At 38.6% G+C, this 72,089-nt stretch overlaps 3 protein-coding genes across 6 annotated transcripts; 1 reads left to right on the top strand and 2 right to left on the bottom strand.

Annotated features, from left to right (window-relative positions):
- Positions 1-22,009: 22,009 nt before the first annotated feature.
- On the top strand, positions 22,010-25,070 carry LOC131024337 (probable protein phosphatase 2C 2). The gene is made up of 4 exons (XM_057953851.1): positions 22,010-22,407; positions 23,094-23,264; positions 23,340-23,575; positions 24,203-25,070. Exons 1-4 carry the CDS (start codon positions 22,339-22,341, stop codon positions 24,771-24,773), a joined length of 1,047 nt encoding a protein of 348 aa, XP_057809834.1. The 5' UTR covers positions 22,010-22,338; the 3' UTR covers positions 24,774-25,070.
- Positions 25,071-35,752: 10,682 nt separating this feature from the next.
- Positions 35,753-38,186, bottom strand: LOC131006420 (uncharacterized). 2 transcript variants are annotated; one of them, XM_057933590.1, is made up of 7 exons: positions 37,843-38,186; positions 37,563-37,662; positions 37,107-37,202; positions 36,941-36,993; positions 36,375-36,423; positions 36,030-36,077; positions 35,753-35,952 (listed from the first exon to the last, which is right to left on the bottom strand). In XM_057933590.1, the coding sequence occupies exons 1-7, from the start codon at positions 38,067-38,069 to the stop codon at positions 35,860-35,862; spliced, it is 666 nt and encodes a 221-aa protein (XP_057789573.1). In that variant the 5' UTR covers positions 38,070-38,186; the 3' UTR covers positions 35,753-35,859. The 2 variants fall into 2 exon arrangements, with proteins under 2 accessions (XP_057789573.1, XP_057789574.1); XM_057933591.1 differs by lacking the exon at positions 35,753-35,952 and having other exon boundaries at positions 36,025-36,093; positions 37,843-38,180.
- A 13,737-nt stretch (positions 38,187-51,923) lies between these two features.
- Positions 51,924-54,600, bottom strand: LOC131007145 (transcription termination factor MTERF9, chloroplastic-like). Of its 3 annotated transcripts, none has more exons than XM_057934302.1 (2): positions 54,339-54,600; positions 51,924-53,394 (listed from the first exon to the last, which is right to left on the bottom strand). In XM_057934302.1, exons 1-2 carry the CDS (start codon positions 54,432-54,434, stop codon positions 52,270-52,272), a joined length of 1,221 nt encoding a protein of 406 aa, XP_057790285.1. In that variant the 5' UTR covers positions 54,435-54,600; the 3' UTR covers positions 51,924-52,269. The 3 variants fall into 3 exon arrangements, with proteins under 3 accessions (XP_057790285.1, XP_057790287.1, XP_057790286.1); XM_057934304.1 differs by having other exon boundaries at positions 51,924-53,267; positions 54,339-54,566; XM_057934303.1 differs by having other exon boundaries at positions 51,924-53,267; positions 54,344-54,566.
- Between the last annotated feature and the right edge of the window lie 17,489 nt (positions 54,601-72,089).

The following is a 72,089-nucleotide window of genomic DNA, read 5'->3' as shown; positions in this document are numbered from 1 at the left end:
TGTCCGGCTTGGCCTTCGGTCTGAATTTCAAAACCGCCAACCTCCAGAATTCCGATGTATCGGTTGTCTCCTGGATTTGCCAAATAATACAACGAGCTACAAGGAAATTTGTTCTCCTTGTTAGTTGTATCAAATCTTGTGGAAACCTGTCTCCATCCTTCGGGACATTTGAGCTTGACTTTTATGTCCAGAACTGGGGTTTCCTGAATCGCCATTTTCTCATATGAATGAGAGAAACTCCTTGTAATAGGCCCTGAAGTTAGCCTATTTCCTTGGAATGATAGCCTTGGTGCTCCTAGTCTGAGACTTTGGGTATGGCTAAGCACCGTCTTGTCTCCAATATCGATGTCGATTTCTCCGATCTGAGGAATCTCCACTCGGTTTGGTTTGACTGCCTTGGCTACCTCCTTGAATATTTCTGGAATCTCAATGAACTCTTTTCCCAGAAATAATTCTGTGTGATGGGAATTTGATAAGGCATACGAGACTTGATAAGTCAGTGAGTATGGCCTATTCCCTTCTATCATAAGCTCCTTCTTTTTGTAGTCCTGATAGAGGGTCAGGGCTCGGCTGAAGGATGAATCCTGTAGATTATAAGCGATCTGTGGATAGAACTCGGTTATAATCCTCTTGGCATAGAGATTGCCCGAAAAGGCTCCCAGAACTGATGCTCTAGTATCCCTGATTCTTTTGTCGCAAAGTGCGACATCAATTGGTTGGTCTGTCCCTGGGGAGAGGGATGATTTGATTACCAACTGAATCGCTCCAATATGAATCCATTTCATCGTACTTGCGACTTCTGGCTTCATTTTCTTAAGATCCTGCCTAATATCTTCAGCAGGAACCAGCTGGATCTCCACCTGATTACTTGTAATCTCCATCGGAAGCGCCATTTCTCGGTTTGTGACACCAAAATAGACATGATGCTTCCTCTTGGATGGAATCAAGCTATTAAAAACTCGATTCAATCTCCCATTGGAAAACCCTTGGTATGTTTGTACCTCTCCAGTTTCCCTATTGAGTTTCTTTACGAGCTTTTTCACCACTTCTTCTTGTGGAATCAGAAAATGGCTAGTAAATCCATTCTGATCCTCCTTCTGGGTGTGGTGGACCTCGTCTTCCTCTTTAGTTTGACTCGTCTCCGGTTGATCCATCGGACATCCCCGAATCTTCAGAACTAAAGACTTCTTCTTGCTCATATATACTCTCATCAGAGGATATATCTTCAAATTGATACACGGGTATCAATTTCTGGTGGTAGATCGCGTCTTCGATATCCGGTGTGGATTCGAATCTCCTTATCTGCCTTTTCTCGTTGTCTGGGCAATTGGTTGAAATATGCCCCCGTGCACCGCACGACCAGCAGTTGCAATCCTTAAAGCTTTCATTTGCTTTGGCCTGAGTACGCCTGAAAGTTTTCCTCGCCGGGATTCTCTTTTGATTTGAGAATCGGTTTCTTGATGGTCCGCTCCGTTGGCCTGACTTGTAGGAGCGTGCCTTCTGTCTGGTCCACATAGTTCTTGGCTTCCAAGAACTCCTTCTAGACTTTCTTTCATAGGGTTGATACCTATGTTTCTTTCGGCTCCTCCTTTGATACAGCAGCTCAGCACCGATCTCTGTTGGAAGATCAATATTGTCGCACATCAATGGAGACTTCTTGTTGAGCTTCCTCAATTTTTTGAGATTTCTCAGGTCCGTCGCCTTCTGGCACCATTCGGACATCTTTTTGTGAACGTATGACATCCTTCTTGATGCACTATCAAGTGGATATTCTCCTGGTGATACGTACTCGTTGATGAGCATCTCCCTCCATGGACTCGGGAACTTTGTAAAAAAGAGGTCCTTGGCGGTTTGAGCATCCACTACCCCCATATGAACATATAGGGTATAAAGACGTAGAAATTCATCAAGAGCTTTTGGCTCTAGCACCATTAATCTTAGATTGTAGAGTGCCTGATGATATTTCTTGCGTTTCTCCTCGGCGGATCCTTCGAAAAAACCCATTCCCAAGAAATGGATCTTAATCTGTTTAGTAGCCTCCTTAATGATGTCATAAGGTTTTGTGCTAGTAAACAGTTCTTCCCTTGCTGAGATGTCGATTTTATCCCAGTATTGTTTTGCCATTCCTGCCAGACTTGCTTCGAAGATTTTGGCAAACTCCTTTTTATCGTACTCTATTGTGGTGACTACGATATTCAATGATGAAGCCCACTCGTCGATCAGATCCTCCCAATCTTTGAAACTGGCTTCGTCGATATTGAGAATCAATCCATAGGGATGGATTGGTTCAAGTGTGGCCTTTCCTACAGGAGTATCCCGCATCTGTGGCCTCCGTCTTCTGGTTCGCTGGTAATGGCTGGCATCATCTGAAGCCCCACCCCTTTTTGACGAACTTTCTTCTTGGTGCTCGGTTTTGGGCACCTCATCTCCTTGGTTCATCTTTAGATCAACCATGTTGAGGTTAGCAAAGGATTCTGCTAACTCCTGTAGATCTTCTAATCCGATTCTGTCAAGGCTATTCATGATATTTGCCTTTCATGATTCGGATTATATCCTTTGGCTGCAACTCCTTGGGTGCTGCATCAAATATAGGGGGATTCGTCGGGTCGTTGGACCATTGCTTCCGAATTTTCCCGGAACATGGTTTTCGCCTCTCGATCTCCTTCATTCTTTTCTGGATATCACACAAGAGGGTTAATATTTCCTCTTGTTTGAGTGATATTCTGCTCAGCTCCATCGGTAGATCGTACAGCTTGACGCCATAATATTCTACCGTCTTTTGGATCTCCCGCAAATTAACGTTGTCAGAAGAGCTTGGCTCGATCTTTTGGTAGCCCGGAAAAGCTACACTCGCCTTGTCTTTAGGCTCCATCAGTAGTGAGACCAATGGGCCTCCTCCATGTTTTGTTCAATGGTCGCTCTGGCTGCGGCCATTCTCATGAGGTGTTCGTGGTAGAACTGGATACTCGCGATAATATCGCGAATAAGCTCGATATCTCCTCCTCGTCGTAGGTTGGTTACGAGGGCTCGATTGTTCCATCTGAGGTCACTAATAAAGTGACTGATTTCTATCTCCAAATTCTGGAGAGAGTTCCTGTAGTGTACACATCTCGGACACTCGTCCGGATCCATAAACTTTAAATGGAGTCTCCTCCCACATGGGTTAATAATAAAATAAATTAAAAATTACATAATTCCTCTATAAAAACCCGCTCTGATACCATTTTAAACAAGGATCTTTTAAACTGTTTTTTGCTTAATAGTACGTGGCGTTGTCTCACAGTCCAGACCCAGTTTACCGAAGTAACCTATCGGGCACGAGGAAAGTTTCCAGCCGATATACCATTTAAGCCCATATTTTAGGTGTAAATTGTCTTTTAGTCCAAAACCAAAAGTTTAGGGGTCAAAGCACAAAGAATTTTATAATGGGGTTATTTTTGAATATTCCAAACTTTGGCCATGGGAGATTTCAGAAAATTTTTAAAGGTTATGTATTATGGGGCAAAATCTAAAGGTGGTGTTATAAACTAGAATTTGGTCATAGTTCATGTATTTAGGGGCAATAATCCCTATATAGTATATACTATATAACTTATAAATTTATAAATATCATCAAATGATACAAAAACAAATAAAATATAGTATATAGTATAAGTCATACAATAAAATAAAATTGTTTATTTTGGTATTATAGTATAGTAATAATATATAACTAAAATTATTATTTTACAATAGATTATACATCTAACTTATAATAGTTACATCATATATAATAGCATAGTTATAATATTAGTATTATATTATAAATAATATTACGTCTAAAATATAAATTATATGTAACTTATAACATCTATATAATTTACTATATATTACTTTTTGTTTATTTGTGATATATTTTAATTATTATGTCATTATTATATTTGTTAAATATTATTCATTATCTAAACATGTTTTAAATAAATAAGTTATCAATTTTTTACTGTATTAAATTTTATCGATTTTGGTAATACCGATTATTTTGGTATACTGTTAAAGTGCGGTATACCGTGAAAGTACGGTATACCGAAATTCGGTAAGGTATACCGAAATAAAGGTACGGTAAAGGTTTTGTATATTCTCCATACCGTACTTAAGGTATATCGAACTAAGGTATACCGTAGGTAAAGGTAAGGTAAAGGTATGAATTTTCTCCATACCGAAGGTAAAAGTAAGGTATAAGGTATGATCGATTTAATAAGGTATACCGTACCGTACCACCCCTACACGTGTTTAGTACCTAGATATCTAACTAAGCAACTCTATGATTCTATAAAAATGACTAAGCAAAGCTACAAATCTACAAAATGACTAAGGAAACCTATCAATTCAACTATATAAATAGGACTCTAGCGATTAACTTCAATCAAGGATATTGATACAAGAAAATATTGAAAGATATACATATATAGTAATATTATTACACATATTATGTTACAATAATTATATTTAAGTTTTATTGTATCCTTTATAAATTATTGCTCTATTTTATGGAACTAGGTGCGGCGCGATTAAGACGTTGATTTTGATTTGAATTATTCAAGCTAATTTTCAAAGCTCAAGTTTCAGGTGTGAGGATTTATTTAAATACATGCATTGGTTATTTATTATCCATTTTAATAATATGTGTTTACCATATGTGTTATGACGTATATTTTGAGGATATCGTTAGGGGCCCGTAGATAGGGTCCAGGACTTCACAGTCCTTGGGTTGCCACAATGCGATTTGAGGTTTATTTTGAGGATGTCGTCAGGGGCCCGTAAATAGGGTCCAAGACTTTAATAGTTATTGAGTTGCCACAGTGCGAATATTGAGGATATATATGAAGTAACCATATGTGTTTACTGTGTTATTATCTTGGACAATGATTGCATGTTCCCACACTGAGTGTACCCTATATGCTCATCCCATATTTAACATTTTCAGGTTTTTAAAGGTCAGAGGCACATGGAAGGTCGAATGGCGAGTCAAATATTTTGAATTTAGCTATACTTAAAGATGTTATGTTGAGTAAAGTGTTTTAAATAAAATATTTATTTCTTTATCTTCCGCATTAAATATTTATTATTTAAATTTACATTTAACAGTTTAATTAGATTAGGGTGTTACAGTCTGGCTAAGTTCTTTATCTGATTCTAGGGTTTGTAAATAGTCAATTAGATTTATGTGATTAACTTGTTAATATCTTTTTGCCTTCCAGTTTATGATTTATAATTTCTGGTGCTTGAATTCTTGTGAATTACCTGATCAATAATTTGCATGTGTAGCTATTCGGTTTAAAACCTAGCGGAGATAACTGTTTAGCGGATTCAAGAATTAATGTTTGATATGATTTTAACCTTGAGACCTAACGAATATAGGTGGGTCATAGGGAACTATTCTTTTGTGCTTTTGGGAGTTAGTAGATTTTCTTGAGACCTAATGGAGATAGAGAATTTATTAATCTGCTGTCATTGCTGCTCTAGCGAGAGTAATTGATTATTTGTGTGATCTCTCATCATAGCTGGATTAAACTGTTAAATAGGATTAATAGGTTAATTATGTGAATTTGATTGATGAATTTACTTCCCTAGGATCAGTCGTTTATTATCTGATTTTATAATTGATTTTTATTTACTCTATTTTATTATTCATTCTTTCATCTTGGAGTTTGCTTGGATATTGGTAGAGTCTTGATAGGATTACTTAAAGTATTTTCGTTTATCAATCCTCGTGGATACGATACTCGACTTGCTATTTATGTGCTACAATTAGATTGTTATAGTTGCAGTTTTGTCACTAATAAAATAGTGATCAATTCTATTCTTAATAGGTCTTGTGAAGCTAATCTTATGTCTTAGTAAGTGTGCTAAACATTCATGATTTCATCACGCCGGGTTTCCAAAATTTAATTAAAAAGATTGAAAACAAAATAATTGAGCTAAGAACACCAACAATATCGTTGCTCGATTTTTTCTTAAATAATTGAATTTATAAATAAATAAATTTAATCATAAACACTTTTATTTGCAAAATGCATAATGCAAATTTATTTCATGCTTAATCATATAATAAGTAATAATACTTAATACATGCACATAGTATATTATTATGCAATCATTCTAAAAATAATTAATCAAACTTAATTATAAAATCTAATTAATAAATAAATTAAAAACATTTCTTTAATTAAAAGAATTTCACCCCAATTTAATAAGTAAATAAGAGCTCAAATCCTTAAATGAAAACTGCAGCCTAATTAAATAAACTAGGCAGCCCATCTTTTATAAATAATAAAAAAAAAATCGCAGGCCCCAAGTTTATAAAATAAATCGGCCCACAATAAATTACAGAAGCCCTAAACTAATAAAATTCGTAGCCTACAAGAGGCCCACAACTTTAAGCCCAACCCTAACCTATTTTAAAATGAGGCAAATATTAAAATAACCATTTTACTTAAATAAAAATTTATTCTAACCACAGAAATAAAAAAATATAATAATACTAATCACCACTACCAAAAATACCATTTTATAAATATATTATATTTTTAATATTTATAAAAACATTTAAAATTTTGACAGATTTTGAAAGTATGAATTAGCTTTTACAATATTTATATACTCCCTCCGTCCTTGAAATGGCTTCCTCTTTGGGGACGGCACAAGTTTTAAGGAAAAGTTATAAAGTGTATTGATAATGGAAGAAAGTGTTATAATTATTATTGGAAGTTGTGAAAATGTGTTATAATTAGTATTGAGAGTGGTGAAAAGTGAAAAGTAAGAATAAATAAAATAATATTAGTGGTGGGGTAGTTGTCCTAATATGGAAAGAAAAAAGAGGAAGTTATTTGGGGAGACGTCCCAAAAAGGAAAAAGATGAAATTATTTCAGGGGCGGAGGGAGTATTCATTAAAACAAATCAAACCCTTCCCTCCCCACCCTTCCCTTCGCATCTCTTCCTGTCGCATCTCTGTTAGCCGGGGTCTCGGACGCCACCGCCGAACGACATCATTGCGGAGTTGCCGCCTGCGTCAAACCGCATTGCTGCTACTGTGCTTCTACCCTCACAACATCGTCGCATCTCCAAATCACGTCGATAGGTTTTATTGTTGTTATCTCAATTTCATTACTAATTATTGGTTTAATTGGGTTTTTTTGCCTTCTTTTTCCATAGATTTTAATTAATCAAAAGCTCCTTATTACTTGAACTACCGCCACGCCGATTCTCACCTCTACCCAACTGATAATAGTATTGTTTTACAACTTTTGAATTTTCACTTCAGAATGGAAGAAGTTAATATTGTACTGCTATGTTGTAAGAGAAGAAGAAGAAAAAAAATGACCAACAAAAATGCAGAAAACGAAAATAAAAAGAAGAATAACAAGATAGGGATAAAGAAGAAGAAGAAAAAAACTATGAATCAAACTAAAAAGAGAAGAAAACGATAAGCATCCAAAAGTTGTTCTACAAATTGTGTGAAATGATACTCATGGTTTTAAAGTATTGCTTCCAATAAAATCGGAAATTTGATAAATTAAAAAATAGTTAAAATGGAAAAATTGTCTGTTAACTATAAAATTGATTAGAATTAATATTGATGAGTAAAAATACGCATTTCTCGATTGTCGGATGATAATAGCGGAAAAAGGGCGAATATTTAGTCAAAACAGGCTTGATTCAGTCAACACAGGCCCGATTTAACCCAAAAAGCCTCGAACAGCCCAGATCAAGCCTGTCCGGCCCAAATCAGCCTTGCAGCAAAGAAGATTACCCTATTCTCAATAGGATACGTCTAGAATCTAGAAGAAGATCTCATTCAGGGACGAACTCAAGCCCAGTAACAACATGAACATACGGAGATAAGTGCGAAGAAGTCTAATCCGAGTAAGATTTAGAGATAGAGTTTCATTCCTACTAGAATTCTTAGTATTAGCCTATAAATACATGGAAAACCTAATGTAAAGATCATCAACAATCATTATTTACTTACTTTCAAAGCCTTACGCTATATTCCATATAATTCACTATTTTTCTGGTGTCTTTCTCGTGTTTTACGGACTTCTGTTATAGGCGTTATTTTTGGACTCATCAACTGGCGCCGTCTGTGGGAAATTCTGAACTCGAGCTAGACGTTTGACGATACTTTAATCATACTCTTTGACGATTAACACTGCTTAGCATCATGGAGAAGGATAACGACAACACCAACGCCAATGCCAACACCAACACCAGTGTCAGAGCCAACCTTAATGCCATCCTCGACATCAATCATAACCTGGATCTGGATTTCAATCGGGAGGGTTTTAACTGTGCTTGTGTGGAAGAATTAGTGGTGGGGGGTGAACAGTAGCAAAACTGCCGATCGGACTCCCATCAACACTGCTGTCAACAACTCTGTCACGCCTAGCCCTGCCCCTAATTCTACCGATGTAGCAGCACAAACTCTCGGTTTGTTACTCGTGAAGCAACTCATGAAAATGGTAGGGACGTCTAGCTCCCTACCTGCGGCACCGGAGCCGCCAAACAACCAAACGGAAAAAGATTCTCCGGAGCAGCAAACTATCGAGAGGAGCAAGAAGATTGGACCTACCCCGGCACAAGGAGGAAACGAAGGCGAGAAGCACCTTGTTGTTACTATCAACCATGTCAACAAGGGCGAGGAAGTTCAGATAGAAGATGAGGGAGAATGAATCTAAGAGATATCAGAGGATTTACACAATAACGAAAAGACTGAAATAGACTGGCAACGAGGTTGGAAGAGATGCAGCAGCAAGTATTGAACTTACAGGCAACATTAAAAGGCAAGGAGAAAAATCTAGAACTTCAACATGAACAAAGGCGTCCGGAAACCCTGATAAGATGGCGCACCATGTACAATGATCAGGAAGGAGGGGAAGAACGCGCTGCTAAAAGACCAACCAACACTGTTTTACAAGGATCAAGAGGAACAAGGAGCCCATTATCTGAAGAAATTTTATCTGATGTACTGCCAGCCCATTACAAGCATGTATTGTTGGATTACACTGGAAATGAGGATCTTGAAGCCCACATAGCCCGATTCGAAAGTCTTATGACACTACACTAGTACATCGAGGGTATTCGTAGCAGACTTTTCTCAACAACCCTGTCAGGACTGGCTACGATCCCTCACACTGTGCGGTACTCTCTGGCTTGATCAACATCACTCTCAAATGGTCGCCATATATCTTTCTTGATCTCTTGATTTTATCCAATCCGCGAGCTTTGTTTGACTTGATCTCCAGCACATTCCCTGCCCCAGTGCTCCATTGTGCTCAGATACGCCCATTTCCTGCCCTGCCACAACGATGTGTCATCCTAGACGCAAACACGAACAAACCACACAAAAAAGACTTGATCTAGTCCTAGACACGACACAAAATTGAGCATAAAAATGGGCTCTGTCACCCACATGCATCACTGATCGGGAAAGGTAGCTTGCGAAATATCTATGAGTATATTGCTTCTGGAGTCCAAAATGTTACTATTATACTGATGACAAAAATTGTGGCTGTATGCTGGTGGGATTACCAATATTAGTGATTCGATCACTACTAATAAAGAGAAGCAATAAGTTAACCACGACCATGCTGGAACAATCCCACATCCGGAAGTACATTGCAAAACAGAAAGACAAAAAGAAGAAAAGTTTGGGATTACATCCCCCAAGAAAACATGAAGATAACTTTATGGAATATCCAGGGCTTCAACAAGGTTCATATGCATAAGAGGGTCTCCAAACTCTTTCAGAAGAATACTTAAGATATTCTTTGTCTTTTGGAAACTAAAGTTAGTAGCCAAAAGCTAACATTCTTTATCAATTTTTACTTTTTATATTGGCTGCAGATTAATAATTTTAGCATTACTAATGATGGGTGCATTGCGGTCTTATGGAACTCATTGAAGCTGAATCTTCAACCTTTGATTTACGATCCACAATTCATTAATTGCAAGGTACTTGCTTGATTTCCCAACGTTCTTTCAATTGTTCATTTGTTTATGGTTTTTATACTATGGTTACTTGGTGAGATTTGTGGGTGACTCTGTCTAATTTTGGCCAATCTAATACGGAACGTGTGGGGGACTTTAATTGCATCACGAAACCTAACGAAAAGAAACTTTGTACGTAACTGACAACCTATGAGCTCAAAGACATCCACGAATTCTATCTTCAACATGGTTTCTTGGATTATCTTTCTATTGGGTGCAAATTCAAGTGGAATAATGGTAGAGTCTGGACGAAGCTTGATAAGGCTATGGTAAATTCAAACTAGGGGCTAGACGGTATTCACTGCTTTGCCATTTTTCTACCACAGGGACGACACATGTCCTACTACTCACCAGCTATCATCTATTTGTGCTCACAAGGTAACGACCACAAACCCTTTGGGCATGTTTGTTTGCCAGGAAAGTAATGTGAATTGGGATTGTTATTCCCAGGAAAATGATTCCGTGGAAAATGAATCATAATAGATTCATTTTCCAGTGTTTGGAAATACCAAAAATATTTATTAGTATTCTGGATTTGTATCATTAAATAAATATAATTAATCAATATATATAAGAATTAAATTGTAATTTAATCTTTATAATAAATTTCTCTATAATTTTTTAGTAACAACAAAGTACATTATTAAGGTTAATTATATGATTTACAATTCTAAAATTAAATTCAAAATCTTCTTACATAATAATAATAATAATAATAATAATAATAATAATAATAATAATAATAATAATAATAATAATAATAATAAAGTGTGATTCATAGCTCTAAAATTTAATCAAGATTTGTTTATAATAATAATAATAATAATAATAATAATAATAATAATAATAATGTACATAAAGTATGATTTTTGTAGTTTGAAAAATTAAATTAAGATTTTCTTAATAAAGTATGATCATAGTTCTAAGAATTAAATTATAATTTGCTTAAAATATTATTATTATTATTATTAGTATTATTATTATTATTATTATTATTAATTTGATTCATAGTTATGAGAATTAAATTATTATTTACTTAAAATAAATTATGAACTAATTAATCAATTAAATGATGATGATAATAATAATAATAATAATAATAATAATAATAATAATAATAATAATAATAATAATAATAATAATAATAATATAAAGTTGATACATAGTTACGAGAATTACATTATAATTTGCTTAAAATAAATTATGAACTAATAATAATAATAATAATAATAATAATAATAATAATAATATAAAGTTGATACATAGTTACGATAATTACATTATAATTTGCTTAAAATAAATTATGAACTAATTAAATAATAATAATAATAATAGAAACATTAAATTCCAACTAAATAAAAATTATAATTTACATTTTATTATAAAATAATACAAATAAATAAGAATCCTGAGAATGAGGAAAAAGAATACCTAAGAAAAGCTAGGGAATAAGAATCCTGGAAAGTTGCACTACTTTCCTTGTTTTCAGGATTCTTATTACTTTCCTTGACTCATAAAAATTTAACCAAACACAGGAATTTAATATTTTGGAATCAGATTACTTTCCCAGGCCAGAATCCGTGCCAAACAAACATGCCCTTTAAGTTTTATGATATGTGGATAAGTCACCCTGATTACAGTGACTTGTTCCGAAATTCTTAAGATGATCGGACATACGGTACAACATAATTTATACTTGCTAGCAAGCTTAAAAGGCTCAAGTCACTACAACAAATTCTCTTATACACACCACTGAAAAGACACCGATTTTATGTTAAAACTGGTGTCGTAGTATGAAAACCGGTGTCGTAGGTTAAATCGGTGTCGTAGATAAAAAAAATTATGCTTTAGTTCCACTCTATTACACCAGTATAAAATTGGTTTTATAGATAAAATAATAAAAAATGAAAAATGAAAAAAATGGGAGAAAGAAAAACACTAACTAGTTGCAATATTCTCTATTTTTTCCTTCCACTCTCACAACCACAACGAGTTCCAGTAATCATTAGCCGCCCGTTCGCCCTCGCTGCCTGTTGGCCGCCGTTCGTCGCCCTCGATGTCGTGCCCCGAGTCGACCACCCGCCCCCCATCCCGCGAACAAGTAGGACTCGCCTGCTGGTGCGTCGTTTTACACCAAAAATATCCTACATTCAGCTGGTATGCCCATACTGCACAGACAGTAGAAAGCAAAATCGTCTCCCAAGGGATCGACGAGAATTATCCTAAATTTCAACCTACAAAGTAACTCAACAAACGAAATTTATGGAAAAATACAAAAATACCAAAAATAAATAAATAAATAAATAAAATCCATAAGAATTGCAATGGTTCTAATCCTAATAGAATAAATAAAAAATTCCAACAATTTATAAAAAATTCCAGCAATCAATTAAGTCCACCCTAACTTAATTATTTTGATCATTGATGCAAATATAACTTTAATTCATGCAAGCAAACCAATTATAACCACCGAAGACGTTTTTGACGTGATCTTAATTCTCCTTAGTTATTCGGTAATCAGGAAGACGCTTCACTAATTACTACCCTAATCGCCTGACAACCATAAGAGATGCTCTATAGATTTCATGAGTCGACAACATTAATATCTAGAGAAACCCAATTCAAAACCAATAAATTCTAACGCATGATTATTGAATTTAGACTGCTTTTCCATTGACCCTTATGTGTCAATTTACCACTAATCAAACCTAAACCACGATTATGTATGGCTGATTTAATTGACTGTATAATTAATTCCAACCCACTAAATATTGCGCACTATCTAATGGAGTAAAACAATTAATATCGATAAACAAATAAAATCACAAATGCAAGCACAAAATAAAATATAAGAACAAATTAGACTTCACCGAATAATCTTGCTAGTGCTTCATTAATTGTTGTCGGAATAAACGAATTAGCTAGAACTCATATGATTTAGTTGGATGTTCATGTCACTTCAACTAATTAGGCAAAAATTTATCACTTGTTAACCACAATAACACTATTTTACCCAAAAAATTAATAATCATATGAAAAATTAGAATAATAAAAAATTCATATAATTGAAAGAGAAAATTTCAGTATAGATACAAAATTAAAATTAAATAAAAATTCATATATTTAAATACAACTACTTGATATATTAAATTATTTTTCTCGTCCCTTATTTATTTTTCTTTCAGATAACACATAATTTCCAAATCTCATTAAAAAATAACTCTTTCTTTTAGATCACACATAACTTAAAAATCTCAATAGAAAAGTCAGTTATTATAAAATTAAAGCATAAAAGAGGTTCTGTGTCACCAATTATATCGACAAATATTTTATTATTGATGATGACGAATACTGGCACGGTGATAAATGCCACATTTTGTTAGTTTATGGGATGAATGCGACATATCATGAAATTCAAGGGTATATACATAAATAAAATAAAATAAAAAAGAGTTGCGTCTGTGCAATGAAAATTATGAAGATTGATGAATATGGAATCTGATGTGTCGTGCTCTGATAAAAGACACATACTTTTCTTGTTTTGCGTTTTTAGGTGAACATAGCTGTCCACTTCCACGTTTTTGAGGCAATCAATTAAACTTAGCAACATTACTTCAAAATATAAATTCGACTCAGCAACCTCTCTAACCTACACAATATATACATTTGTCGATTGACCTGAAAAAGTTTGGTGACTTTAAAATAACGGAAAAGGTGCTTTTCATTTAATTATCAAATAAATATAAAAATTTAAAGATCGTGCTACCATGGACTCGAATTCAGCCATCTGATTTTAAACATTAATCACATTATTACTATGCCAACACACGCACGCAAAAGAAAAAAAAAAGTTAAAAGGACTATTTTATATGTGTATAAAATGATTAATATTTAAAGTTAAAAGTCTGAAATTTGAATTAATCATAACATGTCTTTATTTTTTTTATTATTAATTTATATATAAAAAAGGAGGGGGCATTAGCTGATGATCTATACTGAATGAGCTATTTTATCTTTAAATAATTGACTCTAATCCAATGAACACGTATATTAAAGAAGTTGATATTATTATTTGAAAAATTAAAGATTAAAGAATTTACCTTAATGATGGTAGTAAAATAAAAAATTTAACATCGTTTTACTATTAAATTTTGAAATAAAACATTTCTATTCAGCACAAAAAAAAAGAACATCTAAAAATAGAATATTTATTTAAAATGAGCTTGTGCTTGATGGGGTAAAAAATAAGGAAGATGACAAAACTAAAAAAATTATTGTATCTAAGCGGCCTGCAATTATGAATTGATGAGGTTGTGCTCTCATTCAACTAAATAAATACACGCGGATTAAAGGTCTAATTTCTTGATACGCCTCTTAAAAAAAAGGAAATGGAAAAATTCAATCTTGAACTGTATCTAAAGTACAATTAAAAAATTGACACATAAAAATTAAAAATATTTTAAGTTTTAGACGAGATGATGCTCAAGAGTTTTGTGTTAAAATGTTAGATGTTATCTTTCGGACTTTAAATGATGATATGGTGTTATAGGGTTTAGATGAAATAATGCTTAGATGACAGATGTGGACTTACCTTAATTCTTATTTGTCATGTTAAACAATTTGTATAAAATTAATAAAAATATTTTTTATATACAATTAACAACAATGTGACACATCAATTCCTCCATCAAATTTACATTAAAAAAAAAAAACTTCAATCTTACATCGACCTCTTTAAAACTTAATTAAATAGACACTTATATAAAAATATATATATTTATTATTCTAACAAAAAGTTAACATTTAATTGAGGAATATGGTTGAGATTAATATAAGTTGAACTATATTATTTCAAATTAAATAAATTCAAAAATAATATTATACAAAAATAATATCATACTCTCTCCGTCCCAATAAAAAAACACAATTCTTTTGGGCACGAGAATTTAGGAGAGTTAGATTAGATAGTAAATTGTTATGGTGTATTTAATTAAGATTAACTAAATTCAAAAAAGCCGGTTGTCACCTACCACCGGCACTAAACTCAAAATTAAAAGACAATAATCTCTTCACCCCCAAAACCGCCGGTCGTCGCCTACCACCGAAAATTCTCTCTTGCCCCAAAATTCTCTCTAGGCTCAAACCGCCTCCTTTACCAGCCCCACTTCCCTCCTCTGTTTCTCTCTGCGCGCCGACGTAGCTCAGCTTCATCAAGGTGGCCGTTCACTCGTGCAGCCACTGGAAATCAAATAGAGCTGAGGCTTGGAAATTGGGGCCTAGGGTTTCAAGCGGCGACTCTGCTGTTGTTAACTTTCCAAAGCGGGGGAGATGATTCGTCTCCAGAGTTTTTCGCGCCCTCTAACATCTGCAAAATCTAGGGTTTTTTCCTCTCTCCTTCCCATGCTCAATTTCTTGTATTTTTTCGGCAAAAATGAAAGATGAGGCGGTGGCAGGTATGACCTCGTGATGTCGAGAATATTGGGGTGGTGGTGGAGGTGGTGCATGGCGGAGACCTCGCGGATGATGGAGCCGCCGCCGCCGATGTTGGTGGTTCGACGAACTGGGTGGCAGAGAGGAGAGGGAGGCCATTTGGCTGGGGGTGGGAACTGACTTGGAGTCTGTGATTGTGTGTCTAGGTTTTATAGGTAGGATTAGAGGTGATTTAATTAAATATTAATCAATCTCTAATTTTAACCAAAAAAGAAAATATGTCTTTAATAATAGGATAATCCAATAACAAAAGTATATTTTAAAATAATGGAATGGAAGGAGTATAATTTAATTAATAATTTAAAATAATTTCTCATCAAAATTCAACCAATTACACACTAATCACTTAATATTAAATTGAGACATAAGGAATAGTAAAAGAAAAAATTAGCACTGCCGTTATTCTTGATTCGCTTCCTTCTTATAGAAACTAGACATCAAGAATTCAACTACAAATCAAGAGAACTCATAAAACTCACGAAATTAATACTCTAAAAAAGATTATGTTAATACTCTACCATATTGTGGCTTAATCAGCCATTGACTTTCCAGAAACACAATTATCACTAACTCTGAAAAGAAAAAGAAAAAAAATAAATAGAAACAGCATTATAAAAAGGTCAACGGGGTAGAAAGGCTATTTACGTCAAAGCTGAACAGCTTTCGCGCGTTCATACAAAGTGTCCCACTTCAGGAATTCGAAACTGACACGTGTCCGTTTTCGAAGTTTCGACGTTGCTCTTGCGTGTACCATCCGCCTATCACATATTCATGATTTTATTTTTCGACAATATTTTCTTTTCTTCGTAACTTTTTTTGGTTAAATTTGATCACTTTGCTCTTTTAGATAGAATTTAAACTTTATGACATAAATATGTTAATACTACATAAGGTATCGATATCATACTTGATAAAGTATGAAAATATTATATTCTTCTATAAAATTATAAGTTAATTTAGTGTTTGTTTGTAGAATTAAAACTCTAAAATATTTATTAGATTAACCCTAAAAAGTGAATAATGTTAATTTGGTATTTAAAAAATATTTAATTATTTATTTATTTGTACCTTTCGAACGATTTAATAAAAAAATATGGAAATTCAGATGCAACAGTTCCATTTAATAAAAAACATTGCATTTAATTTCAAATTAAACAAGTTTTCACATTGATTAAAAGTAAGTTGTTGCAATAGGGATTGTTACCATTTATTAAGCATAAGTATGAATTTTCACCTACAATTCGATCTTAACTTGAATGTATCAAACAAAATAACACGAATACAGTAAAAGAAATTAAAAATCTCCAAAAATGTTACATATTGTTGCAAAGCTTGTCAAAGCAGGATAAAAGTTTCATCAGAAGTTAAAGATTCAAAAGAATTAAAATTTAATGCAAGTTTTTCGATCCCCCTATACGATAGCATACACGGTGCACACTGTATTGAGATCAAACGTGTTATAATAATGATTCAATTCAATGTTACGGAATAGTAATTTCATATTTAGGTTCACTTGTTGGGTGAATAACACATTATTTTGAAATTAATCTAGGTAACAAAGTTAAAAGCAAAACTGTACACAAAATGTAAGTGACATGGCTCGCTACTCCGGCTCTGTTGAACGGGTCTGCTCTGGACTGCTCTGGATCGGGTCAGCTCTGGACTCGCTGCTCTGCTCTGGATCGGGTCTGCTCTGGCTCTGGAGTTCAGCTCTGCTCTGGAAGTCAGCTCTGGCTCTGGCGGTCAACTCTGCTCTGGAAGTATGCTCTGCTCTGGAGATCAGCTCTGCTCTGAAGGTCAGCTCTGCTCTGGGGTCAGCTTTGCTCTCGGTCAGCTCTGCTCTCGGTCAGCTCTGCTCTGAGGTCAGCTTTGCTTTGGGTCAGCTCTGCTCTCGGTCAGCTCTGCACTGGAGGTCAGCTCTGCTCTGGAGTTGTCTGCTCTGCTCTGCTCTGCGCGCTGGATCTGGACAGAAAACAAGTGAACAAGAAAGAACGTCGAGTCGAGATGAAACTCTTCCCGCAAGAAGATTATCGCCCCGGTAGTGCTCTCGGTGTTGGCGAATCTTCCCCAAAGGTAAAACGGCGATGTCTCGTTGGATGTAGCACCACAATCCGACGAGCTCCGGCGAACGGAATAGGATCAAGAACTGAGCGTTTATGCTTGGAATGAGAGTGAAAAATGCAGAATTTTCATGTATGGAATGCAATGCTCTAGACGCCTATTTATAGGCAACTCTCATACATATGGAGGATTTAAGCACATTAAACAGCAAGGAGCTGTTATGGATGTCACACAATTCAAAACCATTTGAATTGGAAGTTATAAAATTGATTCTCCATCAATTCGCAGAGTACAAAGACTGTGCAATTTCGAAACTGCTGTTCTGCCTCTTTGCAGACTAGGGCTGCCCTAATGGGCTTCGGTGGTTTGGCTGGAGACAAGCTCAGTTGGACCAACCAAGAAGCCCAAGTTGTCCAACACTTCCAAGTGTTATTTCATTACTCAACATCCAAACTTCGATATACAATATCTCACTCACCGGAAATCGGTTTTGAGATTTCAAGTATACCACGTTCATCTACTCGAGACGTAGATTAACATCCAACAATTATTTCAATTAAATAATAAATATTTAATTAAATAATTAAATTCCGATTATGGTCAAAACCATATTTGCAACACAAAATACATACACGGTTGTACATACTTTCAAACTTAACTACACGATTATGGTTTTTTTAATTATGTTTATTTCCTTCCGATAATTTTTGGTATACGCATGACATATTAAAGCATGTACTTGTGTATAGAAACTTTATAGTCTAATTTTATAAAGTAACATGATATAACTCATCGTCACACACGATTTAGGATTCTTTCATACATGATTGGGGCACAGTTGTTTTCTTATACACGTTTGATTTTTTTTTTTTTTCACAATTACTTTATGTACATGATTATAGACGTATACAGAAAAAGGTTTTGTTTTTGTAGTCATGCATATCTTTTTAGTAAAATTTACATTATTTTGTGTGTGTGTTTTTTTTAAATAAATAGAATTTCGAGCTATATATAGTTATATGCCAAGGTGGCCATTGAAAGAAAGCTGAGTACATAGGCGGCAATGGGGAAGTTGTATTCATGTCTGCAGAACAATTTTATCGTACTAGTCTAATGCAACAGATTAATGAGCAACTAGAAGACAATGATGATTATATCGTATTGCATTTAGAAATTGTACCATTGTGCATTTACCCTCAAATCAACCAAAATTTATAAATAAATATGTAAACTCATCATATCAACAACATTGTTCCAAATTTAAAGGGGTGTGGATACTAATTAGAGGGGACGAGAATTCTAAATATTACTCATTCTTTGGCGGTTGGGATTGGTGATTTCAGCATCTTTGCACGATCTTTGGGGATTTCGGTTGCTATCTTCTTCGACATGCTCCTTATGTGCCGAGTACTTATGGTTGAATTCAATTATTGTTGAACTCATGTTCACTCGATATGATTATAGACGATAGAGATGTGCACGATTACGTGGATTTCTTTATGCTTTTTAGGGCACGGTTAATCAAATGTGAAAAGAGAGAGACAAGAAAACAGGTGAGAGAAATAAATATTTTGTGGCCATTTTTTCAGATTCTTATGAATATGTTAAAATATATATTCATTGTAGAAATGGTGGGATCTATTAAAGTTATGTTTATCTTATTACACAAAAATGATTACAAAACTCATATTTTTATCTATGCGTATAGAAAAGATATATTTATAAAATACATCGTATATGAATATCTCTTGAGTTCCAAATCTATACTAGATTAAAAAGGCAATTTTTAATTTGAAATCAATTTTAAATTGATTTGAATGGCAATTTTGTAATTTCTTTAAAAAGTAATGACCATTGTATATATTCAAAAATTGAGTAAACTAACTTGATTAAAATTACAAGTCCCACGTTTGAAAGAAAGGGGAACCAAAAACTGCTTTTATTTATGCAATAGATTGAGAAATTACATTTGGATTTAAGAAAGTGGAAATAGCGCATAATTTTGTGCATAAAAACAAATTGTTTTTTATTTATTTTCTTTAATTTCATTATTTTTTAAAATCTTCATCCATGAAATTATATGAAGTATGGATCTTGAATTAAAGACCGTGATACAAGCTTTAATTTGATATATGATATTTAAAAAATAAATTTAAAATAAACACATTATAATCATTTAAAATTCCATAATGAATTATATGTTTATGTGTGTGTGTATACACAATTTATAGGCATTTGTTGTAAATAATTTAGAAATTTATATTTACATAATAATTTTTAAAATATTAAGAAGGTAATTTTTAATTTCAAATTAATTTTAAAATTAATAAGTGACAGTTTTCTAGTTATAATAAAATTGAAGGTTTATTTGTAAAGTATAATTTTTATTTATTCCTTTTTCTTTATGATCTTATTTTTTTATTATATTTCTTTCTAAAATTGTGAAATTATACTATTTATAAAATATTTAATATGCATATTAAATTAAGGGTTAAGTATCAAATAAGCCCATATCATAGTGGCCCTTATCACGTTTGGCTCCCTATAGTCGAAGTTGGTCCAATTAAACCCTCATACTACCTAAAATCGAACAATTGGGCCCTATGCCCTAACGGCGACTTAACAGCCGTGAACTATTTTATTTTATTTTTAATTTTTTAACACAGTTAATTTTTCTCCGAGAACACACCATGGGTTTTGACCGGATGAAGCCAAAGCAACCCACCTGGCTTTTGACCGTAAAATTGGCCGAAAACTGGTCGGAAACACACCGGATGAAGCCAAAGCAATCACCGCCTAGGGTTTCGCGCCGCCACTGAGCGGCGCCGCTGCCTGCACAGCCTCCCTCCGCCTATCGTCGACCACCTTGTAAACTCGCCGCCAGATAAACACGCAAGGAGGAGGAGGCGCGATTAAAATCGCAGCCATCTCCCCGTCTGAAAAATGACAAGCCCACGTCTAAAATCGCGTCGCCCACGCTGCGATTCAGAACTTCGTGCCGCCTCACAGCAACCCCAGCAACGGCAACTCTGTTGGGAATTGTTCACGGCGGTTGGGCTGACAAGATTTGCCGGAGCAAACCCAGCCCCTAATCGCCGTCGACTCCCAGACGAACGCCAAGGAGCCGCAAAACCTGCTAGGGATTGGACGAGGTGGGGGAGGTGAGAGAGGGGGATGCAGCGGCGGGTTGTGGCGTCGATGAGAGAGGCGGAGGTGGGGAGGAGGAGCGGTGGAGGAGGGAGAAGACGTAGTGCGGGAGAGAGGAAGAGGGAAATGAAATGGAGGGGCAGAGGTTGTGGAAGATTTTCCGGCGAGTTTCCGGCCAGCTTGGCGAAGCACAGCCTATGCAGCACACTAACGAAATTAAAAAAAAATTGTAAATAGTTAACGGCTGTTAAGTTGCCGTTAGGGCAGAGGGCCCAATTGTTCGATTTTAGGTAGTATGAGGGTTTAATTGGACCAACTTCGACTATAGTGAGCCAAACGTGATAAGGGCCACTATGATAGGGGCTTATTTGATACTTAACCCTTAAATTAAATATTACGATAAGAGCTTTACTTTGATATGTTTTATGTTAATATTTGATTTAAAATGTAGGAGTCATATTTATTTAATGATTAAAATTTTTAAAAAAATTTATCTTTCATCTCTCCTCTTTTTGTGAAAAATTCTATTTTTTTTGTTTTGTTTTGTTCTTTTTACTCATATTATGCCTTTTCATAATATTAATTTTTATTATTGTGAACTCTTCTTTAATTTTTAATTTTTTTAATATTCAACTCAAATATATTATGATAAAATTATTATTTTTATTAAATTTATAAATATGATAATTAAGTTTGTATCAATTTTATATAAATATAAAAATATAAAAATATTTTCCGTGCATTGCACGGGATGCAAATGCTAGTACAACAGTAATTTGCAGTTCAATCTATTATTTTATGCAATGGACATAAGATTAAAGATATTTAACTTATATTATCGTAATTCACTATAATATACTCCATATATATATTACACTTCATCACTATTATTTGTATTACGAATTCAGCAGAACTAAAATTATCTTGAAAACAAGAAAACTGTGTTGTGCAGCTTGTGCTACATGCTATACTTTTCACACACAAAAAAAAGTTCTCAAAGAGGAATTACATGCCAACAAAGGAAATAAATATAATAAATCCACTTATATATTGTCGATTCGAATAAAAATAATTCTCAACTGAAATTTATAAACAAACTACATATATTATTAACTGTTTCAAAATAATTAAAATATCAGCATATTAATTTGAAAAAAAAAAAGACACTAATTAAGTGATGAAGTGTAAAATAATTGACAACAAAACTCAGATATGCAAGAATCAAAAGACCACAGAAGATTCGGGTGTTGAAGGAATCATCAATGACCAAATTATGGAGTATAACTCTGTGATACTGATAGTATATAGTTTAGTTTTAGCTCAAAGGGGCGGCAGGCAGTTGTCGGTCACCACAAGCTGACAGCCGGTTTCCCGGTATCTCTCCCCCACCTATAAGTAACGATTCAAGCCGACTTGTGCGCAGTTTTGGTCATCTTTTTCACACGGACAGAAATACCAAGAAAGTCCCAGAAGCGAAAATTCATTCTTTGTTAATATTAGATTCATCGCCTAAAAATTAAGAGTAAAATTTTCAAGGACTCAGGTTTAAAGATTCCATTTTTCCAAGAAAAGAGTTGTCTGAAAGAGCTTAGTGATTGAAGAAGACGAAGGAGATGGGAGCGGAAGCCGAGGTGGTAGTTCGAACAAGCATCCCTATGTTGGATGTGCCCTCTTCTCAACTTGTATGATTTCTACCTCAAATTCCTATTTTTTGTTCCTCCCTTTTTGTGTGGATTTTTTTTCCCTTTTATTTTCCCTGATTTAAGCTAGCCTATGTTTAGCTCCGTTCTTAAATATGCATGCGTTGAGTTATAGGTTTAGTTCTTGAATTGTACAACATTCAAATTTTTTAGGTTGGCTGTGAGTCTTGGATTTGTTAATGAGATTTGGGAAAAGAATAGAAAAAAGATTCTTGATGAAAAGATTCAATCTTTTGGGAAGATATGATGAATTCAAAATTGCACTAGAGTAGTTTGTTCGGGTCAAGAACGTTTTTGAGTAAGGAATTCAAAACAAATTTTATAATTGATTGGTTTGGTACTTTTGTATTGTTGCTAAATCAATGGAAGCTTAAGCAGAATTCTGGGAATCATTTTTTTAGGGCTGACTTTATGCTTTCATCATAATAAATTTAATGATCTTTGATTTAGACCATGATTAATTGCTTCAGTGGTTAGTTTCTGCTGCGCTTTTGACAAAAGATTGCTAAGTCTGATGCAGAATTCCACATAATAAGCCATATTTGATACCACTAGCCCTGAATTAGCATGATCCCTAAGCACTTATCTCTCAAATCATTCGATTTATTGGTTTGTATTTGACATGTTTGCTCACAAGTATGTGTTTTGTGTATTGTCTGTATGTCAAGGATGTTAAATCTCCGGAGACGCCTGTGCCGTTTGTACCAAGCATTCGATCTGGTGGTTTTGCTGATATTGGTCCGCGAAGATACATGGAAGACGAACACATAAGGATAGATGATCTGTCAGCACACTTGGGGTCGCTCATCACAGTCCCCGAACCTAGTGCCTTCTATGGGGTGAGTAGCCTTTTCGTTGTTTCTTTTTCAATGATGTTTGGCATTGGCAGCATCTGACTTTGGTGCATTTTGCAGGTTTTTGATGGTCATGGAGGGCCTGAGGCTGCAGCCTATGTTAGAAAACACGCAATGAGATTCTTCTTCGAAGATGGTGATTTCCCCCGAGCTTCTGAAGTGAATGATGCATTCATATTGGAGGTTGAGAAATGTCTGAGGAAAGCTTTTCTGCTAGCGGATATGGCCTTAGCTGATGATGGCAGCGTGAGCACTTCTTCTGGAACAACTGCTTTGACAGCTCTCGTCGTTGGGAGGTATATTTTTGTTCTTCATCACTCTTCGTAAGTTGGATTATAGTAAAAGGTTTATTGTCATAATTAGCAATTAAAACATCACTTTTCAATTTCTTTTGGCAATTTTCACACTGTTCAAGTTATTCAGCTAAACTAGCTAAAGAGGATTATTACTCTATTTTATGACATGATATGTATTGGGACATCATATTTTAATAAGTGATAGTTGTATTGGGATAAAACTTAGAGGGTGTTTGGTTAAGCTTATTTTAGAGTCATTATAAGCTCTAAGATAATTGAACTTATAAAGCTAGAGATAGAATTGTGAGTTAGAAAGAGAAAATTGAAGAGAACTGAAAGTGGAAAAGTATATTATGGAAATAACAAATCATAGTAGGGTTATATGATTATGAAAAAATAAGTAGGGTGAAGGAAATGTTTAGGAACTTATTTTACCGAATTCTTCTCAAGAGCTTATAAGCTGTTTTGCTGAGATTATAAGCTTAGCCAAACACCCCCAACGCCCCCTTAAACTGATGTGAAAATAGCAAAATGGTGTAAAGTGGTGTTAAATGTGGCAATTATCTTAAGTTGGATTCTAGTTTGTGTCTTCACCTAGAAACTGAGAAAAACTGTGCTGCACTCCAGGCTTCTAATGGTGGCGAATGCAGGGGACTGCCGAGCAGTTCTCTGCCGGAAAGGCGAGGCGATTGATATGTCTCAAGATCACAGGCCTACATATGCATCGGAGAGAAGGCGTGTCGAGGAATTGGGTGGATTCATTGACGATGGCTATCTCAACGGTGTTCTCTCTGTTACTCGGGCCCTGGGCGACTGGGACATGAAGCTGCCGCGAGGTTCCTCCTCGCCTCTCATTGCAGAACCTGAATTTCACCAAATCACTCTAACAGAGGATGATGAGTTCCTCATAATTGGATGTGATGGAATCTGGGATGTCTTGTCAAGCCAGCAAGCCGTTAGCCTCGTTCGTCGCGGGCTCAGACGACACGACGACCCTGAGCAATGCGCGAAGGACCTCGTGATGGAGGCCCTTCGTCTCAACACTTTCGACAATCTCACAGTGATCATCGTGTGTTTTACATGTCTGGATCAAACAGAGCAACTGTCGACGCGCCAGAAGAAGCTGAGATGCTGCAGCCTCTCCGCAGAGGCTTTATGCAGCCTACGGAGTTTCTTGGATGGCGGCAGCAACCGGTGATAGCCGGCAGTTTTCGCCTTTTACCGACTACCTTGCCCATCTATTTTAGGGAGGGAAGCTTCAGCTTGAGCAGCATTATGAGCTGTTTAGAAGTTTTGTTTATTACATTCTTTCCTGTTTTTGTATCCTAATTGTTTCACTGGTTTGGTGTACATATAATTGGTGGGCCGAGAGAATAATATGTGTTGTAACTTGTAAGAATTTGACTATGTATTGGTAGATGATGATGATGATGACGACTTTTTCTCTTGTTGTCATTGTCCTTAATATTGGACTTATTTATTTTGGTGCCACCTAGATCATTTCTTCTCAAATTCATAATTTTTAAAGGTTAATTATCTTTATATATACAAAGTTTCACTAAATTTTGGAATTGCAAATTACCTTAAAATTTAGGGTTAATTGCCTTTAAATCTTTAAACTGCAGTCACTTTTCATCAAGATTGCACAGGTGCGGGGGGCGGGTGCGGGAGCGATATGATTCGGGTGCGGGGATACGGATTTTCAAAAATTATAGGGTGCGATTCGTGAAGGATACGTCTATTATATTTATATATTTTATTACATATAACCAATCAAATATATATATTTTTATATATTTTATTATATATAAAACCAATAAAATTTATAGGGTGCGATTCGAGAATTTAGAAGACTTAGATTAGAGAGTATAATGTATTAGTTTAAATATTTAATACTACATTTAAGTAAAAATATATAAATTGAGCCCAATAAAAAAAAGCATGACCCATGAAATTAACAAAAATCGGCCCATGAGATTTAATTAAAAGAATCGGCCCATTTTCTTCTCAACCCTATTCTCTCTCCTTATCACAACCCACCGCCCTCTCTCTCTCTACTCTCACGCGGCGCCCCCCCCCCCTTCTCTCTCATCCGTAATCCCTTCCCCAAACACTCTCTCTCTCTCATCCAACAGCTCGAGCAGCAGCACCTCCACCACAACCAATGGCCTCCGCCACTCCCCTTCCTCCATTCCCATCACAAGATCCGACCCCAACAGCTCGAGCAGCAGCACCTCTGCGTTTCAGGGACGGCGGAGATGAAGGATATGAGGCCGGCGCGGCCGAAGAACTTGGCGACGAAGACGGTGGCGTGGCCTTGTGCGTCGGTGCTCTCGATCCACTGCAAACAAGGTCTTAGAATACAGGTTTCGCTGCACCCTTTTCGAAGCACGCGGCAACCGTCTCGGATCATGCCGCCTCGCCTCCTGCCAGCCAACAAGAGTGAATCCCGATTCGCGAATCCGATTCGCGAATCTAAATTTTTTTTTTTTGATTTTTGGGGGGATTCGCCAGGTGGCGAATCCCGTGCGAATCCCACGCGAATCGCGCCCGCACCCGCCCCCCGCGCGAATCGGATACTGCACGGGGTTGATTTCCGGCGAATCCGTGCATTATAGCTTTTCATTTTTTCCCATCTTTCAATTTCCTATAAAAAATCACAAACTATTGGATTTTTCCAATTTTCCCATGATAGATTTTCCGGCCAAATCCAATATCGGAATTATCCTATGTGGCGTTATTCACTTAATACGTGGCGCCAACGTGTTCTATTAATATCACATCACCCGATGCGACGTCGTTTCGCTTTGTGAGTTTTAAAAGGCGGCAAGAATATGAACGATCTTTCCTACCATTGCAAACACATTACGCAACACACACGGATGAGAAGAAGGAAGGTCGAAGCGGCGTTTCTCCTCCGTTTTTCTGGGTGATCGAAGACGAAGTTCGAAGGTTGTGCAACAGTCGAAACACAGTAATGGCAGAAAGGTGTGTGATTACTTTCCCTCCGCAATCCTCTAAAATCTTTTTTGTAGTTATTTTTCTTGATGTCTTTGAGTCCAATGAAGTGTTCTTTACTATAGGGTTAATATGTTAATGGAAGAACAATTTTTGATAATTGATTTCGGATGTGAATGGGTTCACTTTTATAAGTGACCAACAAAAGGTTAGGGGCTGTCATATTCATTTTTTCCAATAATTTTAGGTTTAGTTTGTTTTCTAACTTGTAACTTTTCTATGTAGAGGTTGATAAATGCTGTGAACTCTCTTGTGGCATTTGCCGAACATCTCAATTGCGCTAAACATGTCTACTGCAATTGGAAAAAGCAACATAAGGGAGGCAAACTCAAAAATCTATTTTGAAAATCTTGTAGGAGTACCTATGTAGAGGAAGCAAGAAAGTGAGGTTGCCCATGATAATTTCCTTGACAGAGGTCTTCACAAGTTCTGTAAGGCATTCATATCCCTAGCTCCTGTTTGTGATATGATTGATAACAACGTATCCGAGACGTTTAATGGGTATGTTGTCAATCTAGAGGTAAGCTTGTCATAGATATGCTTGAGGATATAAGATGTTCCTCGATGGAAAGGCAGGTTAAGAAGTTGAGTATACCTGAAAATTGGGATGATTCTATCTGCCCACAAATTAGGAAAAAACTTGAAAATCTGAAAATGCAGAGTAGGAACTGTCAAGTACATCCGGCCATAGGTGGAAAATTTGAAGTTCATTACCATGATGACAAATTTGTAGTTGTGATAGAGTCTAGGGCATGCACATGTAGAGTTTGGGAATTAAATGGAATTCCATGTGTGCATGCCATAGTTGCCTTAGCATTCTTAAAAGTGGATTCGGTTGCATACATTCATGACTACTATACTATTAAGAGATATAAATTGGCATACGCATTTGGTTTGAAACCTTTAAATGGGAAGAAGATGTGGTTGGATGCTGAGGGCTACACAGCGTTTCCACCACACATAAGAAGGATGTCGGGTAGACCAAAACTGAAAAGGAAGAGGAATTCGGATGAAGTAAACCCAAATAACACCCACAAGCTCAAGAAGAATGGAGTGAAAATGACATGTAGTAGGTGTATGCAGCCTGGGCATAACACTCGTACATGTAAGAACGAGGCTGTAGAGAAATAACCGTGAGAGGAAAAGAAGAGAGCCAGGCCACCTAAAGCTAAGAAGCCTCTGGAACAGAGTTGAAAAGGGCTCTACATCCTTAGCCCCAAAAGGAAAGGACAAGGTTGTGGAAAGAGAAAGAGCAATAGTAAGAAAATGTGTGGGCTCTATTGTGTTTCCAGAAACTGGAAACATATACTTCAAGGTACTATAACAATCATTGTCCATTGATTTCAATTGTAAGATTAAGTATCAACAACCTACTAACACCTTTTTCATTTAATGGCATAAAGGATGTTCTCGAGGGGTTCAATTTGTTAACCCACGAAGGACAAGATCGAGCAGTGGAACTATTTCTGAAATTGCAACCACTGAAGTTTCCATACAAGAAAGTCGGCCATCATGAAGCATTTTGATATTGAAGACTTAATCCAGCTTTTGTAATAGCAGTAGAGATGGTTAACATACTCTCTTTTGGATGATTTATGTCCATTTTGTCTGATATTTAGATAGCTTTTATACCAAACACTTGCTTCATTTTGAGGTTGGTTTAATGGACATGGTTTTAGTCTACATTCATCTTCTTTCATTGGAATATAACACTTGCTTCATTTCATAACATTAAGTTCAAAAGGTACAAGGGGATAACATCCTTACATTAAGATTGAACACTTAAAGATATAACCTAAAATCAGAAAATTTGAATGAGTTAACTTCATTCAGCACAAGTTAAAAAAACTTAACACTTGAACAAACTACTTCCACACTATTGCCCAATAAATGAAGAAACAAATCATTATCAGTTTGAGTAGCTTAGTTTGACATTTCATTTTTCTCAAATCATTCCTCAATACTTCGATTTCTTCCTCTGCCATGTCTCTTTCACGACAAACTTTGTTGACACACCCTTTCTGGAATGATGACATTTCCAGATCAATCCAATCGAAAAATCTACAGTCAAGTTCCTGTAAAACAAAAAAATTAACCTAATAACTCACAAGTATAGCCCAAAGCTAAATCGCAAGAAAATTGCTCACAAAATCAAGCTAATAACTCACCTTGTGATGGTATCCACAACAATAGTAATGTCGGAACGGATTGGCCGGCGTCCTCGACGTCAAAAGCACGACAGGCAATGAACATTTACACATCATTTCTTGATTTATCTCCAAACCGTATTTTGTGCTGGAGCTGCCGAAAGAGCGACTAAGGTAAGGATATCATCTTTCACCATTTCTGCTTGTGATTTGTGCTTAAGGCTTCTCATCGATGCTCCACGAAGCGGAGAGAGTTGGGAGGTTTATGGGGATTCCTATTATTCCGAGGCAGACAACTATCTCACATTTGTTTTTGCCGACGACAGTTTCCTTTTTCTTAAATCGAAGCAAGGAGATGCAAGAGAGATTAAGAGAATTCTGGAGACGTACGAAAAAGTGTCATGACGGTTGATCAACCTAGAAAAATCTTCCATTACTTTCAGCCCAACAGAGACGTCCGGTTGTGCTCAATTGTTAAAGAAGAGTTGGATATTAGAGTGGATCATGGTTTATAGATGTACCTAGGCTTGCCAACATTCTCGCTTCGAAGAAAACGAGTGCAGTTTGGCTACATCAAAGATAGAGTTCAAAAGAAAATCTTTGGATGGAATCAGAGAGATTTTTCAGCAGATGGTAATGAAGTATTAATCAAAGCAATTTTATAAGCTATCCTCACTTACGCCATGAAACGTTTTAAAATTTTGTAGTCATTATGCGAGGGTATCCATAAACTGTGTGCAAGCTTGTGGTGGGGGGATAAAGAGGAAAATAAGAGACTTCACTGGACGAAGTGGAAAAATATGTGTAAAACGAAGAATGAAGGTGAGATGGGCTTCCGTGATTTAATTAGTTTTAACCAAGCCTTGTTAGCCAAATATGTGCGGAGAATATTGAAGCATCCATATTCTTTGGTAACAAAAGTGTTTTAGTCTAGATACTTTAAAAACGAGAACATTTTTTAGGCGAAGGCGAAACCGAACTGCTCCTACGCGTGGAGGTATATAATTGGGAGTAAGAATATTATTCATAGAGGTATGAGATGGAGGTATGGGACGGTAAAACATTGACAGTAACTAAAGATAGATATGTTAGCGGCTTGTATAGAGAGAAGATGATTGGGAAGGAAAATGTTGAAGCTTCGGAAATGAAGGTGTAGGAGCTAATGTTGGAAGATAGGACTTGGGACAAAGAGAAGGTTCAAGAGCTTTTCTTGCTCCATGAAATGCATGGCATTTTGAATTCACCCATTGGGGAGAAAAGCAGGAGAGACGAGATATGGTGGGGACCGGATGCAAAAGACTAATTTTCGGTTAAAACAACATATCTTTTGGCGATGGATTACTATAAATCACATGAGCAAAGTAGTACATAGGACACAAAACTCTGAAGTAAGTTAGTATGGAAGACTTCCACATCACGCCGATGTTTATCCGCATACTTCTTCATCCGGCGCTGTGCCTTGGCGAGGCTATCTCGCGCCTCATCCAACAACTCTTGCTTCTCTCGAGCAAATCGGTAAGCCGCGGGACAATCTCCACCACTCCTCTGTACCGCGATCTCGTGTGGTGCTAAAGATACACCTAACATTTCATGTATCGTTCTTGAAGAAGTTCAGTGCGGATTTGCTGGATTCTTCAAGGAAGCAGGCGCGACGCACGCCACCCGTGATTAGGCAGCAGTATTCCAAGTCTGTGGAGAGAGTCCTTGATCACCGCACCATGGGACAAAGCAAGAAAAATCGACGGACAGATTACTTGGTGCAATGGGGCGGAGAATCAGAGGCTGATGCAACTTGGGAAAAGGCTGTTGGCTTGTGGCAATTCGAGAAGCAAATTGCCGAATATTGGGAGAAAGCAGATGGAGGAGCACCACCAACAACGAGGGCGTCGTCTAGCTCTGGTGGGGGTGGTTTGTTAGCCCCTTGAGCGTTGGTGCCGAGACGTGTCGAGAAATTGGCACGCCTCGGCATGATGGTGTCGAGTTGTTCCCATCCTAGGCAACTCGGTTGGTTCGGAATGAGGGCAAGGGTCGTTGGGCACGTACGTCGCCGAGTGGGCGCGCCGGGTGATGCCGAGCGCCGCACATCGGGCGTGCAGGGCGCCGAGACCAAGTGTCGGGCGAGCATGGGGCGAGCGCCGTGTCGAGGGCACGCACGCTGCCGAGCGAGTGCGCCGGGCATTGCATGTCGGGCGTACGGGGCGCCGAGAGATGGGCGACGGGAGACGTGCGCGCGCACGCCGAGCGATGGGCGTGCGGGCCGCGCGCGCGGACTCCCGCCACGATGAGGATTGGCGCCAAGTCTACTCGGCAGCCACGCGGGCGACAGTTGGCTATGCGGGCCAACAAAGCAAGGCGCGGAAGTTGGCATCCGGGCGGTTGAGCGCAAGTTTGTGGGCAAGGCTAACTGCCCACGACGTGGGAAGCCCCTGATTGGCTAGACGGTTGACCCGACGGTTATCCTAGTGATGGGGGATTGTCCATCACATAGATAGGGCAGTTTTTGGGCGAATCTCACTAGAGAGAGATTCGTGTGTGCAAGCCTATTGTTTCTTTGTACGAATTGTGAGTAATGCAAATGTTGGGAGTGAGTTGTCCCGTATGTTGATGCGTACTTTACGTTTATGTCTGCTGTGCATGTTCTTGATTGTTGCTTGCGCGAGTACACGAATACTCACCCAAATCTAAACACGAGTGTTGGCTGGTCGATTGTGAGTGATCGACGCCGCACAAGGCAAAAAATTCTAGTCCGAAAGAAAACCTTGTGACATTCTGTGGAGAGCCATGAAAGACCTTATCCCAACTGCAACAAGTATTCGAGCTCATCACGTTCCTTGCGATGGCATTTGTCCCAATTGCGCAGACAGATGGACATCTACATAATATTTGTTGATTTTTATGTCCGATGTTGAATGTAAAATGGAAGGAGAGCAGGTTTTGGAGGATTTTAAAAAGGTGTGCAGGTTTTTTAGTCCGTTGGACATTGTTTGGGTTGTGAGAAAAGAGTTTGAGGATAAAGAGTATGATATGTGGGCAGTGTTGATTTGACAAGGGTGGAATCTCACGTGTAAGATTTTGCTTGACAACTAATCGAGGATGGATTTTGTGAGAAAAGAGGATAGTGTGGCTTTGATGGATGCTTATAAGTCGGCTCAACCAATACTAGAAAGAGTGGAGTAGTTGGGCATGAAATGTGCGGATCAAAAGTGGAAAGAATTGTATTTTAGTCGGTATAGAGTTGACGTCAACGTTGTTTTTTGTTGGATTTGTATACTGAAAGTAAGAACTTTTATGCTTGTATGCAATAATTCCTAAGTTCACTATCTTATCTCCGATCTAAATTGTCAATAATTGCATATGTATGTCCAATTATCTCTATATAAGTAGATTATATGGTGTGTTGTAGATCACATAAGACCTTATAATTGGAATAACCTTATGAGATATAAAATTGATCACAACCGAGACGACTCTAGGACGAGTTGTTGTTTTAGGCTGCAGTATAGATGGAAGTAGTTTGTCTTGGCTACTTGTCTATACTGGTACGTGTAAACGTATTGATAGGATCACAATGAGATGTATTCTTCTGTCTGACTTAAGTGAAGAATCAAGATCTCGGTGGCTTAACGGGACCTAAATCCTAATAAAATTTCAGATGTATATATAAAGTTGTGTATCACTTTGATTTACTATGGGTGGGAGTTACATATTAACTTGAGTACTCTGTATCTTGGGTGATATAACTTTATATATGACATTTGATAATCTGTATTAGGTGACCGAATTCGGTATAGGATGATAACATCCCCTTAAGGAGCTCAAAAGATTTATTGCACTAAACTCTGCAAGTTGATTAAGTTCAGGTGCAATAATAAGGTTGAGTGGTACTACTTAAGGATTAAATAAGAAATTAATTAATATAAGTTGTTAGAAGCTTTAATTAATTAATGGATGTTGGGTATCTTAAATACGGGGGTTCGACAAGCCTAAATACAAGCCCCGACTCATCATCGACAATAAAAGGGTAAGTCAATATTGATTCTCTAGTGGAATGAATAAATATTTATGAATTAATTATGATCTGGGCTGATCATAAGAATTAATTCATTTGAGGCTCATCTTTATTCCTTGCATTTGATCCCTGGGCTGGCCAAAAGACTCATGAGGCCAGTAGGAGAAAAATAACCTAACTAATAAGTCTGACCCATATCCTATATTATAATTATAAATACAGTTCAGCTCTCAGAACAGAATAGACCAAACGTATGTAATTTCATATTACAAAATTAGGTTTTCTGTGAGAGTTGGGTGGCACCTGTTGAGTGGGTGTTTTCTCCGGACAATCCTCGAAGATCGTCGTACATCCGACGTCGGGGATTGAGCGGGATACAGGCCAGAAGATCAGAGCTGGAGTCAGATTTTCGCAGGGAGTCAGATTTTCACCGGAAATCAACTTCTAGCAGTCTTCGAAGAACGACATAAAGCAACCACATAAAGCTCTTTCGAAGAGGAAGAAGTCGTATTTCTGGGCAAAATACGATTGGAGATCGTTTGAGGGGTGAAACGGTTCGTTGAAGTATTTTGTCCTGTTCAGCAATTTATTGATGAGTTCTTAGGAATTCTTCAGGTATTTCTAAACTCTTTTGTACAGTAATTAAATTAATAGGAGCATGCTATGTTTAATCAATGTATGGTGAATTTAGATAATCCAAGAGACGATCATCGGGCGTATCGAGTATTAATTAAGTTTAATATTCCTACAGTTTTTAACCCGAGCAAAGGTCGCTTTGGCGTGAGAGTGATTATCCAAAATTCGGAGGGTCGGATTATTGCAGCTAAGTCGAAGCCGACACCACCTCGCTCAAACGTGTTGGTTGCACAATGATGATGGCAGGGTGGATGGGGTTGTGATGAGAATTGAAGAAGATATTTCACCAATTGAGCTTTATTATGACTCTTTTCTTGCAGCAAGGATTCTAGCCAAACCAGAAAAGGGGAAAGAGCTGTTACAGAAGGACATTTACGACATTATAAAAGCAGCAAGATCTAGCTTTCTTTTAGGAGTTTTCCACATGTATAGGTCTGCGAATGAGGCCGCACACAAGCTCGCTCAGTTTGCAAGTAGGAACAATGAGGAAACTGTGTGGACTGAAGCTTTCTCGCAGTGGCTAGAGGAAGTTGTAAAAAGAGGCCTTATTGATTAATAGATGAGGCTTTTCCCCTTTAATAATAATAATAATAATAATAATAATAATAATAATAATAATAATAATAAAGGTGCTGGTACTGGTATCCCACTTGTTTAAAGAGAGGAGAGAAAACAAAAAATGCTTTAATAAAAAAAATAGGAGAAACCCACATGTTCCTTTTAGCACAATTAGGTGTCTAATTTATTTTCTTTTATGAATTGAGATATTATAAATGAGACAATTCAAAAAAAAAATTGAGACATTATTAATGGGACATAGAGAGTAATTAATTTTTGAATTTGTAGTATTAAGTGTGGCCGGAAATATAATTTGAATCAAATTTTAAAGAATTACCAAGAAAATAATATTGATTTAAGGGGTTATTGCCGTAAAATACATCAAGTTTGCCAATTTTCTGGTTTATATCATGACCTTTTAATTTTGCCAATAAATACATGAATTTAAGATTGATTCTTAAATATCCCACGACGAATAACTCCGGCACAATCGAAACTTACGTGTCATTTACGTGGCTTATGTGGCACGGACGTGACACGAATTGCCAAATCACACACACACTCTCTCTCTTTCACACCCCACAAACTCTCTCTCTCTCTCTCTCTCACTCTCACGCACACACATCATACACCACTCTCAATAGACCCATCCCCCTTCCCCGTCGCAGCTAGTTGCGGCAGATGTTGTACTCGACGACAGTGGCACTACCCCTCCACCGCTAGCCAGGGGCAGCAGGCATCGTGCGATGCCTTTTCTTGCCGCCGCCAAGCCTGCCGCCTTCACCCAAATTCGATGCCCGCCGCAGACCCTCCTTGCCCTCAGCGGAACTTCCTTATTCTCTGACCTACAGCCACTCCGGTGACTCTAGTCGGCCGCCTCTCTTTCCCCCTCCAGCAAACCCTTCCTCACCGACGCCGATAGCCTGCCACACCAAAAAACCAAGCCCACCACACCAAAAAAAACCCTTCCCAAAATTGTTCCCTCCGCCAGCCCCACCACCAAAATTATTTCCATGGCTGACGCCGCCCGCTGCGGGAACACACTCCGCCGCTAGCATTCTCTCCGCCATCGCTGTCGGGAATTGTCTTTCAATTTGCAAATCTTGTTGAGTGCCAAATTCTTCCAATTTTTGTTGGAATTATGCAATTTTCTAGCAGCTCTATCATTGAGCATGGTGAATTCGAGTTTTGGTTTTGGATTTGGGTTTTGGAAAATCAATTTGGTGGGGTTTTGGACTTTGGATTTTCAATTTGGTGGGGCTGTTGGTCGAGGGAGAGAGACTAGAGAGGGAAGATGGTCTGTTGGTGGGGCTGTTGTCGAGGCGCCGACGGAGGAGGGTCTGCTTGTGGGGGAGTGCGGCGGAGGGGGGGCTCTGCTGGGGGGAAGACGGCGGCTCTATTGGTGGAGGAGGGCGGCGAAGGGGGCAGGGTTTGACTTTTGTGTGTGTGTCTTAGAGAGAGAGAGAGAGAGAAGTGTGTGTATGTGTGATTTGGCAATTCCGACAATCACGTTGGCAATCCGACTGCCACCTCAGATTAATTTGGGCGAAATTGTATATGGTGGGATAATTGCGAACAAATATTAAATTCATGTATTTATTGGCCAAATTAAAAAGTCATGATATAAACCAAAAAATTGATAAACTTGATGTATTTTACGGCAATAACCCTTTGATTTAAACTGGAATTTGAATATAATTCATATACTTTCGAGCAATTGTTGACTGTCGCAATTTGTTGAAATATAACAAGATCAACTAATTAAAATATAGAGTGGAACTATATACATGCAACATATGCAAGAAGTGCTGAAACAATTGGAAACTCTATTGCCAACAAGAATTGATCTTTACAGGTACACAGAGTATCTCACAGTTATCAATTTAACTTCTCATCTGCATAGCACAATTCAGAAACTATGCTCTTGATTCAGTCGAATAGGTTTTGGCGAAGTTTGCGAAGCGTTCCAGTCCGCGAACAAGCAAGCTTTCGAGGAAAGGTTGCAGTGCCTAAGCAGTACAGCACAATGACATAACTAGCAGCTTACAGGAAATGCTTCAAATTGAAAAACGATTTCACTACTTACAGATGCCACTGGAGTCAGCAGTGGTGGAACTTCATACGAAACCGTAAGCTGCATTACAAGAAAGCTTTAATGTGTGAACATATTTAGTTGTTCAAGCTGCTAAAAAATGGTTGAGATTCTCTCTTAATCCTATTCTTTCTTGAAATAGAACTATAAACGTTGTAATACATGTCATGAACTGGCTTATTGAACAACTTAACTTAGTAGCAAATTATTATCAATTTCAATATAAAGATGCACCATACAAGGTGATGTAATACGGCTAAGAGAGAATTAGACGTGTGAATTGCAAAAAAGATACAGAGCAAATGAAAATGAAGTGGATAATTTGTAAAGAAAACGTACTTCTACCGAACAAGAATCAGCACCTTTAGGGAAAAATCTTACAGCTCCCCTGCAAATAAGCAAGCAAAATGCAGTGTGAAGCATAGCTAAATTGAAGACAGCCTTTTCAAGTTACTAGGTTTGAAGATGAATATTCCTCGAAGCATTTCACCTTTTATTTACTTAATGGACTGCCATACAGCAGCCATTGAGGAAATGCAGACAAGCACAAAGACGACTACAGACAAAATGCAAAGTGCATCTGACATTTTTAGACAGATGAAGGAGAAAAATAATTCAAGTAAAACTACTGATCTCAAAAGAGATTTCATGCAAACGATAGTGCTATAATAATAATAATAAAATAAAAAAATAACTCTTCCCCTTATCATTTAAGCTTGAGAAGAATGGAAAATCTCAAAAGCGAGAAGACCTGAATGACTAGTCATTTTATATCGAAAAGTTCAAGACAGAAACAGAGTATATGGAATGTCTGGGATAGGACACGGATGTCAAGCACATAGGTCGTGACAAGAGCTTGAAAATCTGACTACGCAAGATGGGTCCACCAGACAATTTTTTAGTACCTATTAGGAAGACCCTCGAGAGATCTCCAGTGAATTTTCTGGTTTAGTATAGGCTGCAAGAAAGAAGCAATAACAACACTTGGTGAAAGTAAAACAACCAAGAAAGCAATGAAGATTGTAAAACAGATACTGGAACTAGTCCTCACTTTTCTCATTTTATTAGTACCTGCATATTTCGCGCGAGCCAAGAAAATTCTATATCACGCCCAAATGCTTTATACTTGAGTGACCATCTTGATAGGTCAGGTTTGTCCTCCAGAATCTAACAAAGACTTAGAACCAATCAATTACTCAACTCAAGAATATCTAGATATGAAGAAAGTGGTTCTTAGCAAGATCAATTGGTGAAACCCATAATCAAGAAACTTCACTTTCTAAATCTTCATCACACTTTTTGGGATTGATATTATACACTATTGAGTATCCTTACCCTTTCAATAGGGTATGAATCAAGCAAGATCTATTGGTGAAAATCATAATCAATAAAGTTTATTTTCTAAACCAAATCTTCATCACACTTAAAGTTCTCATTGCATCCAAAATAAAAGCGAACATAGAATACATCAATCTTAAGAAACGAACCCTAAAAAGAAGAAGTCAAAAGGCCCAAATAATCACACACCTTCACGGATGATATGAAGGGCATCCACTCAGGAATGGCTTCACGATCAGAGTAACACTGATAAGCAACTGAAATCGGGACGTCTATTTCCTTCTTCACCCTGCAAATACGAAACGGGACTCCACTTGTAAAATTACAAAAAATCGATGCTCGATGACTTCAAAACCATGGCCGCAGCTCCTCATATTACCAGATTATCCAACTTTAGTCAATCACATAGCATCAAACTAAGAAATTACATCAATCAAAAGTATAGAGAAGAAGGGGGGAAATCTATTACGTGCAATCCTGCCATTCCATGACGGGGGAGAAGGGCCGCCGGAATTTGACGCCGGTAAGGTGTTTGTGAAAAGTCCTGTTTGAAGGGGCATAAAATCTGCCGACACGCAACACTTTTTTGGCGAATGGATTATGGGAGGATAAAGAGCGGGGCTTGAGTTTCTCGGCGCCGGATGTGGCGTGGTGGTTAATTAGTGCTACCACCGCCGTTGCTGCAGCTGCCGACATTGGGAATGAGAGGAAGCGCCGCCGATCAGATAGCGGATTATTTTTCAAGGTGCTTCAGCCTAGAGTCTGCACGCTTGTTTCGTCGCCGTCGACTCCTCAATACACATAGGAGTATTAGAGCATCCGCAATGGGGTTACATGATAGCTTAAATGATAGCCTACTTTATGATGGGGGACCACATGGTGTAAAGATGCTGTGGGGTTACATGATAGCTTACATGATAGAATTAGTTTTGATTTTTTCATTTTTCATTTAAGTTTAATTTCATAAATTTAAATTACACAATTTACTTCAAATTTAAATTGCATTAATTTTTAAATTCCTAAAAATTACATAAAATTTAATAAAATAAAAACAAATACTACAAATAACTATTCCGGCCCTAGAGGTCCGAAACGTGCCCAAACATGCTCCATCAAATCATATTGGAGCGCGGCGTGCAACTGCCTATCTCGGAGAAGGACATCTCTTTGGACATATTCCTCGAATGAAACGGGGGTTGCTCGACCACTCTCCGTCGAGTCACTGCTAGACGCCCCATGTCCCGCGTCGTCATCTCTCCAATTGGTTGCTCCTTCACCTTCGTGCTCCACAATCATGTTGTGGAGAATGATGCAACACAGTATGATGTCCCGGAGGTGCTCCAAGTACCAATTCCGCGCGGGACTGCGAATTATTCCCCACCGTGCTTGAAGGACTCCAAAGGCACGTTCAACATCCTTCCGTGCCGATTCTTGCATCTTCTTGAACCTCGCCTCCTTCTGATTTGTCGCCATCTTCTTGAACCTCGTCTCCTTCCGGCGCCGATTCTTGCATCTTCTTGAACCTCGCCTCCTTCTGATTTGTCTCCTCCATGATCGCATTAGCTACACTGTCGGATGAATCAGACGAAGAACCGTGGTCGGATTCCGCCATTGTCGGAAGAAATAAGATGAGAGCGCTTGAAAGAGGAACAAGAATGAAAGAAATTGAAAGAAGAAGGAGAATTGTAGAGTGAAAGTGAGGAAGAGGAAGGAGGAAGATGTAGTTATAAAGAGAAGAAAAATTGAAAAAAAATAAAAAAAAATTCAAACGGTCAAATTTTGGCACACAAACCGAGGAGTCAAAGCAGTCAAAGCCTACAAATTTTGATTTAAAATTCGAATTTCCATTTTTTTTTAAAGAGGCGCGTGTAAACATTGTGGATGCCTCTTTTTTTAAAGAGCCTCTTTTTTTTTAAAGAGGCGCCCACAAAAAACACGCGCCTATATATCACTGTTTAAAGGGCTACACGATAGAACGTGTAGCCCTCGTGTAAACCTCTCCCGCAACGGTTACACGATAGCTCATTTACACGATAGCCCTATCGTGTAACCATTGTGGATGCTCTTATATTTCAAATTCTGATTTTTTAACTAATGTTAATTTCTCTATTTCTGAAACATCTTCTTCTTAAAAAAGAGACACGAATTTTAAATTATGTATTTAATAAATGAAGAAATAATTCAATAATTTTTTTTTAAAAAAAAAGTGATGGTAATGCTTAATGGACTAATTAAAATGTAAAGAGATGAGTCAATTTGTATGTGTGAAAATTGTAAAGTTAATAATTAGTGAAACTGTTTTCAAAATTAGGTTACGAAAATATCGAATAAAAAAAACAAAAAGAGATATTATATAGACAAAAATAATATTATTTCTATTAAAAAATACATAATTTATTTTAGTTCGATGAACTAAAAATTTCAACAACATTTAATTCTATTTGAAAATGAAATATAATTAGGTGATAATTTAGAAGTTAAAATTCTCTTTAAATATGCGTGACAAAATTGATATATTTGCCAAAATTAATCTATTTTGGACATGCTTAATTTCCGACTTCTACTTAGAAGTATAATCAAATTTTCAATTCAGGCAAAACTCTAAAATAATAAAAATTCATGTATTTTTTCATTAAAAAAATAATATTAATTAAAACTAAAATTTAAATATATTTTAGAGGTAATTGCGTGTAAATCCATAACGGTTACTCGAAATTGGTTTTTGCCCCTAATTTAAAAAATCTACTTTTAAATCCATAACATTTTATCTTTTAGGCTAATCGGGTTGGAGATTTTTTCGGGTTGTAAATCTTCAACCCTAACCCTAAACTTTCGGGTTTCGGGCTAGCCCATCGAGCTAATCAGGTTAAAGACGTAAAAATAAAATTATCATTTGTATTTTATTAGTCCTAATGATCTAATGTATAATGTATAAAATATATATAGATATTAAAGATATAAATTATATAGCAAAGCATGAAATGCAAAAAATATAAGATATTCAAGATTACATAAACAAAATTATATTAAAATGAGATAATAAAATTTAACATGTATCAATGCACTAGAATCAATCTGGATTATTACTGAATAATTAGTGGATTTGTCATGCACGTCTCATTGACAGGAAAAAATAAAAAATAAAAAATTAGTATCACTTTAAAATGAGATACTAATAATTAATTTCTAAATAATGAGATACTAATAATCAATTTCTACAAAAAAATCCGTCATTAATTTCACTTTTTTTAATGAGATTGCACACACACACACACACATATATTCTAACTAATTAATTTCACTTTTTTTTAATGAGGCTACATATATATATTTATGCAAATACCATAGATCTAAACATAGCAGAAGTTGTAACTGGATGCATCAGTCACAATTCCGTCAGCCCACCGGGTTTTCGAGCTAGCCCTATCGGGTTCCGGGTTAGTCGGGTGCGGGCTAATCGGGCTGGAGATTTTTTCGGATTGTGATTTTTCAACCCTAACCCTCTAATTTTATCGGGTTATTCGGGTCGGCCCACGGGTTTCGGGCTGCATTGACATCCCTAATCCTGACCTATTTTTTCTTAAAACGACATTAACACGATATTGGAATGACACTAATACTATTTTATTTTACGAATGACACTATTTCGAAAATAACATTAACACTATTTTGTTTTACAAATGACACTATTTTAAAAATGACACTAACACTTGATATTCGGGTAGGATAGTCCAATTAGGTCGGATTCGGATTAGGATACGGGTCGGGTACGATCCGAGTGTACCGTACACCCGGGTGTACATAAATTTTTGTGTTCGTGGTAAATGTTATGGATTTACAGACAATTTTTGTGTACGGTACGATCCGAGTGTACCGTACACCCGGGTACGATCCGAGGTCGGACCCTTTTTTTGAGCTGTGATTAATTTTCACTAATCATTTTTAAAAGGATTTATTTATAAAAGTTCGACTTAGATAGTGTTAATATAACTAAAACATATTTTATTTTCACTACTCATTTTAAAAAGGATTTATAAAAGCTTTTTATGTCATCGCATGGATATTTAGAGCATTTCATGTGGTGTGGCGTCGTTGTGGCCGCCAATGTAGATGTTCGATTTTTTTTTACTATTATATATTTTTTCGGTTCTCCAATTTTATGCCTTTTTGAAAATGATATTAATTTTTTTAATAGAAAAATGATATTAATTTTAATAAAATTATTAGGTGTATTGGAAATGGAATAAGAATTCCATTTTTATAATAGTATTAAAATAAAATAATGGTTCCACATTATATATATATAGTTCTATGAAATAATTCTACTAAAAATAAAATAAAAAATATTACTATAAAATTAGAAGATGGACTATAAGCAAAAAAGAGATAAGAAATTAGAACTAATTTTATTAAAAATAAAAAAAATATTATAAAATTAGAAGATGGACTATAATAATAATAATAATAGAAAAGGAGATTAAATTTACGAATGGATAGGGAGTAATAATTTATTTATTTTTTTAGAATTATAAGAGATATATATATTATATAATCAAATAAGTAACTTGTATATAGACGAGACCTCTACACTAAAAATTATTTTTTTTCTTTCTGAAAGTTAGGGACGTTGAACATGTCAATAGTTTTTTATGGACATAACAATAATTTTATTGAACGTTTGGGGATCGAATTCTGGAGTGCGAAATTTTAAACAAATACGTTCATTCATAAAAAATTACTGACATGTTCATCACAATTATTGATATGTTCATCAAAATTTGGACACAAGATTTATTCTTAATTCTGAACCGTTTGATTGATCATGATCAATTGATAAGATTGTTTCTCACTTCTTTAAATATTTGTCTTTCTCAATAGAACTTTACCCTATATATACATATATAGGGCAAAGTTCTATAGAAACGCAAATATAGATAGAGAAAAGAAACAGAATCTCAGTCGTTGATCTTATCTAGTCTAACGATCAGTGTCCGTTCGTTCAACATTCATCGTGGATTTGTGTTGAACATGAACAACCATCGAATCCCCCAGCCCCAACAGTTCAACAAATCATTTTGTACGTTCAACAACATTAACTGTCATGTTCAATGTTTCTATTTTGCGTGCAACACTTTTGTTTCTGTAGAATGCAACCATATATATATATATATATATATATATATATATATATATATATATAGGGTGTGGTTCTAGAGAGAACTACATTATTTGTGAGAACGTGAGAACCATTAAATCTAATGCATTCACTGTTAAAATTAATGCACTCAAAAAAATAAAAAAAAAATTGCTCTCTTCAGGATTCGAACCCAAGATCTGCATGCATCCAACAAGATGATACATCCACCGTAGATCTTGATAATCGAATGGCTGAAAATGGTTCTCCGTTCTTTTTTTATTTATGGTTCTTTCTTGAACCTCTCCCTATATATATATAGGGAGAAGTTCTATGAAAACACAAAGTTAGATGGAGAATGGTGACGCAATCTGGTTCGTTAGATCAATCTTGATCAATGGCTGAGATTAAAAATTAATATAATTAATATAATTAATTCTCATAATAAAATTGGTAAGATCCCTAAAATTACTCACTTCCCATTTTTTCTCCCTCGTCTCTCTCTCTCTCATCCGTCTCCTCTGTCCTCCCTCTCTCTCTCTCCCCTCTCTCACAGACGCCTGTGCGTCTCCATTCTCCATTCTCCAGCAAACTCACCATCTCTCATACACCGCCCGATTCGTCCGCACCACCGCCGCCACCTTCGATCGCCCTCAAGTTTAGCCACCGCCGCCCAAGTTTAGCCCTCAAGTTCAGAGCCACCGCCGTCCAAGTTCAGCCACCGGAATCTTCGACCACCGCCTCCCTCCGTCATCTCTCTGTTCTCCACACAACCACCGCTGCCTCCCTCCGTCATCTCTCTGTTCTCCACACCACCGCCGCCGCCTTCGACCGCCCTCAAGTTCAGCCACCGCCGCCCAAGTTCAGCCCCCAAGTTCAAAGCCACCGCCGCCCAAGTTCAGCCATCGAAATCTTCGATCGCCGCCTCCCTCCGTCCTCTCTCTGTTCTCCACACCACCACGGCCGCCTTCGACCACTGCCTCCCTCTGTCCTCTCTATGTTCTCCACACCACCATCGCCGCCTTCAATCGTCGCCGCCCCGATTCGTCCGCACCACCACCTCCGCCTTCGACTGTCCTCAAGTTTAGAGCCACTGCCGCCCAAGTTCAGCCGGAGAACTTTTGAACTTGTACATATAATTATGTGAACTTATACATATAATTTTATTGAACTTGTACATATATTTCTGTGAACTTTTGATTTTCTGGTATTCTGAACTCCGGCCGCAGCCCCCTTCTCCGTATATTGAACATTCGCCGGATAAGAGGAAGGGGGCGACAGATTTTACAGATAATTTTATTGAACGTATACATATAATTCTGTGAACTTTTGAATTTGTGGTATTGAACTTCTGAACTACGACCACCGTCCCCTTCTCCGTACCTTGAACATTCGCCAGAGAAGAGGAAAGGGGCGGCATAATTTACAGAGGGAGATGAGAGAGAGAGAGAGGAGAGATGGGACGAGAGAGAGAGAGAGATGAGGGGGAGAGAATGGAAAGTGAGTAATTTTAGGGATATATGAATCTTACCAATTTTAATTATATTAACTTCTAATCTCAGCCTTTGATCAAGATTGATCTAACGAACCAGATTGCGTCTCCATTCTCCATCTAATATTGTGTCTCCATAGAATCTAACCATATATTAAATTGAGGTTTATTATAAAGTGAAAAAGAAAAAAAAAACCCTTGAAAGCACAAGATGCAGACTAAGGGCACAAAACTTAAAAAGCGAAGGAGAACAACTCAAAAAGGAAAGTCAGGATCATTATCCAAATCATCCGACCAACGCCTATGGACGACATTATTCATTGCAATCATACTAGGCCTATTGGTGACGTCAACCACAAACTCCATCGGTTTGTTACCCATTTCTTCCGCATTCCTGAGACGACTTTTAATACAACCTTCCGGAATTGCATGTATAGGCTCTCGTCCCTTTACCGAGCCCTTTATATATATATACATATAGGGTTAGTATCTAGTGAGAATATAATATTTAGTGACACCTAAGAATCATCCTACACCTTTGATTTTTGTCAATCTGACGGATATGATTAATAGATTACCATATTTAATTTATGTTATATTTTAATATAATTTTTAGTGATTTATGTGAATAAGGGCAATTTTGGAATGTGAAGAGATAAGAATTACCGATCAACACCTTAATAACCTCAAATCCCTATAATTTCGCTTCCCCAAAGTTACATCAGTCATAAATATGAGATATAGCACAGAAACATTACTTTGCTCATATCAATTCATGGAAGACGCAATAAGATAATAGCCAGTGATTTTGTGGGAAAAAAAGGTATGAACAATGAACCATTATTGTTTTAATAGGCATTTACCTTATATTGTTGAATATAATTCTAAATAAATTTTGTAGTCACGATTAGGATTTTTTTGAAACTATAAACTGATTAAAGAATTTGAGTGGTGGTATTTGTGGACCACTACATATCTATTAGTTCATGATCGAACAATGTATCAATTGTGATTAATTTAATTATAATTTCAATTTTAATGTGTTTATACACATTTTACAAATACTTTTATGGAATCCCAATAAGAAACTAGTGTTAATAGTCAGACTTTACCTCAATCACGATTAAATAATCAATTGTGATGAATTATACTGTAACTTCTGCTGTATGAATGTTTATATTTTGAAATTTTATTGAACTAGTACTATTATTCTATTTTCATTATACGAATGGTGAATATTATTCTTATCTTGGTGAATAGTGATGCATTCGATCGATGTTTAGTGTGATTAATCTTGTCTTGTTTGGTTTTGTTACAAATCTATGTGTTACCTTTTATGAATAAAAATTTATATAGTTTTTTTTTGGACTTTAATACTGTTTAAAATTTTAGAATATTCACATGAACAATTTGAACATATGCATGAACAGTTTAATTTTTGATTTTTTGGTGCACATAAAAGGAGCAACTATGAAGACGACGCAAGGATTCATGAAGAAGCGGCAATGCTCATTCTTTCATATTCATTGTTCATGTAGTGTAGTTCTATTTTCATTATACGAATGGTGAATATTATTCTTATCTTGATGAATAGTGATGCATTCGATCGATGTTTAGTGTGATTAATCTTGTCTTGTGTGGTTTTGTTACAAATCTATGTGTTACATTTTATGAATAAAAAATTATTTTTGTGAATAAAAATTTATATAGTTTTTTTGTTTTTGGACTTTAATACTGTTTGAAATTTTAGAATATTCACATGAACAATTTGAACATATGCATGAACAGTTTAATTTTTGATTTTTTGGTGCACATAAAAGGAGCAGATATGAGGACGACGCAATGATTCATGGAGAAGCGACAATGTTCATTCTTTCATATTCATTGTTCATGTAGTTTCACGGGAAAGAATGCTTCTGGCCATTGTCGTAAACTCAATTTTTTTTTGTTATTCATGTATCTATATTTGTTGTTCATGTTTGTGTGAATTTGGATATGAACATTGTGATTGTGAATATAAGTGATGTTGTTCATGTGTATATTTGGTTGTTCATGTCGGAGTTTGGTTATGAATATTTTAATCATCGATAAGTCGTATGTTGTTCATGTATGAATTTATATATGAACATAGTGTTTGTTCATATAAGTGATACTGTTCATATGTATATTCATGCATAACATTGTTCACAACTATATTTTGATATCAATTTATGTTTGTTGTTCATGAATATATGTGTCTTGTTCATGATTGTGTGTGAATATTGTGAATCTGGATATGAACATTGTGATTTTGAATATAAGTAATTTTGTTCATGTGTATATTTGGTTGTTCGTGTGACGCTATGAATATAATGGGATTGAATGTGGGTGTATTTGTTCATGATTGAATTCGAATATGAATAAAATGTGTATGAATATAAAATTGTTTTGTTAGTGTTTGGAATATGCTATGAGTATATCGTGAATACGAATTAGTCTTGACTTTAATATGAATATCAAATGGTTGAATATGCGATGGATTTGTTCAAGGCTGTCTTTTATTATGAATCTCATGTGTGTGAACATGAATCTCTATGACAGCCCGTCTTTGATGAACAATGCACAGAAGGAGTCTGTGAAGAGGATGAGATTCAACATTATTCTAGGACTTACCATTAGAAAGATACCAGGACGAATTGCTTATTGGGTACTTGATCATTTAAACTATGAAATTGAGGAGTTGGAGATCTGCACATTATCGCGAGTAGTGAAAGAGTAATAACTGCAATGCTAACTATGTCTTGCTTGGATGAGACAATTCAATAATATGAACAAATTATAGACTTTCAACAAATATTATGTTTTATGTCATATTTCAATAGAGCACAAACTCATGATTAAATTTGATAATTGGAATTGAAGTTTATTCATTTTCATTGTTCTACTTTGCTTACATATGCTTATGGAAAAATATGTGCAAAAATTTGGTTATGCACCGTTTTTCAGCAATATCAATTACTCCCTCCGTCCCACCATTTTAGTCCCCTCTCATTTTTCACACATATTAAGAAAATGCATTTAATTTTTATATTTTTATCTTTTATACCCTTATTTATTATTTTCACACGTCATTTTCACATTTAAGTGAAGCATTAAATAAGGTTAATTTAGTAAAAACAATATTTTTATATAGTATTAATTAGAAAAGTGGACTGTCTTTTTGGGACATCTCAAAATAGAATAAGGGACTAAAATGGTGGGACGGAGGGAGTACTTGACAAGTAATATTTTTTAAGGTTTTATAAATGATGTTCCATGTTCGAAATTCTAATAACACAATGATTGAATAAAATTCAAAACATGATATAATGTATTGTTGAATATATGAAAAACATACATGAATAAAAAACATGTTCTTGACTAAAAAATGCATGTTCATAATTTAATACAGTCATGAATAAAAGTTAAGATCAAAACAATTCAAACCACAAACTAAGGTAATGAATAAATGTTCATTCATTTTATTCATGTGAAAACATACATGAACAATATGGTCATTAATGAACAACATACATGAATGTGACATTATGTTCGCACGAACAACATACATTGAACATGACAATATTCATGTGAACAAGAGGGAGTTGAGATTTTCTCTCACTAGATTGGAGTGCTCTCACTTCTCTCTAGACTCCACACCGCTCTCTCTCTAGTTTCTCACGAAAATTTCACGCCTCACGCATTCGGGAAACTCCATTCCTTCACGGTAATCATCACGCATCATCTCTTATCATCATCCTTGTGAAGGAAATCAATAGGGAAAGGAAGAAATTTACGGTTCAAGCGTCGGAGGAACTCCTCCGGGGGTTATCCCTTTAAAACCTTGAGTTTTGGGGTCAACCTCTCCCACTCCACAAAAGTTCGAAGGAAAACGTCAAGGGGATTATCTGTTGAAATTTCACGAAGAAAGAAAGGAGTTTGCGGTGTTAAGTGGAAGTCTTGAGTACACTTTTCATTAGCATTGCTCCGAGGCGTTGGAGTTTTTTCATCCTCGAGCCTTCCTTATTAAAGCTCATCTCCGGCGGAAGAGTGGAAGTCTTGAGTACACTCTCTACTGTTTTTCGTGTTTCATCCTTCCGTGGACAGCCGGTGAAGGGGAAAACCACAACCATTTCCTCGGGAGAAAGGTACACATTCATTTCAGTTTGTTCGGTAGTTCTCCGCCTTGCTGTTCTTAGTGTGTTCTCGTTTATTTGGGGTGTGGTGTACCATCTTTACCGTTTTTAGGTGTTTTCTTTTCTTGTTTGGTCTGTTCTTTTTGGGTATTTTCCGGTGATTTGTGGTGTTTGTATCGGCTTGCTGCTCATCCCTGTGGTGCACTTGCTGCCGGTGGTCCACTTTGAGCCGTGAGATTCATTGGAACCTTATCGGAAGAGAACTTGACTGGTCGGAAAGGGACTCATCCTTCGCCGGAATTTCTAACGTCATTAAACATTTGAGCGGTGTGAATAATTGCTTGGACGATAACATTAATTACCAGCCACTAATCCCACCTTGGTTTTATTTGCCTCATTTCAAATTTCAATTTTGGTGGTGTTAGTGGGGAACACTTGGGCGGTGGTCTTAATTAAAGTGCTTAGTCCATTATACTTGGGCGGTGCTCTTTAATCTACTATCTAAGACTTCTTTGACCGAGTTTTATTGCTCTTTTTACAAGCTTTAAATTTTATTTTATATAAAAAAAAAGAAAATAGAGTTTTAATTTTTTTAAAAAAAGGAGTGTCTTGTCCTTGCCGTTCTTTGCTTCTAACTTATGGCAGGAAAGAAAAACAAGAGTGTGAGTAAGGCCGGCAGCCCTAGCACAGCACCATCATCGGCTGTCCCTAGCACGCCCGGGGGGGGGGGGTGAGACATCCATGACGCATGCCGAGCAGCCTTGCTTCAATGCCTCCCTCTTGCCCGCTTGTTGTTACCAAACGAGGAGGTGGCGGATGCCGAGCGGCCTCGACGCGAGAACTCGCCCACGCCCATCCAACCAAAAATTACCGATGGGACGATCACCCCCACTGACTTGGAAAATTTTCGCACATACCGTGAGGTGGTGACAGGGGATGAGAATGCCACTATTGAGGAGGACCATATAATTGAGGTAAATGACCTTGATTGTCTTGACTCCCCTACAAGGGTAGCGAGACGTATCGAGCTTGGAAACCTCGGGGAACATGAGAAAGACTTCTACATTGGCCTCCAAGATGAATGGTTTTGTATCCCCATGGGTAAGAAACTTGGGGAATTTCAATAATAAAGTTATTGTGAATCCATCTTTGCTCTCTCTTCCAAAAATTGAGCCTAATGTCGTTAATGATATTTTAATCTTGGAAGATAAGGATTACATCGCTACAAAACATGCGTGGGGTTTTTGTCTCCTTGGTTTCATTGCAGGGAAACTCCCCAAGAAAGAGAGGGTATCGGAATTTGCAAAAACGTGGCCGATTGGATGCAAAATTTCCTACCATGAAGAAGGATGGCTAGTTTTTGCATTTGAATCTGCCGAAAACCGAGATAGAATTTACCGTGGCAGACACTATGAGATTGAGGGCTCTAAATTATCACTATGCCATCTCCCTCCGGACTTCACTTTTGATATCTCCGCAATCAACAAATACTCGGCGTGGGGGTACCTCCCTAACCTTCCACTCGAGCTATGGAACGAGAGAGCCATATCCAAGATTGCGGCCCAAAATGGAACCCCGATCTCCGTCAATGTTCGGGGTTCCATTTTGGGCCGCAATCTTGGATATGGCTCTCTCGTTCCATAGCTCGAGTGGAAGGTTAGGGAGGTACCCCCACGCCGAGTATTTGTTGATTGCGGAGATATCAAAAGTGAAGTCCGGAGGGAGATGGCATAGTGATAATTTAGAGCCCTCAATCTCATAGTGTCTGCCACGGTAAATTCTATCTCGGTTTTCGGCGGATTCAAATGCAAAAACTAGCCATCCTTCTTCATGGTAGGAAATTTTGCATCCAATCGGCCACGTTTTTGCAAATTCCGATACCCTCTCTTTCTTGGGGAGTTTCCCTGCAATGAAACCAAGGAGACAAAAACCCCACGCATGTTTTGTAGCGATGTAATCCTTATCTTCCAAGATTAAAATATCATTAACGACATTAGGCTCAATTTTTGGAAGAGAGAGCAAAGATGGATTCACAATAACTTTATTATTGAAATTCCCCAAGTTTCTTACCCATGGGGATACAAAACCATTCATCTTGGAGGCCAATGTAGAAGTCTTTCTCATGTTCCCCGAGGTTTCCAAGCTCGATACGTCTCGCTACCCTTGTAGGGGAGTCAAGACAATCAAGGTCATTTACCTCAATTATATGGTCCTCCTCAATAGTGGCATTCTCATCCCCTGTCACCACCTCACGGTATGTGCGAAAATTTTCCAAGTCAGTGGGGGTGATCGTCCCATCGGTAATTTTTGGTTGGATGGGCGTGGGCGAGTTCTCGCGTCGAGGCCGCTCGGCATCCGCCACCTCCTCGTTTGGTAACAACAAGCGGGCAAGAGGGAGGCATTGAAGCAAGGCTGCTCGGCATGCGTCATGGATGTCTCACCCCCCCCCCCCGGGCGTGCTAGGGACAGCCGATGATGGTGCTGTGCTAGGGCTGCCGGCCTTACTCACACTCTTGTTTTTCTTTCCTGCCATAAGTTAGAAGCAAAGAACGGCAACGACAAGACACTCCTTTTTTTAAAAAAATTAAAACTCTATTTTCTTTTTTTTTATATAAAATAAAATTTAAAGCTTGTAAAAAGAGCAATAAAACTCGGTCAAAGAAGTCTTAGATAGTAGATTAAAGAGCACCGCCCAAGTATAATGGACTAAGCACTTTAATTAAGACCACCGCCCAAGTGTTCCCCACTAACACCACCAAAATTGAAATTTGAAATGAGGCAAATAAAACCAAGGTGGGATTAGTGGCTGGTAATTAATGTTATCGTCCAAGCAATTATTCACACCGCTCAAATGTTTAATGACGTTAGAAATTCCGGCGAAGGATGAGTCCCTTTTCGACCAGTCAAGTTCTCTTCCGATAAGGTTCCAATGAATCTCACGGCTCAAAGTGGACCACCGACAGCAAGTGCACCATAGGGATGAGCAGCAAGCCGATACAAACACCACAAATCACCGGAAAATACCCAAAAAAGAACAGACCAAACAAGAAAAGAAAACACCTAAAAACGGTAAAGATGGTACACCACACCCCAAAGAAACGAGAACAAAGAACACACTAAGAACAGCAAGGCGGAGAACAAGGAGAACTACCGAACAAACTGAAATGAATGTGTACCTTTCTCCCGAGGAAATGGTTGTGGTTTTCCCCTTCACCGGCTGTCCACGGAAGGATGAAACACGAAAAACAGTAGAGAGTTTTGCACTGAACTAAATATTCTGCCTTAAAGCATACAAATTTTTAATTGTTCTGACTTTTCATACGATTGCCCATTTTTGGCGAATTAATATCATCTTGGCAAGCTGAAATGACAAACCAATATCATAGTAGTTAACTAAATTTGCATAGACATCCAACTATGATCTTTAGTAGATCGACCGTTTAAGCTATGTGTTAAATTCATACCTCTACATAAGTGAAGTAGGTAAACCTATTGGTCCTTAATAGCAGGTCTAGCTTAAAGTTACGAGTGCAATGGGGGTAAGGTAAGGATAGGAAAGTGGCCGCCGGAGAGGAAGCCCTTGAAGATAGCTCCGTAAGCACAACTAAGCTAATATGCACCGGAGAAAGCCAGGTGTCGTAGGTAAGCTCTATTTGTTCCAGAGCATTGATTCCTCATAACGAATAGGCTAGCTAGCATTAGTTTATCAGCAACCGACAATCGTGTGAAAAAAAAGACAGAAATTTTAGTTCATGTGCAAAACTAGATTATGGTGAAAATTCATATATTAGACTCAATTACCCCAAAAAAGAAAAGAAAAGGCAAACCATCCACTGTACCTTCTTTGCTAGAGCTTCGTGGAGGAAGTAAAGCAGAATGTGCTTTATCGTAAGAATAGCCTGGCAAATTTATAGATCTGGATATAACATGAAATCACAACTAAACAGTTCATTATAGATATACAACTCACATTTTTTTTGCCTTTTTCATGGTCTGTCCACAGCAGCATAATGTTGCCTATGAGCATCCAAGAGGAAAGGGCAAACGCGGATGTAGTTAGATCAAAAGAATAACAAAAAATTCCATCAATCAACTCACAAGTAGTAAAAGAACCATTCAGAACGGGAATCCTGTATGCAAGTTCTTCTTTGAGGACTCTGCTAACCTTCTGACGCATTTAGCATTTTTATATGCCGTGAGCAGCTCTTCGGCCACGCTCTCGGGGTGGCAAGATATAAATGCTTTGATGAATCTCTTATCTGACATCCTCATCGCTCTCAACAAGAGAGGTCCCTTGATCTGAGGAGCAAGTCCCATATCGTCAATTTTACATGCTATCAGGAAACGCGGTTTCAGGACCTTCTCCAGGTTGAAGAAGATCAGGAACGGATTATGTAGTACCACGCTGGCTGGTAGCTTCATCGTACCTAGTATATATGTCATGTTCCTCTGGACTTTATCAACAGATAGGGTCATCACGAGCGGGGAACGTCCGATGAGACAAAGATAGTCATCCTCCGAGAGCCCGTATTTCTCCATACTCAGCATCTTTTCACGGATGGTCTCCATGCGTGATATAGCAACTATGGAAACCACGTGTTTATACATCTTTGAACGCTCCGAGACTCCAGTCCTACGGATGTAATCTAGCTTCTCTTCATTCAGGTTAGTGCGTGGGATCAAAGTGGGGCGAGACAGAAGCACAGTTATCAAGTCCTCTTTGCTGAGGCCCAACGACTCGTACATGGCAATGATGGGTTTCACTTTGTTTTGGAAGTCGTAGATCAGTAGAGAAGGATTCCGCACGATGGCCTTCACTAGGACCTCCTTTGAGCCGAACAAACCCTCCAGATATACAAGGCGTTCGTTCAGATCAATGTTGATTCTGCAGTTGAGCAAGCGGGGACGGCAATGCACCATCTTTACAAGGTCAGCTGATTTGATGCCCAAGCGAGAGAGTATGTCGAGCTTAGACCGAAGGATATGAATGTCCATCTTACGTAAAGATGAACGTCGCTCAAAAATCTTGGATATATCACTCTCACTACAACCCCATTCTTGGAAAATGTCAGCTGATTCTCTCGATTTCTCCTCATCACCAGCTAATTCTATCCCTGCTTGTAGACTTTCAACGGATTCACAAGATGTAGTATGAAAATGTCCAGGTTTAAGAACATAAGGATATGAGCTAAAGCGGAGAAACACGAAACTTGAATCAGTTTTCTGACGCTTATGTAGGCCCTGAAGAAACCCAAAAAAAATTTTAAAAAAATTGATCTTTATATATCATCTACAATCAATGCAAAGGGGAAAGTATCAATCCTGTTGGCACTAAAGAGAATGCAGCACCAACAAAAATCAAGGCAAAAACGATAGTAAAAACTGTTGGTAATATAGAGATTGTGGCACCAACATGATCTCTTAACATAATAGCTATTGGAGACAGCAAAATAACCAGAATCTCGAACCAAATTTCTAGGTTTCGAGTAGGATCAACGCTGCCTACTCTGTACAAATGTTAGTAGTCTAGGAAGGGGACAGAAATGACCAAATGGTACTGAATTAGGGATCATTTCAAATGTTGTGTTGAGGGAGGAACGAGAAAAATATCCGGTTTACTTCTCTTTCCATTTAGTTGGAAAATGTAACAAAAAAACATTATGCTTCACATTCTATGAAAGATATAACATTCTCAGCTGAGTCCAACACAATATACTTTTAACACTTAATCGGAAAGATGAAAAAATCCTAGCAAGCAACAATTTCACCATTATAAATTTATAATACAATTTGAATATTGGATAACATAACGCATACTTCTTATGGAAGTAATTACAAGTACAAATAGCCAATAAACCATCACTTAACTTTCTCCTTTTCTGCTAATTTCATTACTACATAAAACATACTTCTAATGGCAATGCTTACAACTACAAATAACCAATAAAACCACCAATATCTTTTCGTTTTTGTTTTTTTTCTTCTTCTGCTAATTTCATGCAAAAACCAACATAATCGTCATTACAAATAGTTCAGCATCCAACAATCAATTTTTATGAATGCAAGATTAGATGCAAATGGCTTACTTAAAACTTTTCCAATCCTAAAGCTGAAATAAAAAAGGAACACATAAAAAAACTGGAAAACACGGGCAACATCAAGAACATTAGCAAAAGAGAACTCACTGTACATGAACAAGCGAAAAATGAAGAGGTGCGGTTGTGCAAGCGGCGGCCGGCAACAAAAGCAGCACCTCTCCTGGCGGCGTGCAAGAGTACCATTTATTTACCAATAACTCAATTATAACCGAATTAACTCTCAGAGATAAGAACAAGATTTGCCGCTGCTGCTGCTGAATTTGGGGGAAAATGAAAATAGAGAAAAGAAGAAGAAATCAAATGGGCTGCAGCTGCTTGCTCCGCTAACAAAAATAAAAAAATGTGCATCAATTTTTTAGAGCTTGATGGGCCGCCCAAATATTGTTAATTGACGTAAAAATTGGGCCATACATGTGAAATTTAGGTAAATGCTCCTAAACACACCCATTTTCTTGCAAATAAACTAAAATTTTTCTTTTAAATATATAACTTTTAATTATTCTAATTTTTCACACGTTGTCAATTGTCTTATAAATTAATGATAAGATGGATACTTGAAATCTTTACATGACTTAAACGGTCGATGTAATAAACGATGTAGTTGGATGTCCATGCTATTTCAGCTAATCACGATGTTGTTAATTTACCACTTCAGCTAGCCACAATGACATTAACTTGTCAAAAATTAACAATCATGTAAAAATAAGAATAAATGAAATCGTGTATATAAAATGCATAATTTTTAATTCATGTGTAAAATTAAATAAAAATTGATATATTTAAGTCCAATTATATCCCTATAGATCATAAAGAAAAATCGGCTTGCATTCTATTGTACATGAGTAGAACTTACCTATCTATGCACATCTCGGATAGCAATTTTGAATTTTCTCTCATATAATAAATTAATTTGTAAATGGGATAGCTTCTACTAATAAATTAGAAATTGAATCTATCAAATTTATTATAATCGATATGGTTCACTTCACTCCTAGAAAGTAATGACAGGTTGGTTAACACAACATTCTATTGTACATAATCTTGATACAAATATCTACGCGCCCAAACATGTAAGCCCCCTTCTCATTTCTGAGATTCATAAAAGTATCTGCAACGGGTTACACGATAGCAGCCTACTCGTGTAAGGCTGCTATCGTGTAACCGATGCAACAAACACTTACACGAGGGCTACACGTTCTATCGTGTAGCCCTCACAACCGTTGAAGCATGGCGCGCGTGTTCTACACGCGCCTTTAAAAAAAATTGAATTTTGAATTTGAAGGCAGCTTTGACTACCTCGATTTTCGTGCCAAATTTGACCGTTCGATTTTTTTTCTTCTCTTTATATTCCATCTTCCTCCTTCTTCTTCCTCACTTTCACTCCACAATTCTCCTTCTTCTTTCACTTTCACCTCCTTCTTCTTCCTCCTTCAAGCCTTTTCTTCTTTTTTCTTTCGACAATGGCGGAATCCGACCACGGTTCTTCGTCTGATTCATCCGACGGTGTAGCTCACGCGATCATGGAAGAGATAGAGTTGCAGAAACAATTGCTTGCTCACATCTACGCCCAACCGGCGCCTGAGGCGGGACGTGCGAAACGTCCCCGGTCTTACGTCCACCGTGATCGAGAGGAAGCCCATCTACATCTTATGCAAGACTACTTCAACGACAATCCGACGTACGGACCTACATTTTTTTCGACGGCGTTTTCGAATGCAGAATGAGCTGTTCTTGCGCATCGTCGAGGCTGTTCAAGGTGAAGATACTTACTTCCAGATGACCACTGATGCAATAGGTCGAGACTCTCTCTCCCCATTGCAGAAATGCACGTCGGCTATCCGCCAGTTAGCCACCGGCATCAGTGCAGATACTTTTGACGAGTATCTCAAAGTCGCCGACTCCACCGGGCGTGTATGCCTCAAGAAGTTCTGCAAGGCGGTCATTCGGGCTTTTGGAGCTCATTATCTGCGTCGTCCAACGCCGGAGGACATTACACGCCTTACCCAGATGCACGAGGCGCGACACGGTTTTCCCGGGATACTCGGGAGTCTTGATTATATGCATTGGGGGTGGAAGAATTGCCCTAAGGCGTGGCACGACGCATATACACGCGGTGATCAAGGGGAGCCAACCTTGATCTTGGAGGCCGTTGCATCCCACGATCTGTGGATTTGGCATGCCTTCTTCGGTGTCGCTGGTTCGAACAACGACATCAACGTTCTCAACCAGTCGCTTCTCTTCGCCGATGTGTTGGATGGAACTGCCCCGCCTGTGCTCTTTCAGGCGAACCATCGCTACTACCAGATGGGCTACTACTTGTGCGACGGCATATATCCAGAGTGGCGTTGCTTCGTCAAGAGTCCACCGATGGCGACAAATCAGAAGGAGGCGAGGTTCAAGAAGATGCAAGAATCGGCACGAAAGGATGTCAAACGTGCCTTTGGAGTCCTTCAAGCTCAGTGGGGAATCATTCGCAGTCCTGCGCGGAATTGGTACCTGGAGCACATCCGGGACATCATGCTGTGTTGCATCATTCTCCACAACATGATTGTGGAGCATGAAGGTGAAGGAGCAACCAATTGGAGAGATGACGACGCGGGACATGGGGCGTCTAGCAGGGACTCGACGGAGAGTGGTCGAGCAACACCAGTTTCATTCGAGGAATATGTGCAAAGAGATGCCCTTCTCCGAGATAGGCAGTTGCACGCCGCGCTCCAATATGATTTGATGGAGCATGTTTGGGCACGTTTCGGACCTCGAGGGCCGGAATAGTTATTTGTAGGATTTATTTTTATTTTATTCAGTTTTTGTAATTTTTAAGATTTCAAAATTAATGCAATTTAAATTTGAAGTAATTTGTGTAATTTAAATTTATGAAATTAAACTTAAATGAAAAATGGAAAAATCAAAACTAAAACTATCATGTAACACCAATGCAGCCTCTTTACACCATGTGGTCCCCCCCTCATAAAGTAGGCTATCATGTAACCCCAATGCGGATGCTCTAAGAGGCGTAACTCAGACAAAATCCTCATGAAAATCCCAATGTACATAATAAAAGACTTCAGTAAACCTTTTGTTGGAGAATTTTCAGAAAGTGTATTTCTTTGTACATGATATGAAGCAGTAAAACAAACGGGATACAATTGATACAGAAAAGGGGAGAACTACTAACAATCAAATTAACTGATGATGGCGCCATCTTTGACGACTTCGAGAGAGAACTCATGGCCGCTCCATGGAGGAATCTTGTACGGCACCGCCAAATTACTATTCAGCTGCTCCTGTTTGCTTTCGCCGTTAGCGGAGGCGCCATTACTTAAATTCTCGCTGGAATTAGAAACTTGATCGGAATCGCCTGGAGTAGTAACACTGTTGGGAGGGTTTAATTCGGCTTCCTCTTGGCGGTCTCGGGATGGCTCCGGTTCGGAGGGATTCGGATTTCTAGGTAGAGGCGGCACCATCGCCGAACCGTTCGTTGGTTCGGATGTTGAAGGCTTGGCGGCGGTGGGGTTTTTGGGAGGCAGAGGGCCCATGCTGGTAGCCATGGCGTGTTTCTTCTATGCGTGCTGATTTATGCTTAATTGTTCTAATTTTAGGGGTTTGCATGTGCATATTTTAAATTAAATCTTCTGGAAATTGGTGCGTTTTATGGTTTGTTTGATGCTTTGCAGGAGATTTAGGTTTATAGATGGAAGAATGCAATTTTGGAGATTTTTGGGCTAAAAATGGTGTTTTTAGCAGACATCGACATAGCAGAGCTAAGTGCCAGAGTCAACTACCAGCGCTGACCATTTTCAGCTCAGCTCATAACTGCCAGCGCTGACCATTTTCAACTCAGCTCATAACTGCCAGCGCTGACCATTTTCAACTCAGCTCATAACTGCCAGCGCTGACCATTTTCAGCTCCGCCCATTCTTGCCAGCGCTGACCATTTTCAGCTCCACCCATTCTTGCCAGCGCTGGCCATTTTCAACTCAGCTCATAACTGCCAGCGCTGACCATTTTCAGCTCCGCCCATTCTTGCCAGCGCTGACCATTTTCAGCTCCACCCATTCTTGCCAGCGCTGGCCATTTTCAACTCAGCTCATAACTGCCAGCGCTGACCATTTTCAGCTCCGCCCATAAATGCCAGCGCTGACTACTTTCCAGCTCCGCCTATTTCGCCAACGCTGACTACCTTTCCCAAGCATAATCATCGGAGTTCACTTTCCAGAGCTATGTTTATTCTTTCCAGCTATGTTTATTCTTGCCAGCACCGATTACTTTCCAGCTATGCTTATTCTCACCAGAGCTAGGTCTATAAATATGGTTTCATTTCTATTGTAAAATCATCTATCTTTTGCTATAGTTTTAGACTTCATCTTTGAGATCTCTTGGCATCCGAAATTTAGAATTTATTGCTTTCATAGTTCTTTTTCATAGTATTGAAAATTCATTGTTTTTAGTTAGTTTTCGATTTAGTTAAGTTTTTAGTTATTTATTGGATTGTGATTGCGTGACACAATTACACGTTCAAGACATTTACGGTATTTCGTATTTCAATTCAATTTATTTTCGTTTAATCATGTTTATGTTTTTAGTTCATGTTTATGCTTTCTTTTTAATTATGCAATTTAAATTATGCACTTTAGTTTCATGCCTAGATTAGTTTTATTTTTAATTTACAAGTACTTAATTTCTTAAGTTAGATTTTATTTAAGTTGTTTTAATTCTGCCTAGGGTTAATAATTTAATTCGCCTAGTAATTTTACAATTTGGTTTTAATTCAGTTTTAAGTTTCAGTTCTAGATTAATAATCAAACTCTTTACTGCTTTCTTTTATTACTTTTTCCCACGATACTACTAGAAGCCCTTTAAGACTTTCCTTGAGAGATGACACTGGGTCAACTTACCATCACTAGAATGTCCTTGTTCTATTGCAAGTCAAACTAGAGGTGTTCTAGGTTGAGTCAAATTTTGGCGCCGTTGCCGGGGAAAGTTTTAGGCGTTTTAGTTGTGTCGTTTTTACTTGCTTTATTTAATTTCCAGTTTTTCTCGGTTTTGTTTTTACGTTTCTTCCACTCGGTACGCGTAATCTGTTTGTTCAGTGTTATGCATGCAGGGACGCCGTAGTCTTAAAGGCAAATTGGTGTCTCCAACTGACGATTTCTACTCTGGTTCTGAATCTGAACCTGAAATTCCAGAGCACACCGTAGAGACAAAGGAGGAAGAGGCCAGCCCTGCCTTCAAGTTCTTCGCTGCCGAAGTCAACGCTGCCAGCTCTGCCGAAGTTCGCACTGCCAATTTCAGCACAGACCAAGCCAGCCCTGCCAACTTCCGCACTGAGCAGAAAACCACCAAGGAAGAAACCAGCTCTGAACAGGACAAAGTTGAGCAGAATTTAAACGAGGAGAAGAAGGAGATGGCCCAGAACAAGGAATACATGGGAGACTTCACCAGACCTGTGATTGGAGATACCAACACGTCGGCAATCGTGCTCCCCACTGCTGTTAGAAACTACAATCTCAAACCAAATGACTCGAGTTTACTGCCGGTGTTCCACGGGATGCCAAGCGAGGATGCTCTGCAATTCATCCGGGATTTTTGCACCCAAGTGCAAACAATTCCTTTGCTTAGTCTCACGGAGGACCAACTCAAGCTCAAGTGCTTCCCCTATGCACTTAAAGACCGGGCGAGGACGTGGATGCTATCTCTGCCACCCAACTCAATCACTACGTGGGGAGATGCTTGTGAAAAATTCATGCTGAAATACTACCCAAGCCATAAGACACAGGAGTTGAGAACAAAAATAATGGAGTTCACCCAAGGAGCGGACGAGCCTTTGCATGAAGCTTGGGAGAGATATGAAGAACTCATCCGTCAATGCCCTCAACATCAATTCACTAATGTTATGTTGATACAGTTCTTTTACGATGGGTTAGTGCAAACTGCCCAATTTATGGTGGATAGCACGGCAGGAGGTAACATAGCTCGGAAGACAGCAACTGAGTTAAAAGGGATTTTTAAAACTTTAGCTGAGAGCTCCCAACAAAAATCCGTCCGCGGAAGAAGAGTTGAAGCCAGCGCAGTGACGAATCAATTTGAAATACAACAACAATTGGCTTCAATCATGCAGGACGTACAACAGCTGAAGATGGGCAAGATGGATACACCTTCCGTTCCGGTGCAGAATTCAGCTCTGCAGAATGCAGCGCTGCCGACGCCAGCTCTGCAGAATGCAGAACTGCCGATGTCAGCTCTGCCGAACCCAGCTATGCAGAATATGGAGCCTTGTGGTATTTGTGGAGATTTCAGCCACGGAGCTAATGAGTGCCATAGAATGGGAGAGTTTACTCCGGAAGGACAAGCCGAGGTCTATGCGGCACAAGGATTTCAAAGCTATAATCAAGGGCTAAGTAGACCATATGGGCAGAACATGAATCAAGGGCAACAGAATGTCAATGGAGGATGGAGAAGTCAACCGAATGCTGGATGGGGAAATCAAAATTTTGGGGGGAATCAATACCGTCGACCACCCCAAATGGGCTACCAACAGCAACCACAATATTTCCCTCCGCAGCAAAGCTCCTCTCAACCATATAGACCGCAATACCAACACCAACAATCAGCCCTGCAGCAGAGTGCACAGCCCATGCCACCACAGAAAACATCCCTAGAGGATACCTTGCAAGCTTTCATGGAGATTAGTAAGCAAAATATGGAGATGACTAAGCAGAATATGGAGTCCCAAGCATCTACCATAAAAAGGCTTGAAACAACTGTCGGTCAACTTTCCGGTACTTTGAATCAAATCCAACAACAACAGCAGCCCGGAAAGTTTCATGGCCAACCTGCTCAGCCGCATCAAGCTCTAGCTGTAACTGTTCTTCGTAATGGTAAGATGGTGGATAACAAAGTGGAAGTGCCAGCGCTGCCAAGATCATCCCTGACGAACTCAGCATTACAGAATCTCTCAAAGCCCAATTCAGCTCTGAATAGCTCTGCTTTCACAAGAGCAGAGCTGCCGAGCTCAGCACAGCCCAGACCAGAGATGCCGAGCTCAGCTCTGACCAGCCCTACCAATGGAGAGAAGGCAGATCAACAAAAAGATGGAGAGATGGAGGAAGAAAAGGAGAATAAACTTCATAAGTCTACCACACCCTATCGACCTCCGATCCCTTTTCCTAGCAGATTGAAGAATGAAAAGCTGGATAAACAGTTCGCCGACTTCTACAACATGCTTGCCAAGGTGAACGTGAATCTTCCTATCCTTGATGTGATCAGAAAAGTACCGGCGTATGTGAAGTTTTTCAAGGAGTTGGTTTCCAACAAGCGAAAGTTCGGGGACAATGAGAAAATTTTAGTCTCGGAAGTAGCGACCTCAATCATGCAGCAATCCTTACCACCAAAGCAGCGCGATCCAGGTAGCTTTGTGATTAATATTGCTTTGGGAAATGGTAAGAAGGCCACGGGTATGTTAGATCTGGGAGCGGGAATTAATTTGATGCCTTACTCTATTTTTCAACAATTAGAGTTAGGTAATTTGAAATCCACTCGCATGTGTCTACAACTAGCTGATAGGTCTGTTAGGTACCCCCGTGGGATAGTAGAGGATATTCTGGTTAGAGTCGGGGGTTTGATTGTGCCTGTTGATTTCGTAGTGCTTGAGATTGGGGATGTGCATGAGAATGGTAGAGACCACACTCTACTATTAGGAAGACCCTTTATGGCGACCACTAACACTTTGATTGATGTTAAACATGGAACTATTAAAATGACGGTGTTAGGGGAGTCGGTGTCTTTTTCGGTGCATGAAAATCGTGCAATGCCTTCTACGAATTTCATAAATGAATGTTCATATATAGATGCTATTAATGGCTTGGTTGAGAAGGTATTTATTCAGGAACAGGAGTATATGGAAGCTTTTGCTGGATCGGCCGACATGGAGGAATTAGCTAAGGAAGCTGAAGAATCAGCGCTGCCTGAAGAGTCAGCGCTGCCGCAGCCAGCTCTGCCGATTCCCGCGCTGCTACAGTCAACTCTGCCGAGCTCAGCACCCTTCAGCGCTGCCCAGCCAGCTCTGCCACCCTTTAGCGCTGACCAGTCCGCTCTACCGAGCTCAGCACTATCCAGCTATACCGAGCTGCCCTTTGATGAACAGATGGAAACCAAGAGGTCAGCGCTGGAACTAAAGGAACTCCCTGCCAATCTCAAATATGTATTTTTAGAAGCAGGTGAGGAGAAGCCAATGATCATATCTTCCACGCTGGCTTGGGAGCAAGAGGCAGCGTTGCTCAAGGTATTGAAGAGAAACAAGGCAGCTTTGGGATGGAGCCTGGCAGACATTCGTGGCATAAGTCCAGCCACATGCATGCACAAAATTAACCTAGAGGAGGGAGCAGCACCCAAGCGAGACGCTCAGCGACGATTGAATCCTATTCTGATGGATGTCGTGCGCAAGGAAATCCTTAAGCTGCTAGCCGAAGGGATCATCTACTCTGTCGCTGATAGTGAGTGGGTGAGTCCCGTGCATGTCGTGCCAAAGAAAGGAGGAATGACGGTTGTGCGCAATGACAAGATGGAGTTGGTACCGACGCGTCCTACGACGGGATGGCGGATGTGTGTTGACTATAGGAAACTCAATGCCGTCACCAAGAAGGATCACTTTCCTCTCCCTTTTGTTGATCAAATGTTAGATCGTTTAGCTGGGCATGATTTTTATTGTTTTCTTGATGGTTTGTCAGGATATTACCAGATCGCGATCGCCCCGGAAGATCAACTCAAGACTGCCTTCACCACTCCTTTTGGGACGTTTGCATGGAAGAGGATGCCGTTCGGGTTGTGCAATGCACCCGGGACGTTTCAACGATGCATGATGTCCATATTCTCTGAAATGATTGGTAAATTCGTGGAGGTTTTTATGGATAATTTTTCGATTTTTGGGCAGTCCTTTCATGATTGTTTGACGAAGATTGATGTAGTGTTGCAAAGGTGCATTGAAAGTGGCTTAACCTTGAGTTGGGAAAAGAGTCATTTCATGGTTACACGTGGTATTGTCTTGGGTCATGTGGTGTCTAAGCATGGACTAGAGGTCGACAGAGCTAAAGTGGAGGTAATCCAAAAGTTACCACCCCCTATTGATGTTAAAGGAATTAGGAGTTTCTTAGGTCACGCCGGTTTTTACCGACGTTTCATTAAAGATTTCTCTAAAATTAGCCAACCTCTATGCAAACTGCTAGCTCAGGACATTCCGTTTAATTTTGATGACTCTTGCATGAATGCCTTTGAAACATTAAAACTAAAATTGAGCTCTGCCCCGGTGGTGATTGCGCCTGATTGGTCATTGCCCTTTGAAATTATGTGTGATGCGTCTAACTCTGCTGTAGGAGCTGTGCTAGGTCAGCGTGTGGATAAGATGTTACGTGTAATTTACTATGCTAGTTTAACTCTGAACAGTGCACAAGTAAATTACACCACTACTGAAAAAGAGATGCTTGCTGTGGTCTTTGCCTTAGATAAATTTCGTGCCTACATCATTGGGTCTAAGGTTATTGTTCATAGTGACCATGCTGCGCTGCGATATTTGATGACTAAACCTCAAGCTAAAGCTCGTCTGATCCGTTGGGTTTTACTGTTGCAAGAATTTGATGTAGAGATCAGGGATAGAAAAGGGAGCGAGAACCATGTAGCTGACCACCTTTCACGCTTGGATAATCATCGGATAGAGTCGAATCTTAATTGCATCCCTGAATCTTTTCCTTTTGAGCAAACATATGCATTAACCTTTGACAAGTGCAGCGCTGCAGAGTCCAGCTCTACCGAGCCCAGCTCCACCGAATGCAGCGCTGCCCAGCCCAACGCGGCTCAGTTCATCCCTGCGAGCCTTGCCGAAGTCAGCATTGATCAGCTCAGCGCTGTCCAGCCCAGCACTGCCAAACTCAGCGCTGCTCAGTACAGCCCTGCGAGCGCCGAGCCCTGGTATGCCGATATTGTCAATTACTTAGTTTGTGGTATTCTACGACCTGAGCTGACATCGCAGGAGAGAAAGAGATTTTTAGCTCAGTGCAGGCACTACTATTGGGAGATTCCTCACCTCTTCAAGCTTGGAAAGGATGATGTCATTAGACGGTGTGTGCCGACAGAGGAGCAACAACAAGTGTTGAAGATGTGCCATGAAGATCATTGTGGTGGACACTTTGGGGGGCAGAAAACAGCACATAAAATTCTTCAATCAGGTTTGTTTTGGCCTTCCATTTTCAAAGATGCACACATTTTCACTCTTGCATGCGATAGGTGCCAGAGAGTAGGAAATATCGGGCGCAGGAATGAGATGCCTCTCCAAAGCATATTAATTGTTGAAATTTTTGATGTATGGGGCATTGATTTCATGGGGCTATTTCCTACTTCGCATGGGTTTCAATATATTTTACTTGCTGTAGATTACGTGTCCAAGTGGGTTGAGGCTATTCCCACGCGAACATGTGATGCTAATGTGGTACTTAAGTTTGTGCAAGAGAACATTCTTTCTAGATTCGGATTTCCTAGAGCCATCATTAGCGATGGAGGCAAGCACTTCTGTAACAAGTTGTTTGCAAAGCTCATGAAGAAGAATGGGATCACGCACAAGGTAGCAACACCTTATCACCCCGCAGACCTCTGGCCAAGCCGAGACGAGCAATCGGCAAATCAAGGGAATTTTGGAGAAAACGGTTCAACCCTCGCGCAAGGACTGGTCCGCAAAGTTGAATGATGCTCTTTGGGCGTACAGAACTGCCTTCAAGGGCGTGCTTGGGATGAGTCCGTACCGTCTCGTCTATGGCAAGGCCTGCCATCTGCCGGTGGAAATTGAGCATAAAGCTTATTGGGCTATCAAGGCTGCTAACTATGACTTGGACTCTGCTGTGAAGCAGCGCACGCTACAAATGGAGGAGCTAGATGAGCTACGCAATGAGGCGTATGAGAATGCGAGAATTTACAAGGACAAAGTGAAGCGACTCCACGATCGCCGCATTTGCCACAAGAATCTTTGCCCTGGAATGAAGGTGCTCTTGTTCAATTCTCGACTTAAGTTATTTCCAGGAAAGCTGAAATCCAGGTGGAGCGGTCCATTTTTACTCAAAGAGGTGTTCAAGCATGGTGCGGTAGAGCTGTTGAACGAGCACACAAAGGAGAGTTTCCGAGTGAATGGCCATCGAGTGAAGCCGTACTACGAGCACCAGAGCTCGCCTATGGAGGTGGAGTCTCAAGCTCTGCACAACCCGAGCTGAAGTTCAGCTCTGAAGTCGGGCTGGAGACTTTAACTCTAGCGCTTGGTGGGAGGCAACCCACCTTTGGTTTGTTTTTAATTTTTATTTTTCTTTTGCTTTCTTTGTTTTCGTTGTTTGTTTTGAGTCTTTCCTCAGTTTTGGTTGCCAACGCCGACAAAGGGAAGAAGGGAGCCAACGCTAATAATAATAAAAAAAAATAAAAAATAAAATAAAAAATAAAAGGGAATAGCTGAAGGAGTCTGTTGCCCAAAAGATTGAGAAGACACCAAGTCTAAGAGAAGGCGTTGATTTAAAATGTGTGAGCCAAAGCTGATTAAGGTGTTAAAAATTGCTAAAAGAGAGGGGAAGGAGTAGCGCTGGATTAGAAACTAAGAAAGGGCCAACGCAGCTTTGGCTAGGAAATTACGTCAACGATTGAAGTTAAAAGAGTCAGCGCTGGCCAAACGTCGAATGGAGCGAGCTAGCAAAAGAAGGAAAAGTCACCAAAAAAAAAATAGGCGAAAAAAAAAAAAAAAAAAAATTGCAAACCGCCAGCGACGCCCAGCCTGCCCAGCCACGCACCCGTCAACGCTGCACGCCTCGGTCACCATGCCAGCCCACCCGCCAACCGCAGCCCACCCCCGTCAGCGCTGCCAGCACCGCCACCCGTCACGAGCGTCGTGTCAGCGCTGCCACCCCGAACCGCCCAGCACACCCGCCAACCGCAGCCCACCCCCGTCAGCGCTGCCAGCCCGTTCAGCGCACACGCCAGCCCGCCCAGCCGGCCCAGCCACGCCAGCGCTGCCAGTGCTGCCAGCGCGCCAAGCCCGCCCAGCCACACCGCCACATGCCAGCGCTGCCAGCCGCCAAGACCGCCCAGCCACGCCCTCGGCAGCGCTGACACCCGCCAGATGCCAGTGCTGCGAGCCCTGCCAACCACACCCGTCAGCGCTGCCTCATGCCCGGCGCTGCCCAGCGCCTTGCTCTCGCACACCACGCCAGCGCTGCCGCATGCCGGGGCTGCCCTCTCCTCGCCCAGCTCTCCACCCGCAAAGACTACAACCCCAATGAATCCCTCTACGCCACCATCATCCACAAGCTCGCCCTCGCCAACAACTTCGACGCCATCGAGTCACTGATGCAGCAAATCAAGGCCGAGCGCAAATGCCGCCTCTCCGACAGCGCTGACCATCTAGCCCGCTGCGCCCTGCTAAATGCCAGCGCCTTCGCTCTCCAAATTCAACACGGCAGAACGTCAGCGCTGCTACATGCAAGCGCTGCCAGCACCTTCACTCTCCATTTTCAGCACGGCATAACGCCAGCGCTGCCAAATGCAAGGGCCTTCGCTCCCAAAGATTCGGCCCTGCTGCCACCCCGCCCTGCTGCGCCCTTCACCCGTCAGCGCTGAACTACCCAAGCGTGGGGGAACTCATTAGGCGACTTGATTTCGAATTTGGCGATGGCGTTGAAAGGCGGGGCTGACGGCCCGCATTTGGCGATATCCAACTGCTTCGTGGTGTCGCTCTTCAACACGCTGAGTCAGCGCTGCCTTTCTATTCTGCAGCTATCAATGCTGCCACTCTCCACTTGCAACAGACAAAGCCCTTTCTTAACCGCCTCTCACGATGCTTCAGTTTTTCAATGCCGATAATCAGGGACGTTTTCTAAACTATTCGTATTTCTTTTCTTCCCTGAGGACATGGCATGCTTTTAGTGTGGGGTGTTTTCTTGTGCTTATATTAAAAAATAAAAATAAAAAATATAAAATATAAAAAAAAATTGGCGAGATTAGTCTTCTATGCTTAGTTTTTGGTCTTTGTCTCATGCGAATTTTTATGAATTTGTGGAAGAGAAGATGGTTTTCGATGTGCATTTAGGGTTTGTGAATGAATGGTGGTTATTCTTGTTTTATTTTTAATATGCGTCTCTTGATTATGCAAAGAATTATGAGTTTTGTTGCAACATGATTGTAAGTTAGTAAAACGTGATTTGTCCGGTAGATACTAGAAGGAGTATTGTCAGTGTGATTACCTACGATTGTATCTTATCTGTGAAATGTGAAAAATGTTGGACGAATTGCCAACTCTGAAAATTCCAGCTCTGAAACATCTGGCCTGTTCTGAAAACGTGACAGCTCTGAGTCTCTGCTCCTCTAGACTAACTATGAGCATGGGAAACCACGTGAAAAGACTTTGGATTACATCCAAATGGTTTTATTTCATGAATTATGGCTCAACTGTTGAAAATCTTAAGCACAAAAAGTGTGAAAAATGGGGATATTGATTATAAAGGTGATCACATTAGGGAATTCACTTCTAGCGGAGAATCGGGTCTGATCGAATTACTTGCATTACTCTTTTGTTGCGTCTTAAACTTTGAGTTACTTGCATGATCAAGAGATGTGTGTTGTTGATAAAATTTTGAATTGACTTTGTGAATGTTTGGATGGAAATTTGCATTGTTGAAATCAATCTCTTCCTAGGATTCATATGGATTTTGCTTGAGGACAAGCAAAAGGCTAAGTGTGGGGGGGTTGATTTATGCTTAATTGTTCTAATTTTAGGGGTTTGCATGTGCATATTTTAAATTAAATCTTCTGGAAATTGGTGCGTTTTATGGTTTGTTTGATGCTTTGCAGGAGATTTAGGTTTATAGATGGAAGAATGCAATTTTGGAGATTTTTGGGCTAAAAATGGTGTTTTTAGCAGACATCGACATAGCAGAGCTAAGTGCCAGAGTCAACTACCAGCGCTGACCATTTTCAGCTCAGCTCATAACTGCCAGCGCTGACCATTTTCAACTCAGCTCATAACTGCCAGCGCTGACCATTTTCAACTCAGCTCATAACTGCCAGCGCTGACCATTTTCAGCTCCGCCCATTCTTGCCAGCGCTGACCATTTTCAGCTCCACCCATTCTTGCCAGCGCTGGCCATTTTCAACTCAGCTCATAACTGCCAGCGCTGACCATTTTCAGCTCCGCCCATTCTTGCCAGCGCTGACCATTTTCAGCTCCACCCATTCTTGCCAGCGCTGGCCATTTTCAACTCAGCTCATAACTGCCAGCGCTGACCATTTTCAGCTCCGCCCATAAATGCCAGCGCTGACTACTTTCCAGCTCCGCCTATTTCGCCAACGCTGACTACCTTTCCCAAGCATAATCATCGGAGTTCACTTTCCAGAGCTATGTTTATTCTTTCCAGCTATGTTTATTCTTGCCAGCACCGATTACTTTCCAGCTATGCTTATTCTCACCAGAGCTAGGTCTATAAATAGGGTTTCATTTCTATTGTAAAATCATCTATCTTTTGCTATAGTTTTAGACTTCATCTTTGAGATCTCTTGGCATCCGAAATTTAGAATTTATTGCTTTCATAGTTCTTTTTCATAGTATTGAAAATTCATTGTTTTTAGTTAGTTTTCGATTTAGTTAAGTTTTTAGTTATTTATTGGATTGTGATTGCGTGACACAATTACACGTTCAAGACATTTACGGTATTTCGTATTTCAATTCAATTTATTTTCGTTTAATCATGTTTATGTTTTTAGTTCATGTTTATGCTTTCTTTTTAATTATGCAATTTAAATTATGCACTTTAGTTTCATGCCTAGATTAGTTTTATTTTTAATTTACAAGTACTTAATTTCTTAAGTTAGATTTTATTTAAGTTGTTTTAATTCTGCCTAGGGTTAATAATTTAATTCGCCTAGTAATTTTACAATTTGGTTTTAATTCAGTTTTAAGTTTCAGTTCTAGATTAATAATCAAACTCTTTACTGCTTTCTTTTATTACTTTTTCCCACGATACTACTAGAAGCCCTTTAAGACTTTCCTTGAGAGATGACACTGGGTCAACTTACCATCACTAGAATGTCCTTGTTCTATTGCAAGTCAAACTAGAGGTGTTCTAGGTTGAGTCACGTGCGGCGGAGATATGTGGATTGGTGGCGGTGGTGCAGCCGTGCAGGGGAAACGACGGGGTTTGGTTTTGTGATTGCTACTGACCAAAATTCACCTAGGAATTGTCTTGACCTTCACAATCAGCCGAGAGAAAGAGATAGAGTTGGATTGAGGGAGAGGTGTCCGGTGGCCTCGTCGCTTCCAGAAGAGAAGATGTCTGCGGTGGTTGAATTGGAATTGGAGGTAAAAAAAAATTGACTAACGTTTGACTAACAGCGGTTAGTCAAACGGGTTTAATTGATCGATTTTTCAAACTTCGGGGGCCTATTTGATCCAATGTCGACTATGAGGAGCAATACGCTATAGGGGTCTCTACTATAAGGGTGGATCTGTACCTTTTCCAAAAAAAAAATAATTTAATAGCTATCAACCAAAAGTTCATCTACTAGAGCAGGTAGATCACTTAGCCGCCCAAACTGCCATATCATTTAACTGGGTGGCTAAATGATTTTTGCGCCACCGTTTAGCTACCAGTCAAATGATCTGGCCACCCATGCGGTTAGATGAATTTTTCTATTTTTTAGATTTTTCTTACACATTTTGATTGATAATTATCAAATTGGTCAAACATAGTATATGACTTTTGTCAAAAAGATATAAGACTTTTCACTGAAATCAATGCAAGTTCATCATAATCAAATGGTAAATTAGGTTTTCTATTTAAATTTGGGCATAAAATATCTATATTTATAAAGTAAGGCATTTTTAATATGCTAATATGACATTTTTGCCTATTTAACACATGGAAATTAATTGGTATTAGCTGCAACACAACTACCATTCCAAGCAAATGTTTATGTGAGTAAATGTCATTGCTGATTCAAAATCCTTCAATTGGTCATTATATAGATTTTAATAAAACTGTAGTCATTGTCTCTTAGATTATTAGATACTTTTTATTCACTAAGAGTGCATTCTCTTTAGTTGTAAATTTATCATGAGAAAATGAGGGATAAACAAAATTTCACCATTTAAATCCTTACCTTCTTTTCCCACATTTCCTATAAAATAGAATTGAGTGAAACCCCTACTCTAGCCAAAACCTTTTAGTTGTAGGAAAATATGTCCATGAAGATAAATATATGGAAAATGTAGCCTTTTTAGTGTTGAATTGACAAAGTTACCCTTAATAATATATATTGATTAATTAGTTTTTTTACTAATTTTAAAAAATTTCACAAAATAGTAAAATAAAAAAAAAAAACAAAACAAAAAACAAAACCAAGATTTTGGGTTAAATCATATTTCATATTTGGGTAAAAAAAAAAGTTACCGTCTTCTTCCCCAAGTTACCACCGTCTCCGGCGGCTTTTTTCCGGCGACCTCTTTCCGGCGGTCTCGTGAGGCGGTCTCCAAGGCCGTGTTGCTTCTATTCCTCTCGTTTCCGGTAAGTCACATCCTCCTAATCTCTCATAACACGGAATTTGTCGAGAGGTTTTTGAAAAAATGGTGTTTTGAAATTTTGTTGGGTAAATCTTGATAATAGAGGGATGTGTTAATCTCCTTTGTAATGATGTTCAAACAACGAGATTTGGTTTAGTATTAGTGAATATTCTTGTTGTTGTTGGTTCTTGATTTGTGATTTTCGCATTGTGTTCATGGTTACACGAAAATATACTTTTTTACACACAAAAAACGATAGTTACACACATTATCAATGGTTACACACTTTATTCGAGTGTTAAACACAATTTCGGAAGATAATGTGTGTAACGGTGCAAATTTTGCACCGTTACACACATTATCTTCCCAAATTGTGTGTAACCGTTCAAAATGCTTCATTACACACATTATCGACCACAAATGTGTGTAATGGTTCAAACTTCACGTTTACACACAATTTCGGCTGATAATGTGTGTAACTATTGATAATGTGTGTAACTATCGTTTTTTGTGTGTAAACAAGTATATTTCCGTGTAACCATGAACACAAGGCTGGTTCGGACGTTGCAGCAGGAGAGGAAAGGAGACGCAGTGGGAGAGGAGATGAGAGGCGGCAACCGTTGAGAGACGGCGCCGGTTCGGACGTCCCAGCGGGAGAGGAGAGGAAAGGCGGCAGCCGTGGGATTTTAGGGTTGCTGGAATGACGGAACGGCGGCGGAGCGGGCGGCCGGCGTCGGACGTCGACGTCGACGTCACGGCGGCGGCGTGAGAACTCAAAGGCGATGGGGAGATGTTAGGATTTGAGTGTGAATTTTGGGTGTGGTAAATTTGATATGGTAATTTTGTGATGTAATTTTATTTGATTTAATTATATTTTTAATTGAACAAAATAGGATTTAATTTTTCAGTTTTTATAAATTATTAAAAATTCAAATAAGGGTAAAAAAGTCTTAAAGGCTACTATTTCCATGTTTTAATTTGAGTGGACATTTTTTCCTTTTATTAAGTTGGAAGGGCTAAGTGAGCCCATTTACTCAATAGAATTTGACCCTTACTATTCCTCATTTTCACTACAAATTAGGGATAATATTATCACACCAAAAATGAAGGAATAATATTATTTCTCATTTGTAATGAAAATGATGAATGAGTAATGGTCAAATTCTATTTTGTAGGAAATATGAGAAAGGAAATGAATGATTTAAATGGTGAAATTTTGTTTATCCTTTATTTTCCCATGATAAATTTATAACAAAAGAAAACGCACC

The sequence above is a fragment of the Salvia miltiorrhiza genome, chromosome 1, assembly GCF_028751815.1.
Source record: "Salvia miltiorrhiza cultivar Shanhuang (shh) chromosome 1, IMPLAD_Smil_shh, whole genome shotgun sequence".
Taxonomy (NCBI): domain Eukaryota; kingdom Viridiplantae; phylum Streptophyta; class Magnoliopsida; order Lamiales; family Lamiaceae; genus Salvia; species Salvia miltiorrhiza.
This window is presented reverse-complemented; position numbering and strand designations above follow the sequence as displayed.

Excerpts from the sequence above, each read along its gene's own strand:
- LOC131007145 (XM_057934302.1), bottom strand. The coding sequence starts at position 54,434 with ATGGTACTCTTGCACGCCGCCAGGAGAGGTGCTGCTTTTGTTGCCGGC. Across the intron at positions 53,395-54,338 it reads TTTTCGCTTGTTCATGTACA|GGCCTACATAAGCGTCAGAA; the intron begins GTGAGTTCTCTT and ends GGGTTTCTTCAG.
- LOC131006420 (XM_057933590.1), bottom strand. The coding sequence starts at position 38,069 with ATGTCGGCAGCTGCAGCAACGGCGGTGGTAGCACTAATTAACCACCAC. Across the intron at positions 36,078-36,374 it reads CTGATTCTTGTTCGGTAGAA|CTTACGGTTTCGTATGAAGT; the intron begins GTACGTTTTCTT and ends CTTGTAATGCAG. Across the intron at positions 35,953-36,029 it reads TGCTGACTCCAGTGGCATCT|GCACTGCAACCTTTCCTCGA; the intron begins GTAAGTAGTGAA and ends TGTACTGCTTAG.
- LOC131024337 (XM_057953851.1), top strand. The coding sequence starts at position 22,339 with ATGGGAGCGGAAGCCGAGGTGGTAGTTCGAACAAGCATCCCTATGTTG. Across the intron at positions 23,265-23,339 it reads AACCTAGTGCCTTCTATGGG|GTTTTTGATGGTCATGGAGG; the intron begins GTGAGTAGCCTT and ends TGCATTTTGCAG. Across the intron at positions 23,576-24,202 it reads ACAGCTCTCGTCGTTGGGAG|GCTTCTAATGGTGGCGAATG; the intron begins GTATATTTTTGT and ends GCTGCACTCCAG.